The sequence below is a fragment of the Pinus tabuliformis genome, chromosome 9 (genome assembly GCF_031772625.1).
Source record: "Pinus tabuliformis cultivar Carrire ecotype Pingquan chromosome 9, CPIR1, whole genome shotgun sequence".
Lineage (NCBI taxonomy): Eukaryota > Viridiplantae > Streptophyta > Pinopsida > Pinales > Pinaceae > Pinus > Pinus tabuliformis.
The window spans coordinates 1,604,736,582-1,604,808,670 of record NC_142307.1 but is presented as its reverse complement, the minus strand read 5'-3'; the positions used below and the strand labels follow the sequence as shown (position 1 = coordinate 1,604,808,670).

At 36.3% G+C, this 72,089-nt stretch overlaps 2 protein-coding genes across 2 annotated transcripts; both read right to left on the bottom strand.

Moving 5' to 3' along the window:
* Positions 1-9,107: 9,107 nt before the first annotated feature.
* On the bottom strand, positions 9,108-10,422 carry LOC149154911 (organic cation/carnitine transporter 4-like). The gene is made up of 4 exons (XM_089444250.1): positions 10,074-10,422; positions 9,918-9,979; positions 9,636-9,825; positions 9,108-9,541 (listed from the first exon to the last, which is right to left on the bottom strand). Exons 1-4 carry the CDS (start codon positions 10,420-10,422, stop codon positions 9,108-9,110), a joined length of 1,035 nt encoding a protein of 344 aa, XP_089300376.1.
* A 51,171-nt stretch (positions 10,423-61,593) lies between these two features.
* LOC149154910 (3-hydroxy-3-methylglutaryl coenzyme A reductase 1-like) lies at positions 61,594-64,699 on the bottom strand. The gene is made up of 4 exons (XM_089438659.1): positions 63,355-64,699; positions 62,767-62,948; positions 62,303-62,649; positions 61,594-62,084 (listed from the first exon to the last, which is right to left on the bottom strand). The coding sequence occupies exons 1-4, from the start codon at positions 64,467-64,469 to the stop codon at positions 61,845-61,847; spliced, it is 1,884 nt and encodes a 627-aa protein (XP_089294785.1). The 5' UTR covers positions 64,470-64,699; the 3' UTR covers positions 61,594-61,844.
* Between the last annotated feature and the right edge of the window lie 7,390 nt (positions 64,700-72,089).

Genomic DNA, 72,089 nt, shown 5'->3' with positions numbered 1-72,089 from the left:
TCAAGATGAAACTTCGGATGGAAACAACCTATCTTTGAAGATTTGAAACAAGAAGGTAGATATCTGGAAAAATGGTCAAAATCTCTGCAAAAACTCAGACTTCTTACTCAGCTAAACTCCTCCTATAAAGGTGGAAGTGTACTAGAAGCCCTAAGGGGATAAATTCCAATTCGACAAGTAAATCAGAGTAGATCAAGGCCCAAGCAGGGCAGGAAAGTGGTCAAACAACTTAGCAGACAGCTCTTGGAAAAACCCAGAAACAAATTAGAAAAAATCCCAGAAAACCTAAAATCACAAGTATTGACTTGATTCCTGGGATATCACACTTTTTGGGCCATAAAGTGCGCTCTGCACCTCCAGATTGCACTTGTGGGGCAGAAAAGTGTGATTTCTACTCCTTGATTCTCGATCAGCAAGTCGCAAAAAATTTTGTTGTCTCTATTGCGGCTGATTCCTGTGACCTGCGGAAAAGAACAAAAAACTTACGAAAGTTAGAAATTTGACTGATCTAGGGTTATAAAGCTAGTAAACAACATTAAGAGATTGAAAAAGAAAAACCATAAGTTGAAAATTGAAGGTCACCTAGGTTTTCAGATCATAATTAAAACCCCAATGGAGTCGCCAAATTGTTATGTAGAATTCTTCTCGAATGTGTGCGAAAAGAAACTACTTTAGGTTGTGGATGACAAACAACCCTAACAATGAAAATGGTTGCTAAACATTATAGATCTGCAGCAAATGATAGAAACAAAACCTACCAAAGCCCTGATCTATGTCGCAATCATAGTTAAACAACAAAATGGAATAGTAAAATAAGTGTAAGTAACTCCAATAATCCAATGGAAACCAGATATATAAAGAATATATTTTATTAAACAACACATGTGAAGGGAACAAATAATGTTACTAGTCCCCCTCTATGGGATGGGTTCTTGGCTATCCTCAAATGTCTTCATCTTTTATAGAGTCTCTCTCCTCTATAATGTGTAAACCCAGCAAATAAAATGTTTGAGCTCAATGAGAACTCAAATGGAAAAGAAAAATGGTGTGCAATAGTGATAATAATCAGAGCTGCAACAATGAATACAACAATGAAAATAATCAAAAGTGAATAATGAATGGAAAACCCTTCTATTTATAACAAAATATTAGGTTATCCTCGAATAATTAGCAATAATAAAATATTATTAACCCCATTCTAGAAATTTATAACAAAATATTAGGTTATCCTCGAATAATTAGCAATAATAAAATATTATTAACCCCATTCTAGAAATAATCATTTGGAATATTTTATTTACTTGTTTAGAGGTGAAAAGTATTTAAACCTTTATTTAGAAATAATAAATAAATAAATGATTTATTTATCATCTCAAGAAATATGGTTAAGGAATAATAAAAGAATAATGATTTATTTAATTATTCCTAAGCGATTTGGTCAAACTTGACAAGGAATAATAACTAATTAGTGATTAATTAATTATTACTAGAGAAAAATAAGACAATTAATAATTTATCTATTTATTTGTCATAATTGGGTCAAATGTGACAAGGAATATTAATTAAACAATGGTTTAACTAATTATTCCTAGAAGATAATTAAATAAATAGTGATTTATTTAATTATTCTTCATGGGTTTTATTATAAATGACTTAAAAAATGTGGTTTATTAAGTAATTCCTCACCGTGAAAACAATTTTACTATGGTAAAATTGGTGCTACAAGTGTACTTCTATCCATCTAGTAAATTATAGCTAAATGATCAATTTTTTTTTATAACACTACATATCCCTCTCTCCTCCTCTCTCCCTCTCCCCCACTTCTCTCGCTTTCCTCCTGTTGTCCTCTCTCCCTCTCTCTCCATCTTCCTTATCCCTCTCTCTCTCTCTCTCTCTCTCTCTCTCTCTCTCCACCTTTCTCTCTCTATGTTTTTCTTCTTACCTCCTTCTGTCTCCCCCTCTAAGTTCATCTCTCTTTACCTCCCTCTCTCCACTCTCTTCCTTCCTCTCTCTCTCTCTCCCACCTCTCTCTCTCTCTCTCTCTCTCTCTCTCTTCACCCTCCAACATTGTTACTACATCCCTATTTATCTCCTTGTCTCTCATTCTCTATCCCCTTCTCTCCATCTGTCCTTCTTTGTTTCTTTATCTCACCCCCAAACATACATACTCTCTCTCCATCTCTCCCATGTCACTCCCTCTCTCTCTCCACTTCTCACTCTCTGTATTTATTCTTCCCTCCCTCTCTCCCTCTCCAACTCCATCTCTCTATCCCTCCCTCTCTCCTCCCCTTTTGCTCCCTCTCTCCTCCTCTCTCTGAAGTCATCTCTCTCTTCCTTCCTCTCTCTTCCTTTCTCTCCTACCTCCCTCTCTCCTCTCCCATCACTCTGTGTGTGTGTGTGTGTGTGTGTCCTCCAATCCTCTCTCTTCCCCATCACTCTCCTCCTCTCTCTCAAGTCCTCACTCTCATCCTTCCTCTCTCTCTATTTCTCTCCTACATCCCTCTCTCTCTCTCTCTCTCTCTCTCTCTCAATTCCTCTCTCTGCCCCATCGCTCTCTCTCTCTCTCTCCAACTATGTTACTATATCCCTCCATCTATCCTTTTATCTCCTTCTCTCCCCCCATCACTCTCTCTCTCTCCAGCTATGTTACTATATCCCTCCATCTCTCCTTCTCTCCCCCCTTCTCTTCATCTCTCCTTCTTTGTCTCTTTATCACACCTGTAAACATACACACTCTCTCTCTCTCTCTCCCCTGTCACTCCCTCTATCTCTCCACTTCTTACTCTCTATTTCTTTCCTTTTTTCTCTCTCTCGCCCCCTCCAACTCCATCTCTCTATCCCTCGCTCTCTCCTCCTTTCTCAAAAGTCCTCTCTCTCCCTTTCTCTCCTACCTCTACTCTCTTCCCCATCTCTCTCTCCCTCTCCCTCACTCTCTCTCTACCCTCCAATCCTCTTGCTATCTCCCTCCCTCTCTCCTTCTCTCTCTCCCCCCTCCATCTTTGTGTTTTAGTCTCCCTCTCTTACCCTTCTCTACCTATCTCACTCCTCTCCCTCTCTCTCTCTTCATTCCTCCTCTCCCCTCTCCTTCAATTTATCTCCATCTCTCCCTTGTCACTCCCCCTATCTCTCCACCTCTATCACTCTATGTCTTTGTTCTTCCCTCCCATATATATCTAGAGTTAATATATATCATGATATATTAATATATATTATAATATAACAAATTTAATATTGTATTAATCCAAAGTTATTAAATTTAATAATATTAATATTATAATATATTAATATGAATATTATATTTAATATTAATATTAATATTAGGGTTAACAATGGTATTAATAATAATTTGGTTCATGATATTTGGCCCATGGTATTTTTTATCTACGTTGGATCTAGTAGTTTAGATGTTGATTTCTAATCATAGATATATTTTTATTTATTTACCATACCTCTTTATACCTCTTTTACATTTATTTATTTTCCATACCTTTTTTATAAATATGGTATTTGGCCCATGGTATTAAAATGGTATTTGGCCCATATGCTTCACCTAAATAAAACCCCTTTTTTGAGTTTAAATATAAAGAGGTTTATGGAGTAAATATAAAAAGAGGTTTTATTTATTTACCATACCTCCACTTTATTTATATTTTTACTTATTTACCATACCTCTTTTTTGAGTGTTCTTAAATTTCTTTATATTTTAAATATTTATATTGTGTTTATACATAATAATAATTAGATTGATTTTTAAATAGGGGTGATTTCAACCAAGTGAGAATAATGTTTACATTTACGTTTAAGTTTACATGTTTACGAGAGATCTAGCCCATACTAGGTTGTAGAGAGCCTTTCCCCACAACTACAAAATATAGATTCACAATAACCATTATTAATAATATTCTCCATAATTTCAATTAAATTAGAATAATGTAAATTTTAAATAATTATATTAATCTTGTTAGATGTGAGACTTTTGTGATCCATATTGTAGATAAATGTCTTTCCAAATAATCACATCATTAGGATTTGGTTGACATTTCGAACCAACCAATGTGATTCATCCTGAAGACAAAGTAAAAGAAATCGTACAATCTTCAAGAATAAATAGTAAGGATGTATCATTGCCTCAGGTTAATCTTACACATTTACATATCCATAATATTTATTCCCTTAAATTTTACATGACCTGGATTTTTCTATATAATACTCTATATAGTAATAGTTAAAACTAATAAATTTAAAATAATTAAATTAATTGAGAATATATATATATATATATATATATATATAAATTCAAAATTAAAATAAATTTTATAATAATTAATATTTTTTTCCCTTACATTTATCCTATTATTATTATTAAACGGTAATAAACATCTTTCAAATAAAACACAATAAAATCAAATCAATCCAACATTAAGACAGCCGAAAGGCCGATCGAATTCTCAGTCTAAATATAAGTATGCTTTAGTGTGTGCGTTTATTTTCTATCTTTTTGCACTCTTTCTAGCCTTAACAACATTCTGACAACAAAGTATAGTTACTAAGTTAGAATTTAAATTCGATATTATTTGTAAGAAAATTGAATGAAAAATTTTTAATTTGAAAAAAATTTGATACTATACATCTTAAAGAGTCAGGTATCTGTTAACTTTTTCCTAATTCATTTGAAAATTTAAATTTTAAATAATTTCTAACTAGCATTTTCACCTTATGTTGCAAAGGAAACGCCGTAAGGCATAGAGTGGTAAGGCATAGAGTGGGGAAGAATAGCGACATGTGAATGGGCATTGTTGAAAGCAAGGGTGGACGATAATGTGTATTCTGAAAATGGATATTTTGTTATGGTCAACCTAATGCATTCATTAATTAGATGACAACAAAAAAGTTTCGAGCCCAGGTTGAACCAACACAAATCTTTTCTACAAGACTGAAATTGCCTAAATGATTCCTCAATTAATGGAAATAACCATTTCCCTCCTCTAATACCTAAAATACATTGTAGGAGACCGATTTTTCAAGTAACTTAATATAACTAGCAATTGCCCCAAAAAGTGCAAAGAGAGGTCGATTACAAACAAGTTTTTTTATGTATAAAGTGTTGAGAATGGAGGATCTCGGATTAGACTTTAGTTGGACTCCGTTGGTTTGGGAGATGTATCATGTGTTACCATTTGTGCATATTATGGGCATAAAGTTGGTTATGATGATGGAGATTATTTTCAACCAGTTGTGGGTTGGCAACAACTTTTGTGAATTCCTTGGGTAAGATTCGATCTTCTGGATAACGGAAATTCCAGTGTCCATTTAGTCTATACTAGAGTACAATGATTGTTGGCAAAGCTAAAGAAACTGCCATCAATGTATAGAGCCATTGTAACTCATAGTCATCATTTTTATCCCTACAGGGCTATGATTATAGGTACCAACCATTTGAGCAGGCAGGGGGTGTATTTTCTAAATAGGGATCATGTTATCCTCGTGGAGTTATTGGTTGCACTTAGAAAATATAAAGTAGGATTGAGCATCGACTATCTGGCTGGATGGAATTTTTGATAAGCGCTGGCCAATTTTATCTATTGTGTAATCATTTCCCTGATTTAAAGGCTGCTCTGAGTTACTAATAGAGACGGTTCTAAAAGATAAGGCTTCGAGAACCTTACTTTAGTTAGTGGAGGCTTAGTACATTTTCTTCTGAAGCTTTGGCCTCAAACTCGAAAGCTACTTGTAAAGCATTCTCCAAAGCATTTATACTAAGCAGGTCCATTTTTCTTTGGATATTTTGGTTGAGAGTCCTCTGAGAAGTGAGTCGAGGAACTTCCAATTCGTCACCATGGACTTGAAGCCATCAAAAATATTGTTTGATGCCTTTGACTAGGTACTTGCCTTACATGAATCCATTGCTTCATGATTTCCTCTGCTTTCCCCTTCAGGTATAACCTATCTTGCATTTCTTGCTTGAAGCATATCAAAGTTTGTGTAGGAGGTGAATTTGAGTTGACTAAGTCTCGTACACGAGCCCACCGCCATGTTAAGGGTTGGTTGCTCCATACTGACTTCTTTTAGCATCAACTTCTGTGCATCATTCAATTGTTATATTTGAAAGAAGGCTTCTCGTACAAGAGCCCACCACCATGTTATGGGTTGGTCACTCCATACAGACTTCTATTAGCATCAACTTCTGTGCATCATCCAATTGTTACATTTGAAAGAAGACTTCTAGGCTTTGTAATGAAGCATCCATCACTTATATTTTAGGATTAAAAGCTTGATATATAGTTCATATATCAGTGATGTTATTGTCCCATAATACCATAAGACTGAAAGATTCATATCTGGTTGGAATTTCGATGATAATGACGGCCTCACATTCTGCTAGACTCCACATTTTCTGAAAGGCCGGGAACATATTTTTCATTTTAGATGCAATTGTTGGTTGTCAAATATGTCTTATACATTATTTTTATTGGACTTCATGCCTGTAGAGATATTTACTCTTGGCTACTTCCCCAGCCATGATAGAGAAAAGGAGCCCAAACACTTGTGAAGCTTCTTCCTCTGCATAGGTGGTGTGTCAAAATGGGTTCTCTTTTTGGCAGACATTTGAGTAACGGTCTTCCGCCAATATAAGATTCTGGTATGCAAGTATAATTTCAACACAGAATTGCCTACAAGAACTTAGACCTGAACATTGCCTGAGAATAGAGACTTCAAAGCTAGTTCTTCAAGCGCATGTAATATAGATTCATTTAGAAAAAGGATGCGTGAAGACAATTGTAATGTTGAAGACAGAATTTGATCACCATATTGAGGAACTAACATTGTGCCCGAGCCCTACTGGCTTGAGAGTTTTGACAGGGTTTGTGTTCAACTAATATAGTCAACGAAGGTGAGTATTGAATAGGTTCTGATTGGACCACAAAACCATGATGAGCCTCAATGATTCCTCAGCAAGGCATCAACCAAAACAAAGCAGGAATTACACAAGCCTTTCGGGATGCTCTCTAAAGAAGCATGAAACTTCTCATTGTGTTCAGCAATATTTCTATTGAAGGTCAAGTTGGCTCATGTAAAGCAAGGGAAGTTTTGCATCTTCCACAACTTCACATTGTCAAAGACAGCCGTATTCTCTTGTCCAATGTAAGAAGAGAGAACACTTACAATGCAATATATTCATAAAAACATACTAAGAAATGATAGTTATCAAGATAGAATCTGAATTCAAATGTGGATACCGTACAATACAGAAAACAATTGGCCCACAAAACTACAGTTCAGAAAATTTAGGAGTATACATATTATTAAAGCAAAAACATGCACTTCTTCAATTTTATTGAAAAAAATAGGCATGTGGATAGTCCAGACTAATTTTATCAAAAATTTTAATGATTGGATAACATAAACCCCTACAAAAATGCTCAAAGGTCCGTTGAGCCTTCTGATGCAATCCCTTCAAGAAATGTATTTCCTTATGATACACTATAAACTGTACGAAACCCAACAAAAACTAGAGTAGCAGGTCTTCTCTAAAGAACATTAGATTTATTATTGAGATTATTACAAGTTTGATTTAAAAAAGTTGATAGCCATCACACTATTTTCTTGTGCTTGGTGGGCGTATGTATTTGTTTGCGTGTGTTGTGATTCTACTTTTGATAATGCAAATGATGTAACCTATTCTAGGTGTACTGGAAGTAAGAAGGATATGCACAGACATTAGGTACACCCTTTCAAGTTGAAAAATAAAAAATAAATAAGCACATATCAAACAGAGAATATATGACTAAATACCTAGTGGAAGCTACTTATTTAGTATGTTGGCTCGGTTGGCATGCTTCATTTGAATGTAACTTTGTTTATGAAGGTCTAAGCAGGCCTTTAAGGTGCAGGCAACAGTGTCCCAACTACAAATGCAGTCTCCTCGAGACTTCACACATGAACAAAATAGACAAACCTCTCTAGGCATCAGCAGCAGCATAGTCTTCTGAAATCTCCCATGGCTAGCTCCTAAAACGTCGTTAAACCATGCACTGAATCATTGTAAACGCTCACTGTATCTTAAAAAATTATTATTACTTGTAAAATTTGTCATTGAAAACAGAATTTTTGTGCGACAGGATAAACAAAATAGTGCAGCACGGACAATCAAGTGAGGATCCACAGGTTGTTAAAAGGCGAGCCCGTTCGAAAATGCACCTCCCCTTTGAACTTTCTCATTAAATAATTTTAGGTCGAGGGGACCCATGTGAAGGCTTCATAGCAGCACGGATTAAGAGCATATGGATGCTGGTTATATGGATCTTTCAATTTTTGTAACATGTCAAAGGCTGTACTTGAATGGAGTGGTGTTCATTTTCTATGAAATGAAATAAAGTGCAAGGTTGAACTGCAGGGAAAATGGACACCATTTTTTCCAATAGAATTAATTTAGATTTATTTTAAATATAAATCTAACATGAGTTTAGAGGGATTTAATTTATTTAACAAATATTATTTTAATGTTTTGTGTGGTTATTTATTTTATTTTTGTTTTTGTAAAGTTTTATTTTTTATTTTATTTTGGTGGATATGAGAAAAATTTCAACTTTGATGATGGAGGGACACCCTTACACATCATACTCGATCGGTTTAATGAGACAAGTAAGAAACTTGCAAACTAATGACACTAAGTAAGTTAAAAGACAGGAGAATGGAAAAAAGGGATGCATGGAAGGTGTTGAGTATGAAATGATATAGCCACTCTATTTTAATTTACTTAGGCTTATTATTCTTAATGAGGTTGGACAAGTCCCTATATGGTTACACTTCACTAGAAGGAGGATATAACCACAAAAATGAAATAATGCAACAAGTATAACTTCCAAGCATCATGATTCATTTCCAACTTCAACCCACAATCTTTACATCCCAATATACTAAATGAAAAATATTCTTATGAATAAATGACTAATGTACCTCATGCGTGTTGAGTCTCCATCATTGGATGAGTACACTTATTTCAAAAAATGACCTGAGCATATGAGAAAGATGCATCACAAGAGTTGTGTATGTGGATAATGTCAATTATTATTTCTATAATGTGAATCATGGAGGGATGATGATTATTATCTCATGATGCCCATGGCTTCTTTCAGCCTGCCCTTCACCAGGTACCACCGCGGGGACTCCCAAACGAATGGCAGAATGAAGATGCAATACACGACCGAGGGAAGCGAACCCGCGACGTACAGAAATCTCCAGTTGCCGGAAAAGTAGGACAGAGCCGGCAACACTGCTATGCCGAGAGAAAAGAAGTAGAAAGTCAACATGCCAACCGGTGCTCTCTTGGACGGTCCGATGGCTTCCGTCGCCAAGACGAACGACGACAACCCCAAGCCACCATTGCTAATTCCCGTCAATAGACGGAGAATTAAATAAACCCAGAAATTCGGCGACATTGCCGTCAAGAAACCAAAAATGGCATTGCAGATGCAGACCAACTTTAGGACACCCTCACGCCCCAGCGAAGAATCCGATAGATGCCCAGATATCCCTGCACCTGTATCAAAAAATAAATCAGAAACTAAAAGAAAATATTAATGGTGATCAGCCGTCAGATATAAAAGTGCAAAGGGGCTGAAAATATCAATTACCGAGCAAACACCCGACAAAGAACGCAGACTGCACAGATATCTCCAGTTGCCGGAAAAGTAGGACAGAGCCGGCAACACTGCTATGCCGAGAGAAAAGAAGTAGAAAGTCGACATGCCAACCAGTGCTCTCTTGGACGGTCCGACGGCTTCCGTCGCCAAGGAGAACGACGACAACCCCAGGCCACCATTGCTAATTCCCGTCAATAGACGGAGAATTAAATAAACCCAGAAATTCGGCGACATTGCCGTCAAGAAACCAAAAATGGAATTGCAGATGCAGACCAACTTCAGGACACCCTCACGCCCCAGTGAAGAATCCGATAGATGCCTAGATATCCCTGCACCTGTATCAAAAAATAAATCAGAAACTGAAAGAAAATCTTAATGGCGATCAGCCGTCAGATATAAAAGCGCACAGGGGCTGAAAATATCAATTACCGAGCAAACATCCGACAAAGAACGCAGACTGCAGAAACCCAACTTTGTATTTCTGGCCGCAGACGAGATCCCATCCGTAGACCGTCGAAACCCCGGGGCCTCCGTCCCAGTCCCATGAGGCCCGGTCCATGGAGCATATAGATCCCGTCGGGCTGCAGGATTCGAACCTTGGCTTCACGAAAAGGAAATCCTCTGGAGTTTTCCCTCCATTGCAATGCCAATGGGGTTCATAGTCGGCGAAAATCATGACCATCGTAGGAAAGGCCTCCAGTGTCCGTGCGAGGCTCGACAGCAAGAAATGCTTAATCTGCCACCGCCCGAACAATAACTCAGAAGACACAGAGGCCATTGGGTTGGGAGACAAAAGGACAGTGTGAGGATCAACGACCAAACTTCCTTCAATCGTCTAACACCACAAATCTACGGTCAACAATAAGACACGGCATCGGCTGGGGCAATTCATTTCAAAGGGAAACGCCTTACGACGTAATGAATTGAATTTTGTATCCTAAACTCGGTCAACAATAAGACACGGCATCGGCTGGGGCAATTCATTTCAAAGGGAAATGCCTTACGGCGTAATGAATTGAATTTTGTATCCCAAGCTGTTTTCGAAATTATATCCATATGGATTAACTGTTAATAGTTTTTGTGAAGATCTATGATAAACACTTCACTGTTTTTGTGGAGATCTATGATAAAGATCTATGATAAACACTTCACTGTTTTTGTGGAGATCTATGATAAACACTTGCACTAGTGGATCACTTTGAAGAATACCTGCAACCAGGGCAAAGCCATGTCCAAATGACTTGGTCAGCTAGCCAAATAATGCTAGAACATAAATTATAAACTAATGAATATATTCTCTATTCTCAGGAATCCTCTGCTTTTTATATTCGGATCATATAGATAATGAGATCAACATATATGAATCAGAATAAGTGATTAATAAACCAACACAAATCCACAATACAACGAAAGTCACCTTCCTGATCTTAAAATGACCTTGCATTCTTCCACCAACCAGCATTTTCTATTAATTAATTTAACAAGAGTTCTCTCTTGTTTATTTAAACTGCATGACTCCATTAGGCCTGCACAAAATTTAATTTGAATATTATTAAATGCAGGCCTGCAATGGTGATGGAGTAGTTGATGGCCACCATTTCCAAATCTTATATTAAGTCGTAGAGATGGAAATTGTGCTATAAATATATATATATATATATATATATATATATATATATATATATATATATATATATATATACATATAGTTAGTCACATTAGCAATTATAATTCAATGGTGCTGGCTTGGGCATTGATTTTGAGAATATCATCATTCAAATTCAAAATTCAAGTAAGCAACCTGCCTACTCTTTCCGAATCAAAAAGGGAAGTTATTGGTTTTTTCTCATTTCAAGGATAATCTGTGTGTTATGAACTCACAAAGAGTTTATTATAGATAATAGAATTTTTCGTCCAATTTTTGTGTTGCAGGGTTTTTTTCTTTTCTTTTCTTAGTGTTGTTCCCTGCAATTGGAAGTTATATTGAGTGGTAGAGTCATCGTAACTGCTATGTATTAATCATGGATAGGGATCATTATGAATAATATGTACATGTGCATGGGAAATGATAAGCTCTTGCTGCTTGCTCTATTAATGATGAAGGAAAAGCGTGAACTTTCACAGGAAGTCCTCAATTTTTGGAATATTTGATGGCGTCTAAGCTGGCGGTAGAGGATAACTTTGACTTTCTCCATCCATGGCACTGAAATTCTATCTTCGCACAGATTTTCCTAAAGCTAGAATCTCATCAGAAAGCCTTTTCAACCTTAAATTTCCGATAAAACTTTAATGCTTTTAAACTGTTTAGGTGTGCGTATTATATGACTTGGAATTCTGAAACTGAGTCTAACTTGAGAGATTTTGAACCAGAACTCCTTGATGTGTCAGTCTTAATTATTCAAAATCATTGAAATTGGTACATCCAGGAATTTTACGAAGTAAAGATGGAATTGTACCACTAAGTAAGATAAAACAAGATGGATTTCTGCGACGAGTTAATAGATCAAAACATCATAATGAGAGTCCATGAACTCATGGGTATCTTAACGTAGATAAAACTGAGTGAATGAGGAAACTTGCAGGCATAAAGTAGAAACCTGAGCTTAGAGAAGCCAAAAAGCACAGTAGATTTTGGAATGGAAATAAGCTTTCCTATTTTGGGTATTCTAAGATATCTGTTTTTGTATTTGAAAAATCAGGTGACGTGGCAAATTTATCTCGACACCAGACTTGTGACTGAATTCTGATAATGTTGGTCTGTGATGAACAATTGAAAGGCTACAGTCCTTAATGTGAATAACCTATGCAAAATTATATTTAACTGCTTCAATATAAATGAGTTCCATGGCCTTACAAGAAGGAAAAGTGTCTGATACCAACTTGACAACTTCTGATAAAAACATCATACATGATACAGTACAGAAAATCATACAAAATATTAAGAGTTCAAAAAGAGAATTTGTTGGTGGAAGTACTCTGGTAGAGGATCTCGATGCTGAAGGTGCACTCAAATATCATAGAAGGAAAAGCAACCGAAAAAATCCCAAGTACTTTCAGAAAAGAAAACTTGTTGCTGGAAAGAGAAAATCTACATCTTCAAGATCATTCAAAATATACCAGGGATTTACCGATGAAAACCATCCTGCAGCTCTGAATTCCTTCCATGAGTTTACACTGCCTGTAGATGAAGATGATTTTTCATTGATTAGTTCTCCCGCTAATACTTGCAAAGAAGAAAACTTCGAACTTGTTTTAGATGACAATGGGGCTTATACTATAGACCCTTACATTGGGCCTTATGATCATAAAACTTTAAGGGAGGAAAATTTGCAAAACAACATCGATATACAAAGAAATGTTGAAGAGTTTGGGGGTTGTCAAACAATTTCAAGAAATGGATGCAGACTTCCTTGGTCCTGGTCTGGAAGGCGAAATGGTAGAGGTAAAAAATTGAAGGGCATCAGAGGGAAGAGGTTTTCATGTGGTGTGCTGGTTGCCAATAGGAGAAAATGACTCTCTGATTCTGCTAGTACTCTGCACTATCAAGAACCTATTCAATTTGAATATGTTACAGATTTTTCTTCCTCGGATTGCTCCTATTCAAAGGATGAAACCCCATTGGTCAGATCCCCCCCCACACGAATGTTTTAACCTTGGACTCGCCTCTGGACGATTATGGTGATTGTCCCCATGTAAACAACAGACGTTTCAGTGAGCTAGATCTCCATCCTCTCATCAAAACTCATCACAGGACCAGAAAGTCAGGGATTAGTGAATATGAGATAGAGGAGGAATCCTTACAGATGAGGACTAACGAAAACATGTTAGTGAATAGAAGCTTGAGTCAAAAGTACAGTCCCAAGTCTTTCGAGGAACTGGTTGGGCAGAGCATTATTGCTCAAGCTCTTTCCAGTGCAATTAACAAAGATAAGATTGCACCCTTTTATCTTTTTCATGGGCCCAGAGGTACAGGGAAGACATCTGCTGCAAGAATATTTGGTTTTTCTTTGAATTGCATGGCTGATTGCAATGCAAAGCCCTGTGGAAATTGCAACGGGGGAAAGAATAAGAATAAAGAATAAGAAAGCTTTCGCCAACAGAGAACGAGAATGCCGAGGAGCCATGAAATGAGTGACCACAAAGTAGAGCGATCAAGTGAAGAACTGGTGTGAATATTCGGCTGACTGTGTACCATGGCTTTTCTGTCACCTTCTTCACCACCGAATGGATGGACGGCTCTCCTCACCACACCCTGCCAACTTCGTCAAGGGACATGATCTGCTTCATAGAGCTCCCTGATGTTCAGATTGAAGGGGATCGAGGCGCCTCAGATTGTTGTCCTCTCTCATCCATCCACAGACGCTTGGCCTCTCTTTGCTGACACTTGGTTTCTAAAAAGGCCGATGATCTAATGGTTGGAGTTTATTCCATCGTCTAACAATTGATCCAAGGGCCCATAACGAGACACCGCGGCACGGAGGGGAGTTCCTCTCAGAGGGAACGCCTTACGACGTAAATAGGAATGTAATTTGGATTCACATTAATACAACTATTGAGCAAGGATATTTTTTATTTTTTATTTTATTCTCATTGCATTTTCTGTTTTTCTTTGATAGAGGGAAGACAAAGAAATTTTTCATTTACCCTATGGTGGGTTATCTTAGCATGCATGTTCTCATCAACAAATTCAATTTCACTAAATTGATTAGTTGTGGGTAGATTCACCCATTCACATGTCACATTGTTGTCATAATCCACATGTGTTGTATGTTCGTCTCTTTTGTGCCAAACGCTTCTTCCAAAATCTTCCATGCTTCCTTAATTTTGTGACCTGCAATGTGGTTGTTTCTTCATCCCTTCATATTCGCAAATTAGAAGAAGGGAAAAGAAATTTAAAGGTTAAATTAATTGAAGGCACATCACCATTTGAAATGATGTTGAAAGGAATTCAAATACATAATGGAATATGTTGAAGACAAACCGAAAACAAGATTCTCAAATTAGAAGAAGTGTAAGGAAAGTTAAACGCAGACATACAGAAGAAAAAAGTGGAAGTGAGTGTCGACAAATTCAAGATTTCAAACACTTAAAATGCATATATGACTTCATCAATGATGGTATTGGATTTCAAACACTTAAAATGCATATATGACTTCATCATGATATTGGCAGATAGTCTCCAGGTAGATATAAGCGGATAGTTACTAAAAATGATAAACAAAGAATTTATGAGATAAAGTATTTGCGGATAGTCTTCACGCAGATACAATTCTCTTAGAAGCATGTCAAGAGGAAAGGTAAAAGGAGAAATTGGAAAAACATAGTTTCATTTTCTGTGAGTGACATAATAAAACTTACGAGAAAAGATAAATGGAGAATTTATGAGATAAAGTATTGGCAGATAGTCTTCATGCATATATAATTCTCTTAGAAGCATGTCAAGGGAAAAGGTAAAAGGAGAAATTGGAAAAACTTAGTCTCATTTTCTGTGAATCACATAATAAAACTTATGTGAAAAGATAAAAGGAGAAATTGGAAAAACTTAGTCTCATTTTCTGTGAATCACATAATAAAACTTATGAGAAAAGATAAAAGGAGAAATTGGAAAAACTTAGTTTCATTTTTTGTGAATCACACTTACGAGAAAAGATAAGAAAAATTGGAAAAAACTTAGTCTCATTTTCTGTGAATCACATAATAAAACTTATGTGGATAAGGCAAAATTCGTGCCACCTATTTTTGTAACATGTAGATAGGGAAATAGAATAAGATAATATCATTGAGTAAATTAAAAAATAAAAGTAAAGAGAATAAATTAGATTACATGTCTTTTTTTATTGCACCAAAAATTTTAAACAAAATGATAACAAAAATATTTACATATTTTTAACAAAATGATAATAAAAATATTTACATATTTAGAACTTGTTATTAGATTATCTATGAAAAATTATATATATATATATTTATTTATTTTTTTTTATTTTTTTTTTCAAAAGGTGGAAAAACCTATCAAACTCAGTTTGTCAAACCAACAGTGAGGACAGCCATCTCTGGCTGCTATCCGCGAATGTCAGTTGACACATCACTGTTATCAAGGAAAACCACGCCACCTGAAATAACCCGCTGGTGGTCCGTAAGGGAGCAGGCTTTCACTCCTGCCAGATGCCTCTGGGTCTTGGGCCGTTAACCTGTTTCCTTACGTCTGAGGAAGACGAGCTCTTAGCCAAGCAGAAGCAGTTTTAGGGCATACTCCAGGCCCATATATATATATCTATATATATATATATATATATATATATATATATATATTTATTTATTTATTTATTTTTAAATAATAAAATATAATATGTAAAATTTAAATAAAATAAAATAAAATAAAATTTCCAAATAATAAAATATAATATAATATATAAAATATAATAAAAATTTTATATTAGATAATAAAATATTATTATTTAATTAGGCATTTGATTCCCTAAACCTCATCCCTTTTTTTCATAAAATTATAATTCCTTTCTTTCCCTCCCACAAAGAAGCTTTGATGTTATATTATTATTAATATATAATTGACATGTATATCGTTGTGATGTATATCATTGTTGGACGTTCCTCGTTGTCATGTATATCATTGTTGGACGTTCCTATCCTAAGATTAAAAGTAAATTATTATATTATAAAATAATATAAACTAACCATCGTTTCCTTATGTACCATGTATTTTGCAATTAGCAATATCGTTATTCATTAAACGAAAAAACAACATATTTGTAGTGACTGGTGAGAAATTAAAACCCTTCTATATGGCCAACCATATTATATATATTGAACCACATTTACTTATTTTTCCCATATGGTTTTTCAAGGTATGGATGTGGATGAATCATTAAAGCCTATTTAATAAAACATGGTTTTTAAACTCCTATTAAAGAAGCACATTATCATAAAATACATAATGAAATCTCCATGAATTGGCTACATTGATCAAGGTAGCTCAAATTTTACTCATAGTCATTAGTTGTTGCATACTTCCGCATTCAGAAAATCACCCCATCATACAATACACAATGATATCTCTCTAAATCATGTACACTGATCAATATAGCACGAAGTTTACTCGTAGTAATCAGTTGTGGCATACTTCCGCGTTCAGAACATCACCCCCCATTCTGCATATACAATATTCGTATGTTAAGTTTAACGAAATGAAAGCAAGAAAATGCGGTTATTCCTATGAATAGAAGGCTTGATTAATGGACAACAATTATCTATAGACTTGAAATCCTGCATAATTTAGCAAGTACAACTACAATGAAAAATGCATTCAATTGAAAATAGTTAAAGAATAGTCCGTAATGGAACATAGAGATATATGGTTATCGGTGTGTATGATAAGGTTTGCAGTAATGTAACCAAAAAAAAGCAAATTGAATAGCACCTAGTTATAGATACAAATAAATATGAATGTAATTTGGATTCACACTCATACAATTATTGAGCAAGGATTTTTTTGTTTTTTATTTTTATCCCATTCTCATTGGATTTTTTGTTTTTCTTTGATACAGGTGATACAGGTGAGGCAAAGAAATTTTCCTGTTGCACAGACCATTGTAGAAGAAAGATTATGAATATTGTTATTTAATGTATGACTTTACATTTTCTATAATCAACTCCTTACATAAAACAAGGCTCACATTGTTCTCAAACAACAAATTGCCAATCACAGTGTTTATTGTAGCACATACTCTTTTCTTCAAAATTGTACAGTTAAAAGCCGAAGTATTAGCTAGAAATCCAGAATAACTTCATCACATGCAACTTTCAATCCATTGCTCTAATAAAAATTTAAGTTTCTCAGTATTAAGGTGGTTAAATACACAAATTCCAAGGTATAACTTCAGGACGTGCAACTTTCGATCCAATGTTATAATAAAAAAGTAAGTTTATACACAAATTGCAAGGTAAAAATTTTAATGAAGAGTTTGCTGAAAGTATGCACAGCGGTAAAGATCAAACCCAGTATCACCAAAATCTTACAGTTTTAGACTAAAGAACCGAAAGCGAGGTGGAGAGAAGGGTAATTAATCCTTAACCACCTTGAAATAAGCCTAGTAAATATTAATCCAATATATTTCCTGGCAAACAAATAAATAAGATTACAGAAGATTATCTTAAAATTTCCTGGAAAACCGGTGGACACCGCATTAAACAAAAATATTATCGACATTAGTCACGAGGCGTGGCTGAATGGATATTTACCCAGAACATGGTTACTTAAAGAAAAGGAGGTTAACCTCAATTTTATGAGTTATAAACAAACGTGCATAAACATAATTAAATTTTAAAGTTGTGGTACTACTGAGTATGAGTGAAGCAACGAGAGGCACAGGTCAAGAGCTTAATTCATTGGGTTTGTGAGTGAAGCAGGCACATCTCAAGAGCTGACCTCACTGGGTTTGTGAGCGAAGCAGACATTGAATTCAATTAGGGTTTGCAACACCGATAGTAGATTTCGCACCGAACAGAACAGGTTGCAATTGAGACAACATCGCGGCCGAGGGAAGTGGGTGGTTCCTCATTATCTGTATTGCCTGCATGTGAACCTTAATATAATGGGTTAGATTAAATAATTGTTCTTTCCAACTGCTTCACGATCTAACAGCTAAACAGAACAGGCTGCAATTGAGCCAACGTCACAGCCCAGGGAAGTGGGTGGTTCCCCTTTATCCGTATCCCGTGCATGTGAACCTTAATATAATGGGTTATGTTAAATAACTGTTCTTTCCAACTGTTTTATGATCGAACGGCTAACCTTCTTCTAATCGTCTAACATTTAATCCAATGATGCACAAAGATGACAGGTGGACTAGAGGAAAGTGTTTTCCATAGGGAAACGCCTTACGGCGTAATAACTTTACATAATATGATAACTTATAAATATAATTTAAAAACAAAACCATTTTCTCTTCCTTTCATAGTTTTTCTTCCAAACTTAAATTCCCGAAACTTATTTGTCCAAAAATCTTACCTAATAGATAAATACATATTCTAAATTTATTTATTTACAAAGATAATTTGTAGAAATAAAAACATATCTACAAAATAAATCCTAAACCCCTTTTTTTCTACTTTCTTTATTTTCTTTGCTTTTTAAACCTGCAAATCAAAAATAAATTTGAAATATAAAAATTTTCCAATTTCACAATTTTTTTATTTCCTTTCTTTTTCAAGGGTTATATTCACCCAAACACTGGCCTTAACATTCCATGCTAGCTATCCTCTCACAAAGCCTGGGCTGGGATGGATTGAAGCCTGGGCTGCAATGGATTGGGAATAAGATTGAATTAGGTCCAAGCATCTCAAACAGTTTCATCTCCCACTGGTAAGTCGAAGCTAGCACTAATGACTAGGGTGTGTTGCCTGTTAAATCCACAGAAATCTCTCCTACGTGAAGGAGCGTTGGGTTTTTTTAAATGAGGTGCTGGAATGAAAAAATTCATTAAGGATCGAATCGAATTTGATCTGTTGAATTTGCAAATTTTCGAATTTTTTTACCTATTTCAAAGGAATTAGGTAAGTAGGTTTTCCAATATGTAGTCAAACTAAAAGTATTGTTTAATATGTCAAAAACTCACATGATATGTAAAAAGTCCATTAATTAAAGCTCCATATACTGAACACGCAGATTGACCCAGAATGGATGCATAATCAAATCCATCCAAAGACAAGCAGTGAATAACAAGACAAAGAACACCTTGGTCTTCATCCCAACGGGCAGTGGCAAAACATCCCATGCCAATGCCTGCAACTTTGAATTTTTAGTCTTTCTTTACACCCATCTTTAGCAACTTTGAATTTTTAGTCTTTCTTTGCACCCATCTTTGCTTTCTGCGACACCATGGCATCCATTGGAATTGACTGGAGTCGGAGTAGGAAAGGAGGGATTCAATGCAACGCAGCAGAGCAATTCTGCTGCTCTGCTTAGTCTTCACTCCATTGAGATGACCAACGAGAAAGGTTATATTTATAATCCCTTAATTTCGTCCGGGCCTGATATTCTCGCATTAGTCCGCCAGCCACATGCAGCTATGATGCGCATAAGTAATTCCTCGAAGTTCGTGAGTAGAATCGACCCATGACTTCTTTAATCAATATATTTTGAAGGTGCTGCGTCTTCATGGTCATGGTCAAGCCCCCCATGGCTGCCTGCCTTCTTGGACCGTTGAATTCTCCACACTTAGGAGCAAAAACATTTAACTTGCGTTATTCATTCACAGACTTCTCTCTAAAACAAATGTTTCATTCCTTCATTTAATATGAGGCGAAATGCCTCATTACCGTTAACTCTGTAGTTTGAGTATCTTCTAGATTCTTGAAAAGCATCTGAACATGTTATTTACTTGCTCCTTTAATCTCTTAAAAGGGTTTTTGCTTAAATCTTCAAATAGCTTATTTTTTAAATTGTATTATTTTATTTAGTAGTTCGTCTAGTGTTCACATGGTATATTTCCTAAATTGTATTTAAGTTTTTTAATAATATATAATTATGAAAAAAATTATATCATTATCATTTTTTTTTACCAAGTTATTTTGGGTTTCATTGTTTTCTCATTATTATCATTATTTTTAATTTTTAAATTCTTTTATAAATATTTAATTAGTTATGTAAATATTTTTTAATTCATTTTTTATATTTTCTTGCTCCTTTATTTTAATTTATTTTGTTTTAGTTTTTATAGCTCTCATCTTTTATATTTTCTTACTCCTTTATTTAATTTATTTTGTTTTAATTTCTCTAGCTCATACCATTATCATCTATTTTGTTTGGATAAAGTTTTTTAAAATTTTAAAAATGGTTAAAATTTTAAGTGCTGATATTCGTAGTCCGAAAATGAAAAAAAAATAAAAAAACCAAAAGCGCAAGAATTTACCTACTTTCACGAATGATTTCTCAGGGCTCAAGGAAAAGCCCCGTGTATTCTTCCAAATCAACTCTGGAAAAGTTTCTCAATTTGGATTGCAGGACGTACATACGATTCAAAAGTTCCTATTGTACTATTTTGATTGCGGGACTAACAGTATGAACCACAAGAATTACCCTATATCTGGCCACCAACGCCAACAATCATACCACTAAAGAGTTGAGGGCTTCAATCTTGTTATGAAAAATATCCTAATTCTTGTAAAAAGAAGAGGATCACACTTTTATCGAGCAGGGCACGTGATTAACGAGGATTATGGTATATTTGGTCTATGAAGACCTGAATCATAAAATTTAAAATTTAAGCGTTTTACATTGCTGTAAATGAGTTTTTCATAGTGGTAAAGAAGTGGTCTAGACTTTCTCTTATAATGGCCATATGTTTAGATTAAGTTTCTCTTAAAATGCATCATTTTTTAGGAAAAATACTGAGGGGGTGAATTAGTATTTTTAAACTATTTAACTTTTTTTTTCACATTCAAATTTATGTAAGCTATTGTTATGAAGTAAATCTGCGTATGTACGTTACTGTAATGAAAACAAGCAGTGTATATATAGTTTAACTAACTTTTCAGTTGATGAGTTGATGAACCAGTGTATTTGTACTTTATTAGACATTAATCAAATAATAACCATATACAGTAAGAATAAAATAAACTATCACACCTAAGAAACATATCAACATTCATGAACACAAGGATTTTTTAGGTGGAAACCTAATGTGGGAAAAAAATCACCATTGTTGTCGTTTGTGTCTTCTTTTTTTATTATAAAGAGAAATTCCTTACAATCTTGGACTAGCGCAGGCTCATACTAATATGCATGCACCCACCTACAAAAGGCTACAACCTTCTTTCGTTCTCCAACTTCTAGTGGAAGGGAACTAGAACCACCTTATCTTCTATTATTTGTGGATCACTTTTCATAATATTTCAAACTAGATCTATTCCAAATATCAGATAGCAATACTGAAATCAACACTATATCAAGTCACTAAACCAACTAGATCACCAAACCAAATATTACAACGAGACCAACTTATATCATTGTATACCCATTCATCAGAATACCAGACTACGTACTGTTCATTACAGAAACCAGATCATGTCATTGCAAACCCTCATCAAACACATGTGAGAATATATACACTATTGTTCAAAAGCATACCCACATATATATGCGCTTTCCCTTCGGATGACCTAAGTACAAATCTCAAAACACAGACATCTGGATATGAATTATTGCACTACTGAAATAATCACTAAAACACGTACTGACCCCATCACGTATCTCTGAATCGCATACAGATCATCACTTAGTAACATCATTACTATTCATTAGTTTAACCCAACCAACACTGTTAAACACGGATTATCATGTGTCTTTCATACTTGACACCTACATACATATTTGTCCATACTGCAGAATATATACATGACCACCCAGAAGAAGATTGTCATATGCACGCAACTTTTCTGAGGCAAAACTGCGTACAAATCTTTAATTACTGAGTCAAACCTTCGCTGCACACCAGAACACTTGTCAAACCCAAATCTCGACATACACTATAATAGATATACATCATAAAATCATCATCACAAATCTATTAAACCATAAGTATATTATTCAATACATAGTCATTTCAAATCTAATAGATTTGATCCATTATCATACTCTTTGGTGCACACCTATTTCATATCAAACCAATCATCAAGAACCCAATACATTCACACCTAACACTTTGATCTCCATCTCCTTATATAGCTTAGGCCTTAGCCAATACCTTAGGCTAATTTTGTCATTATGCTGATGGTATTCTTTGATGAGATCAAATATTCATTGTCGTGCTCATTACTATGGTCCAATACCATGGTAAATACCCCTTGTATTGAGAATATTATGGTGTGAAAATTGTACGCAGCTTTCCTTCACCATACCTACGTATGTATGCGACTTTTGTTCATAAGACTTGTGTATACTTCTTAAACATCACCTTTATCTTTCCTTTGTCTCTGAACTGATATCCCTTTGTCCAATCTTTCTATCACATATGTACTAGCTTATATACTTGTTCTTCTATTATCATGTTGACATCTTTATCAAGTAGGTTTCCATTAAGGACAACACATTAGTCATAATGCCAACAATCTCCCCCTTTGGACTTGATGGCAACCACTTTGGTGTTTGGTCACCACCACCTGTAGATACATGTAACCACATCTATAGATATACCAAGCTTCTTTCCCAAGTCACCAAGCATTCCCAAACACCAAGCTTCTCTCCCCCTTTGACATCAAGGGAAAAGGGTTGACCAATGTTGAATAAAGACTTATGTTGTAGAGATGAGCATCATAGATTTGATGTTGTTGAATATGAGCACTACCCATGCTCCCCATGAGAATATGTTGAAACTTCTAGAAGATATACAAAGAAGTACATGATGATATGAATAAACCGAATCTCACATTTCCTATCACCAAGGACTTATGCTTACATTAATTTCCCAACATAGTGGGGTGACATATTTGACTGAACATTACATCAAGTGCCCAAAATAATGGGATTACATACATAATGGACTTGACTCCAATAGTCCAATCAAGACTGAATATAATAATTTTACATCATGGGTCTTTATATGACCTTTACATCAAGAGACAAATATGACATTTATAACCAAATACCTCAATAATGACATAGCAAGACCATGATAGTCATCACTAACCATCATTCACCATATAAGAATGAGCATATGTCAGCAGCAATATGAACATCATTATGCAACAAGGAATGCTCAAGAAATCAAATTGCAATAATGTGCACTACTAGAAATATAACAAATTCTCTCCCCGAACCTGTGCCATATGTTCACTGTCAAGACTAATCATATTCACCAGTAAAGGCATCAAAGAAACATCATCAATTAGTAAAGCCATCAAAGAAACAATGTCATTTAGCAATCATCATAAGCCACTATCACTTCCAATTTTTATTTAAGCAACAACAAACTATAACCAATCAATATCAGAAGCAGAGGGCCAAAGAACTACTAAATGAAGTGTACCAGAACCTCTCCTTGAGTTTGTCCCATAGTTTCCTATTCATAGGAAAACATATGCTATTGTCAATAACCAAAATCGCATATATACACTAATTTCCTTCATGGGGTTCGCATACATGAAGTAAACTATAATAATTTCATACTCAACTCCCAATGAACATGAAAGTTATGTCATAATAATTAACAAAGTGATGAAGCATAAATCACTCCTTGCTTCTGTCTAAGATATTCAAAGGAATCGCATGGAAGTGGTTTATTAAATATTTCCACAACTTGTTCCTTTGAGGGAACATATTCTAGTTTGACCTTTTCTTCAAGCACCTGTTCTCTCAAAAACAAACATTTGATTGGAATATGCTTGGTTTTTTAGTGCATTCTAGAATTTTTAGAAATACTTATGGCACTAGTATTATCACACAAAACAGGTATAGGTTGAGGATAAGTGACTTGAATATCTTGTAATGTTTACATCATCCATAGAAGTTGAGTACACCAATATGCAGCAACAACATATTCTGCCTTAGTAGTAGATAAACCAATGGAGCTTTGTTCTCTTCTGGACCATGACACCAAGCGAGGTCCAAAATTAAATGTCGCTCCACTAGTACTCTTTCGATCATTAATGTTACTAGCCCAATCTACATCTGTGTAAGCATGAAGATCAAAATCTGCATCTTTGGGATACAATAGACCATAATCTTGAGCTCCTTGTAAGTACTTGAATATTATCTTGATTGCATGAAGATGAGTTTCTTTAGGATTTGCTTGAAACCGTCCAACTATCCCAACTGCATGCATGATGTCTAGTCTTGTGCCTATAAGGTAAAGAAAGCTCCTGATCAGAGATCTATATTCTGGTTGATTTACTTAGGGAGAATAATCATGTGAACTAAGGTTACATCTTGTTACCATTGGTGTGCATACAGGCTTGCAGTCTTCCATTCCATATTTCTTCAAAATATGCTTGAGGTACTTCGTCTATGAGAGAAAGATAATATTCTTTGCTTGTTGAACTTGAAGACCAAGAAAATATGTTAGTTCACCAAGTAAGGACATTTCAAATTATTACTACATGAATAAAGCAAACATTTGACTCATAGAGTCTTCATTTCTTCCAAATATGACGTCATCTACCTAAACAAAAACTATCAAAAGTTTACCATCATTCATCTTTATATATAGATTGATATCTGCAGACCCCTTAGTCAAACCTTGTTGTTGAAGATATTTTTCAAGACGATAATACCATGCACATGGAGCTTTTTTTAGCCCATATAACGACTTCTTGAGTTTTCAAACATGATTTTATCATATCCTAGAATGAACCCTTTAGGTTGTTCAATATAAACTTCTTCTTCTAGATCTCCATTCAGAAATTCAAATTTAACATCGATCCTCAGTTAGGAGGAGAGATTGTAGGAGATATATCCTCCTAATTTAATCCTCACTCATTCGAATATTCCTCCTTCCAATCACACTAGCTCAGAGTTGCAAGCAGCTGAGTCATGAAGATCAAAAGGCAGCCGAGCCAATGATAGTTAAAGAGCCAGTTCATCTTGAGTTTGAAAGTCAAGCCTCCCTAGATTTAATGAATCTGTTGGAGACATCAGTTGTATAAATAAGGAGGCCTAGAGCCTCATTAGGATTCAGACTTTTTATGTAAGAGCACTAAGCATTTTCGAGTTCAAGACTTGTGGAAGACATTGTTATGTAATTTTCGAATATGATAATGAGAATGAGCATTTCCTTGATCCATCACTGAGTTGACTCAGAGGGCTAAAGCTCTTAGGTTAGGACCCAACCCTAGCAGCAAAGTCTCCTCTTCTTGTACTTGTATGTTTAGTTGATTTCATAAACTAATGGTTGTTAAAATTGGCAACTAGGGCAAAATTCCATGTGTGTCATTTTATTCATGGTTGATAATATTTTTATTTGATTCCTCTCGTCGAGATGTGTAGGATTGATCTAAAGATCATCCAATTCCGATAAGTATTTATGGAGATATGAATTTATTTTGATTATGGAATAATTAGCAAGTTGACCAGCAACTCATGTAGGCTTAGAAGCCCAACAGTCGCATCTATTTAATCATCAACAGTTGTGTATAAATACAGGAGGTCTTTTCCTCATTTGAACTCACTCAACTGATCACATCCCTCTTTCTCTCCTGTGCAAAAAAAAGGCTCTTCTCCTATTGTGCAGAAAGAGACTCTTCTCTCACATGTGTGGAAGGAAGGTGCAAAATTTAGGGCTACAACTGCAGATCAGAAGTTTGACCAGCATTGACCATCAAAATCCCTCCTCAGAACTGCGTTGTAGGTGAATCTGGATCTCCTCTGAAGGGCGCATTTTTTGGTGAAGGAATCAAGCCGTTCTGAGGGTCGGTTTGCAAGATATTGTCTGCCCTAATTTGGCTGATCTAGGGTTTGTTGTTGCTGATGTAAACCAGATTTATGTACTATTTCTCTCTGCTGAATTGTTGAAGATAAAGGCAGATTTGATCAAAGGATTTCCCCACATTGGGGTTTGTCCCTGGCTAGCCACCACATCTTTTATCTCTTGTCTTGGCTTGTTTTTTGTCGATCGTTTAATGTTCTATCTGCACTTTACTTTATGTACATGTGATTGCTAATCTGTGGATAATAATAAGAAAGATAAGTAAATTGCTATAAGCATAGAACATACCATAACTTAACATGGTATCAGAGCTGAGGTGAAGACAAAGCTTGAGAAAGAGCAAGAGTAATCACCGAAGAGAAGATTGGCAAGGCTATCCTAAAAGAACTATGGGGTCCTCAACACTCTTCCCTACCGAAGACAAGCTCCGTGAGAAAGCTGACTATCACGGATGGAAGATGTCTATCGATCTAACCTTAGAAGATCAAGGAGTGTTGGACCATGTGAGAGGCAATATTGTTGAGCCTCCATCAAATGCACCCACTGCTGCTAAGAACAAATGGAAAATCGGTGAAGTAAAAAAAAAGAAGATAATCTGGGACTCTACCGACAAGTGCTTGGTGGTCTACATATCCGACCTGAACACCTCAAAGGAAATCTATGATAGACTGGTGAGTTTATTTAAAGTTAATGATGCAAATCAGGTTTTGTTTCTTAGAAATAAGGTGAAGGAAATTAAGAAGGGAAAAGATGAGAGTATGCAAGCATACTTCTTAAGAATCATTGAGATCAGGAACGATCTCCTATCTATTGGGGAGACTATTACTAATATGGAAATGGCACTCACGACTCTTGGAGGATTACCATCCGAATGTTACGTGTTCAGGACTACTCTTCTGAACAATAATGTAATCCCTAGTTTTGAGGAATTAATGGCTAGATGCATTCAAGAAGAAACAAGTGTAGAAGAGCAAGAAATGCCCATGCCTAAAGGTCCTCATGTTTCCCTTTCTTCTCATGCTAAGAAAAGAAATAATTCCAGGACTAAATTGAAAAGAAATGCTAGACCCAAGGGTGGAAGAAAAGGATGATGTTACATTTGCGATAAAGCAAGCCATTATGCAAGGGAGCACCCTGATAGAATAGACTCACATGGGGACGATGATCAAAATCCCTCTCATGGCGATCAAAGGAATGGAAAATTTAATAGCAAAGGTAAAAGGAGTGTTGGAAATCAAGGAAGAGGACAACCATTCAAGAAGGCTAGAAATTCTAGGTGTGAATCTAACATTGTTGAAAATAAGCAGGATGAATATTATCTACCAGTTGTTCTATCTACCTCTGCTCCTTCAGACTCAATGGGAATTTGGTTCATTGATAGTGGTGCCTCAAGGCACTTCACTAGTTACAAAGAAGTTCTCCATAATCTGATAGAGAAAGAAACTAGCCTAGAAATTGTCCTTGGAGATAATATGAAATATCTCGTGAAAGGTGTAGGCAATGTCTCTCTTACATTGAATCAAGGTAATACGATCCACTTACAAGATGTATTATATGTATTTGACCTCAAAAAGAACCTGGTGTCTATCTCGGCAATGGAAGACAAAGGCTACAAGGTGACCTTCAGCGATGGCAAGGTACGTATATGGAAAAATAATGTTAAAGATGCCTTCACTCTTGGTTTCGAGTTGATTCATTATATCAGGTCAGTGGAAGTCGGCTAGGTGTCATGTCTTGTGACACATCTCTTCAATTCAAACTTTGGCATCAGAGGTTTTCCCATCTTCATTATAAATCTCTACTCGATGTAAGACAAATGGTAACAGGGATGCCCGAATTCCGAGTAGAGAAAGAAGGTGTATGTCCAGGATGTGCGAAAGGAAAGCTCAAAAGGGGACCATTCCCCTCAAGCCAAAGCAAGACCTTCGATATATTACAACTGGTTCACTCAGACATATCTAGTATGATGCCTGTGAACTCCTTAGGAGGATATTTATATTACCTTACTTTTATAGATGACTATTCTCAAAAGACTTGGATATACTTCTCGAAGAAGAAGGATGAAGCATTCTCTTGGTTTCGACACTTCAAATCCTTGATCAAGAATTAAACCAAAAAGAATATCAATATCTTAAGGACTGATAATGGGACTAAATATGAATCTAATGAGTTTCATGACTTTTGTAAAGAGATTGGCATCAAGAGGGAGACCACTACACCATATACTCCTGAACAGAATGGTGTGGCAGAAAGGAAGAACCGTATGATTGTGGAAGTCGTCCGTGCCATGCTCCATGATCAAAGACTTTCGAAGTTTCTATGGGCTGAAGCTGCAAACACCACCGTATATGTACAAAATCGATGCCCTCATCAAGCATTGGGTTCCAAGACTCCTGAAGAAATGTTCACCGGTAAGAAACGTGATGTATCTCACTTTAGAATTTTTGGAAGCCTTGTATATTTTCATGTGCCAAAAGAGAAAAGGAATAAATTGGGTGCATCTGGAAAGAAAGGAATCTTCGTGGGCAATGGTGAACATATTAAGGGCTATAGAATCTATGTAGTCGGTCAAAAGGAAGTCGTGATTAGTCATGATGTCACCTTTGATGAAGATATGGCCCTCAGCAAGGTGGACAATCTTCTGACTTTGAGGAGCTCTCAAGAAGCCGACACCAGGGAACCAAAAGAAAAGGTAGATGAAACAATGCCTGATGTAGAAGAACCCATGGATCCTATTGATCCACCTGAGCCTTCCTATTCTAGGAAGAGGCCCTCTTGGCTTAGGGTGCTACTCGATGATGCTGAAGGACACACTGCACCCCAAAGAACCTTTCGTGAATGTAAGAAACCCAACAGGTATCAGGGATACCTGACCATCATGAGCACGATCATACAAAATGAGCTTTCATCATTCTCAAATGTTGTCAAGCATCAAGTATGGAAGGATTCTATGAAAGAAGAGTATGAGTCTATTATGAAGAATGATGTCTGGGAAGCAGTTCCCAAACCCCAGGAAAAGACAATTGTCACTTCTAAATGGCTTTACAAGACAAAGCATGTAGCAGATGGAAGTATGGAAAAATATAAGGCTTGTTTTGTCACTCGTGGTTTCTCCCAGAAGGAAGGTATAGACTATGATGAGATATTTTCACCTGTTGCCAGATATACCACCATCCACTCAATCATTTCCCTTGTGGATTCACAAGGATGGAACCTACATCAGATGGATGTCAAGACCGCGTTCTTGCATGGTTCAATCAAAGAATAGGTCTACGTGGAGCAACCCGAAGGATTTGAGATTTATGATCGAAAATCTCATGTATGCAGGTTGAATAAGGCTCTCTATGGGCTGAAGCAAGCGCCCCGAGCATGGTATGAGAGGATCGACAGCTACTTGATGAAGCTGGGATTCACTAGGAGTGAAGCCAACCCTAACCTCTACTTTAAGGTTGAAGATGACAAACCTCTCATACTGGTGCTGTATGTGGATGACCTCTTCCTAACAGGTGCAGACCCTCTCATTCACAAATGTGAGAGGGAGTTGGCTTTTGAATTTGAAATGAAGGACCTATGACTGATGCACTATTTCCTAGGACTTGAAGTCTAGCAGAAGCTAAGGGAAATTTTCCTATCTCAAGGAAAATATGTGGTGAAGATATTGGAAATATTCGGTATGGTAGACTGCAAGCCTGTAACTACCCCGAGGGAGCTTGACTTCAAGAAGTTAAGTGGTAGTGTTGCTGGAATTGTTTTACGAAATGCTACCAAGTATCAGCAACTCGTTGGAGCATTAATGTTTTTAGTGAACTCCCGTCTAGATATATGCTTTGCAATCAACACATTAAGTCAACATATGGTTGAACCTCATCACATACATTGGATTCATGCCAAGAATCTATTAAGATATCTTCATGGCACAATTACATATGGGCTAAGATACATTGTCGGAGATGTGAGACTACTTGGATACACAGATGCTGATTGGGCAGGTAGTGTGGTGGATCGTAAGAGAACTTCTGGGTGTTGTTTCTCCTTGGGATCTGCTTCGATATCCTGGACAAGAAGGAAGCAGAAGTCGGTGGCTTTGAGCACTGCCGAGGCAGAGTATATTGTTGCTATCATGGCCTCCTGTGAGGCAGTCTGGTTGTGGAAGCTCTTCAGTGAGCTGTTTGGATTTACACGGGATACCACTGTGATCCTATGTGACAACCAGAGTGGGATTCATTTGTCAGAGAATCCCTATTTCATGATCGCTCCAAGCATATCGATATCAGGTACCACTATATTCGAGATATGGTGCAGCGGGGAGCTATAAGGCTCCAACATATCGGTACAGATGAACAGATCGTTGACATTCTGATAAAGCCCCTAGGAAAGGTCAAATTTTTTACTTTCTTGGTGTCATTCAAAAACCCTCTAATGAGGGTCCTGTATGATGTATGGAGCTCTTGTAGCTCTTGGGGGGGGGGGTGCAGGGTACTTCTTGGAGCGACATATGACCACAGGGTAAAAGAACCAAAACTTTCCTTGTAACACCCTGTGGTGACTATGTAGCAGGATGATTAATTCTCCTGTGAGGTCTGGATGATGTGTTCTCCATTACGACTATGTAGCAGGATGATTAGTTCTCCTATGAGGTCTAGATGATGTGTTCTCCATGACGATTTTGCAGTAGGATGATTAGCTCTCCTGTGAGGTCTTGTTAGGCCCCTATACTACTAGTGCAACCCCTTATTGTTATTAGTATAACCCACTTATTATATTGATGTACCCATGTAGTGCCCATATTGTTACTATTGTGCCCCATAGAAGCCCACTATTGTTATTATTGTGCCCTTACATTATTATTGTTATGTCGGCTCTGATTATGTTATGACCCCTTAGATTCCTATATATAGAAAGGAGGTATTTTCATTTGTATCATCCAAGAATTGTTCATTTATGTATTATAAAGGAGGTTTCCCCCTCGAAGAGGCTGAATTCTAAGGCGTTGATCTATCTTTTCTATCTTTTCTTGAGCTGGTTTCATAACATTTGGTATCAAAGATTTGAATTCTAGGGTTTCGCTGCTCCAAACAAGTCATCGTGGAATTTTCGCTATAACTTTTTTTCTGCGACGTTTCAGAAGTTGCAAAAAAAACCCATTTGAGAAGAAATCACGTTGAACCTCAGGTCCAAATTTTAGAGCTTTTCGCACTATATTTGTGGAGATATGATCTGAGGAAGTTGGTCTTTTTGCAGACTCCTGAATTACATTCCAAACAGGTGACCTGGGGAAAGTCGTCATAACTTTCTCTCTGGGGATCAGATTGAAATTTCGTAAGAAGGTACAGAAAGAGGACGGATTGTAGTTTTTTATATCTTTTTCAGATCCAAAGGTCAAAATAGTGACACGTGGCACTTCATACAAGTTCGCTCTTCTGGAAAGGTCTATAATCAGGTCATCTTGGGAGATTGTGCATAACTCTTTCTTAGGGAATCCAATTTGGATCAGACTGGTGGCATTGGAAAGAGGACACAGAGGGCTACTATAGGTTGCAATTTCAGAACTTAAAGATCTGCAAGTATAGAGTTATAGTCATTTCAAGGTCGAGCTCCTAAAATCAAGAAAACGCAAGATGAGGAAGTTTGATGGCAAGGATCCGGTAAATTGGATACTTCAGATGGAGCAATATTTTGATCTACGTGGTGTACAACTATTACAAAATGTATGTATTGCATCTTCGTATTTAGAACTAGATCAATTTTTATGGTACGAAGGGCTTTGTTCTCGTAAACAACTTGTTACGTGGTCAATTTTCATGGAGGAAATGATAGCACATTATGAGGATACAAAGAGCAACACCACAACAATTGGAAAGAGTAAAATGGCTTTGTGACATAGTGGAAAGAAAAATTATGGAAACCAGGAAGCGTACCCCTGACAACTATAAAGATGGAAGTGTTGTTTCTCCTAGCCTTCCACAACCTACAAGGGTTACACCACAACAATTGGAAGAAAAAAGAGAAAAAGGGCTTCGTTACAATTGTGATAGCAAATGCACTAAAGGTCATAAGTGTGCTGAGAAGAAATTATTTTACATAGAATATGAAGAGGAGGAAGAAAAGGATCAAGAAACATCAAAAGAAGAAGATATACGTCAGGACCCCACGCTAGAGAAAGAAGAAATGAATCAGACCATATCTTGTAAAGCATTGGCAAGAATTACCACTCCTCAAACTATCAAGATAGAAGGACATATCAAGAAGAAAAATGTTCAAGAAGTGAAAGATCACATCGAGCATCAAGAAATGAATCCGACCATATCTTGTAAAGGATTGGAAGAAATTACCACTCCTCAAACTCTAGAGATAGAAGGACATATCAAGAAGAAAAAGGTTCAAGCAGTGAAAGATCACATCGAGCATCAAAAACAACTTCTCCAACTTTTAAAGGATAACGCCACTTTGGTGCAAAATCAAACGAAACAACAGGTAGATAAACATTGTAGTGAAAAATGTTTTGATGTAGGTGATTGGGTATTTTTACTGCTACATCTCAAGCAAGCTATTTATGAGAAGGAAATGTTGGCAATACTACATGCACCTAAAAAATGGCGACCTTACCGAATGGGAAGACTCTTCAAGGATGAGGATGTGGAAGCATTGTTTTGTGCTATTTATATTATCCAACCAGATTGGATAAATGAAGCAAGGGATGAATGGAAGAAGGACGAAGAAGTATGGCCACTTATTCAAAAGTTTCAAAAGATCCCAATTCAAACAATATTGCCAGAAATTGAAGAGGAAGGAAAACTCATATTGGAACCTGGAGCAATCACAGAAACAAGAACCCGACAGCTACAAAATCGATCACTTTCAGAGTATCTCATCAAGTGGAAGAACTTACCCGCTGAAGATTCCACATGGGAGGACAAGAATTTTATACAGAAGAATCAAGAACTACTCAAGCGTTGAGGACAACATTTTTTGAAGGAGAGGGGCATGTTAGGCCCCTATACTACTAGTGTAACCCCTTATTGTTATTAGTATAACCCACTTATTATATTGATGTACCCATGTAGTGCCCATATTGTTACTATTGTGCCCCATAGAAGCCCACTATTGTTATTATTGTGCCCTTACATTATTATTGTTATGTCGGCTCTGATTATGTTATGACCCCTTAGACTCCTATATATAGAAAGGAGGTCTTTTCATTTGTATCATACAAGAATTGTTCATTTATGTAATATAAAGGAGGTTTCCCCCTCAAAGAGGCTGAATTCTAAGGCGTTGATCTATATTTTCTATCTTTTCTTGAGCTGGTTTCATAACAGGTCTAGATGGTGTGTTCTCCATGACGACTATGTAGCAAGATGATTAGTTCTCCTATGAGGTCTGGATGATGTGTTCTCCATGACGATTGTGTAGCAGGATGATTATTTCTCCTATGAGGACAGGATTGATTAGTTCTCCTGTCGAGGCATCTTACCCATGTAGTTTGGGACTCATGGGAAGTACCTCTCATCCGATCAATGAGCAGGGAAATGACGATAGGGACCATAGCAATACCAATGGATGCATCGATGTATCTACCATACTCCCTATGCTAGGATGACCTTCATTGATCTGGGATCAATGATACTGGTCTGGGACCAGTGGTAGGAATTGTACCCACTATGACACTGACTTCGGGTCAGTTGAGGATTTCTCTGGGACCAATGGTACACACTCTAAGACTAACTTTGAGTCAGTGGAGGATGATACTAGTCTGGGACTAGTGGTAGGAGTTGTACCCACTATGACACTGACTTCGGGTCGGTTGAGGACTGGTCTGGGACCAGTGGTACACACTCTGAGACTGACTTTGAGTCAGTATGATACATCCTTGATCATTTCTTCCTCTTTGTAATTTGGACAAAGAGCAAAGCAAAATAGAGCAGAGTAGAGCATATAAGAACAGGGCAGAACAGAACAGTGAAGAGCAGGCAGAATAGAGAAAAGTAGAGTAGGGGTCAAGCTGTACATGGCTGTGCATTTGATGGATGAATAGTAGCGATCGACAGATAGATTGCAGATGGATTTCTCCCTAGTTGAGAGGGAGTGTTAAAATTAGCAACTAGGGCCAAACTCCATGTGGGTCATCTTATGCATGGCTGATAATATTTTTATATTAGATTCCTCTCGTCGAGAGGTGTAGGATTGATCTAAATATCATCCGATTCCGACAAGTATTTATGGAGATATGAATTTATTTTGATTATGGAATAATTATCAAGTTGACCAGTAACTCATGTAGGCTCAGAAACCCAACAGTCACATCTATTCAATCATAAACAGTTGTGTATAAATACAGGAGGTATTTTCCTCATTTGAACTCACTAAACTCATCACAACTCTCTCTCTCTCTCTCTCTCTCTCTCTCTCTCTCTCTCTCTCTCTCTCTCTCTCTCTCTTGTGCAGAAAAGAGGCTCTTATCCTACTGTGCAGAAAGAGACTCTTCTCTCACACATGTGGAAGGAAGGTGCAGAATTTAGGGCTGCAACTGCGGATCAAAATTTTGACTAGAGTTGACTATCAGACTCCCTCCTCAGAATTGCGCTGTAGGTGATTGTGGATCTCCTCTGAAGGACACATTTTTTGGTGAAGGAATCAAGTCGTTCGGACGGTCAGTTTGCAAGATATTGTCTACCCTAATTTGTCTAATCTAGGGTTTGCTACTGTTGATGTAAATCAGATTTATGTACTATTTCTCTCTGTCGAATTATTGAAGATAAAGGAACATTTGATCAAAGGATTTCCCCACATTGGGTTTGTCCCTGGCTAGCCACCACATCTTTTGTCTCTTGTCTTGGCTTGTTTTTTGTCGATCGTTTAATGTTCTATCTTCACTTTACTTTATGTACATGTGATTGCTAATTTGTGGATAATAATAAGAAAGATAAGTACACTGCTATAAGCATAGAACATACCATAACTTAACAATAGTTGAATTGGTTTTAGCATTATTTTATTGCAAGTAGTTGTGAATTTGATTAGTTTGCTTCCATTTGTGCATTTCTTTAGCAATAGTTTAGAAAGATAAAGGAATACCAAAAAACTGATAGTAGGAAGGTTTGGCATCACTCCTCCCTTCAAGGAACATGGTTAGAGGAAAGAAATCATATGTAGCCCCAAAAAGATAGAATTCTGATTTCTTATGGAATTTAGGGTTTTCTGCTACTTAGGCCAACATCTTTTTAGTTTTCAAGAATAGGATTTAATTTCCATTTATGATATCTTCAGCCTTTCATTAGATCTCATACAGGTTTTACATTATTCTGCAAGTTTTTCCATGCATGAAATAGGTAATTAGATAATGGAATTTTGTTTTCTTAGTTGATTGAAAGTCTTTCTTGTTTGATATAACTCATGGATGAATACCAGCAATTGATGCAATGCAGGAGTTTCAACGGTTTAGGGAGAACTCATGACCGTCAACCCCAACCTATCCTCATCCATCCATGATCATCAAAAGCCACTAAGTCCCTCACCAAATTTATCATTCCATAAGAACAACTTTCCAGGGTTGTTGTGCAAATCCATCAATCTTACAAACTCTGTTTTGAAGCTCTAAAGGAGTCCTAGCCACTCCCTTTCCTTATTTCTCCCACCATTCACCCTCCCTATGCCCTACACCACATTCCAAATCACTCTTATTGTTGTCGGTTAGATCCTGTAGGAATACAGGGGATCTTGTATGAGCATTAGGACATCCTGTATGACAACCTGTAGTGGCTTGTTTTGAGGCCAAATTGTGGAAAAAGAATCTAGGAAGAAAGGAGAAGACCCCTACTTTCCTCTTAATCCATCAAACCTTCTACCGCCATCTCCAACCCACCTACCACATCACTAAGAGGATTTAGCATTCACATTTTCACACAAAAAGACAAAAAGGAAAAATGTTATTGTGTTCATTTACATGCACAACATTAGAGTGTTTTTTATTTCAGATTACATGCCTAGGATAGTAGGATTATACCCATGTTAACTTAGCATTATTTTGAAGCAAAGTCTCTTAGCAGTTAGTTAGATGAATGGTGTGTTTAAGAATTTGATTTCAGTCTTTCCTTACTACAGTGATCAAGCTTCTTCTTAATCAATAGAAGGTTGGTTTGAGAAACCATAGCGGTCTATCGGTAGCTTAGCAGTGGTATAGAGTGGACCCATCACATATTCTTGTGTATACAACACTGTCACCTCCAAGTTTGGACGAACCTCGGGTTGATAAAATAAAGTTGGTAACCCCAGGAGTTGCAGTGTTCTTGCTACAATACTGGTGCTCATCACTTTTTGGCGCCTTTGCGGGGAGGTGTCTGAGTAACATGTGATTTTTTCCTTCTTTCTTCTATTTCTTATCTCTTGACATTCTGCTATTAGCTTCATTTCTACAAAAGTAATTGTAAGTTGATTTTCTTTCTTTTCCATTCTGCAAGTAACATTTCATTCAGCAGTTAGTTTCCATTCAGTTTGTGATTTCAATTCTACAATTAGTCTCAAAGCTTGAAAAAACCACAAAACAAAACAAAAACATTTCTTTCATGCCTCATAGGAATAGGGATAACTTAGGAAAATTTGTACCAAATACCCCCACCACTTCAAACATCCAACCTTCCCTCTTCTTCGGTGGTTGTGAATTGGAGGACCCCTTAGGTGAACAACTAGAGATTTTTTAAGAACCTACAGGGGGAGAAGAAGAAGAAGAACCCGTTCCAACTCACCTAATGGCTGAAAATAGAAATGACAGAGGAGATAGAGAAAGAGTTGAGGGTGCCTTTCCCATTAGAGAAATTAATGGGGATACCAAGATGAAAAACATAAGCCCCTCTGCTCTCCCTCATTTCCATGGCATGACCTCATAAGATCCAAATACTTTCTTGTTTGAGTTCGTTGTCCTATGCAGAACTTATGATTACACCACTGATGAGAAGAACTTGAAATTATTCCCATCTACTCTCAAGGGTGCAACTCTGTGCTAGTTCATGGGTTTACCTGGGGATAGCATCACAACCTAGGCTTATATGCAGCAAACCTTCAACATTAAGTACCAAGACTACTCCAGGTCCAAAGACACTAAAGAGGAAAATTTTAGGATGACCTTGGAGCATGATGAATCCCTAGAGGATTATGAAGAAAGATTCCATCTTAGCTACAAAATGGCTAGGTGTACACTTCCTCCTGATTCACTGAAGCTAGTCCTACTCCAAGGGGTAAGGGAAGATCGTCTGGATACCCTAAACCTGCTAGCAGGAGGGGACATCTACCAGATACCCTATGAAGATATCAAGACTGTCTTTAGGAATCATTCTAGGGAAGCTAGGAAAGGGTAGGGGTAGTCAACCAATGGCCAGCTGATCCTCTTCCAACTCATCCATAAAAGGTGAAATTGGAAATATGCTAGAAGATTTCAAGAGTGAAGCGCTATAAACCCTTGCCCTACATATGGACACTATGCACATCAAGAGAAAGCAGGAGGAAGAAAAGAAAGCACTAGCCATCTTCCGCCCTAGATGCACAAGGAGGCACCCTAGGAATTAATTTCCATTAAACCTGATTGAAATATGCTCGGTCTGTGAAGAAAACCACTCTACACACAAGTTCCCTTCTCTACTTGGACTAAGAGTTGTGTATCAAGGAACTGAAGGGGTGATTGAACAACTTTGCTACATAAATCAAAGGAGACCCCATGGGCCTTGGCCATACTAGCAGGGCATGCAAGGGTCATCCCATGCATATTACAACCCTAAGCAGAACACATCCATTCCTTCTTGGGCCCCCCTACTCATCCCTCCTAGTCTACACCTCCTCCTTGGTTTTTTGCACCTCCGTACCATTCCCAGCCACCGAACGATTCATTTCAGCCATATACACTACCACAACCTCAGTGGAATGCACCACCCTAGGGGTGGAGGCCCCCATACAACAATGCTCCAACTTTATTGCCTTCACCTCCTACTCAACCATAACTTTTACACCCTACTCCACCTAAACAACCTCATATGCCTTCCCAACCAAATCTGAACCAGAAAAATAGACAGGCACTACAAGTATACAGTGGAGAGACATCCTAACATGCTTATGTTGTGGAGATTCAGGAAATCAACCTAAGATTTGGGAGAGTACTCCTGTACAACCAACCTCCACCTCCACCTAGGGATAGTGAGGAGGAAATAGAGGAAAGCATGCCTAAAGTGAATCCACCACCCTTTCCTGAAATATTAACTCATCCAATCCAGCCTACCCTAGAAGAGAATGAACTTCTGCGTGAATTGAAAAATCTATGTGTCAAAATTCCACTTCCCCAAGTCATCAAGGATGTACATATTTATAACAAATTGATGAAAGAGAAGTGTTTCAAACATCCAAGGAGGCGAAAAAGAGACACCCATACCATTAATTTCATTGGACAATTGTCTGACTTAATGTTGGGGCAGGTAATTTTCCCAAAGTATTTGGACCCTAGAAGCCCGATAGTAGATGTGCACATCAATGGCACCATTGTCCCACACACTTTGATTGATCTTGGGGCTGCCATTAATGTAATGACTAAGGACACCATGCTCAAACTCAATCTCCAGGGCTCATTAAGAAACACCACAATAGTATTGCAACTTGCAGACCATTCCACAATAACCCCTGAGGGGATTGTTGAGGATGTGATGGTCTCCATTGACTCCTCGGAGTACCCTGCAGACTTCCTAGTTCTCCAGCCTAAGGCCAAGCTTACTGGTTATCCTCTCATACTTGGGAGGCCTTGGTTAGCCACTGTCGATGCCTACATCAGCTACAGGGCTGGAAATATGACTATAAAAAATGGGCGTCTATCCAAGCAGTTGGTCGTGTACCCTCATGCTTAGCCATCTCTAGAACATGACTTACCTTTATGGCTAGAAGAGGAGGAAGAAGATGAACTCTACTCAACCCAACTATATACCTTAGAAATTGCCATGGGAGGAAGACAACTGGATGAAGATTTTTTGATTGAACAGATACTCCAAAGTCCAACTCCCAACATGTTGTCCTTAGAGGAAGTAGTAAAGGAAACCTAGAGAAACCATCAGATTGATCTATGCTTAGCTGATTCAAACCCTACCCATCTAAACACAATAGAATTTGGCCCTGAAAGAACTTTGAAAATCAACCCCTCTCTTTTTGTACACCAATAAGAAAAGTTATGCAACATGCTCAGGGAACATTTGGATGCCTTTGCTTGGAGTTACAAGGAGATGAAGAGAGTGAACCTCTTGGTGTGTACTCACCACATTTATATCAAAGAATGTTGCAAACTAGTCCAAAAACCCCAAAGGAGAATGAATCCATCTCTCAAGGATATAGTCAAAGAAGAACTTCCAAAGTTGTTGGATGTAGGATTCATTTACCCTATCTCGGACAGTGAGTGGTTTTCTCCTTTGGTGTTGGTTCCAAAGAAAAATGGGAAGTGGAGGATTTGTGTCGACTACAGAGAGTTAAACAAAGCAACAAAGAAGGACCATTTCCCTCTAGCTATATTTGACCAAGTTCTAGATGGCCTGGCAAGGAAAAAGTATTTATCTTCCCTAGATGGGTTCAGAGGGTACAATCAAATCTAGATTAGCCTAGAAGACCAAGATAAAACCACCTTCACCTATCCTTGGGGTACTTTCGCTTATAAGGTACTTCCTTTTGGCCTATGCAATGCCCGTGCCACTTTCTAAAGGGCAGTCTTTAGTATCTTTGTTGAGCTAGTCCATGATGGAGTAGAAATTTATATGGATGATTTTACACGCTATGGGTGTGATTTCCAGGAGGCTCTGTCCAACTTGGGTAAGGTGTTGAACAAATGCATTGAAATGAACCTATCCCTTAGTCCGAAAATATGTGAGTTCTTGATGACTACAGGAACTGTTCTAGGTCATTCAATATCCCAGAAAGGATTGCAGATGGACCCAAATAAGATAGCCATCATCCAGAGGGTCCCACCTCCGCAAAAACAGAGGGATGTCAGAATTTTTTAAGGTTTAGATGGGTACTATAGGATATTTGTAAAATACTTCAGCAAGTTAGCTTCTCCTTTATTTGGGTTATTGGCGAAAGACTCTGAATTTTTATGGTCAGAAAGTTGTTAAGAAGCCTTGGACATTGTACAGGACAAGCTGACCACTGCACCTATTCTATGAGGCCCAAATTGGGCCCTTCCTTACCATATACATGTTGATGCCTCTCACAAATCCATAGGAGCATATCTAGGCCAGGTAGATGACAAGTTACCTTATGCCATTTACTTCATTAGTAAGAATCTGTCAAAAGTTGAACTGAACTACATAGTGACTGAAAAGGAGCTCCTAGCTGTTGTGCATTCATTGAACAAATTTAGGCATTACATTACAGGTTACCAAACATTTGTGCATACTGACCATGCTGTAATTAAATACTTGATGAATGAACCTAATGTAAATGCCCATATTATTAGATGGTTACTTTTATTACAACAAATTGATTTAACTATTATTGATAAGCCTAGCAAGGAGAATGTTGTTGCATATTTTTTTTATCCAGATTGACTTTTCCTGTAGGGGAGGAAGGAATTGTTGATGATTAGTTACCGGATGAACACTTATTCACCATTTCAGTTCTCTCTCCATGGTTTGCTGACATAGCAAATTACTTGGTGTCTGCACAGTTTCCACCAAATTTGTCCTCTAAGGAAAAAAGCAAGATTGTGAGGAAGAGTGCCCCATTCACTTGGATTGGGGGCAGCCTTTTCAAACTATGCCTGAGTCAAATTCTGAGAAGATGTGTCACAGAGGAGGAAGTCTTTGACATCCTTCTAACCTATCATTATGGGCCTTATGGAGGTCACTTTGCAGCCAAAAGGAGAACCTTCAAGGTGCTATAAGCTGGTTATTACTAGCCAACTCTTCACCAGGATGTGAGGAGGTATACTAGTCAATGTGATTGATGCCAAAGGATGGGGAAACCTACCCCAAGGGATGAAATGCCTCTGCAACCTCAAGTGACTTTCGAGCCATTTGACAAGTGGGGCATGGATTTCATTGGACCCATTAACCCTCCATATAGGCAAAAAGTAGTACATGTTATGAAACCAGCTCACAAAAAGATAGAAAAGAGAGATTAATGCCTTCAAAATAAGCCTCTTCGAGGGGACAACCTCCTTTACATTACACAAATGAATAATTCTTGGCTAAAAAAAGTGTTTTTTTTTGTATCCTCATATTCTGCTGTCATTTCTTCCATAAAAATTGCCCAAGTCACAATTTGTTTACGAGAGCAAAGCCATTGATACCATACAAACTGGTTTGGTTCCAAATATAAAGTTGCAATGTGTACCTTTTATGTGTTTTTCACATTATGGAGATCGAAAAATTGCATCTGCAGTATCCATGTTACGGGATCCTTGCCATCAAACTTCCTCATATCGATCTTTTCTATCTTTTTGTGAGTTGGTTTCATAACAGTACATCATTGTGTGCACTGACTATTTGACCAAGTGGGATGAAGCCAAGGCCATCAAAGCAACAACAAAGGAGAAGGTGGATGAGTTCTTAAGGGAAAATGTATTTTATAAGTTTGGGTACCCTAGAGAACTGGTCACTGATCAAGGAAACCAGTTTACATCTCACATGATTGAAAATTTGTTAAGACAACACAAGATCAAGCATAGGACATCCACTCCTTAACACCCACAAGCTAATGGGAGAGTGGAGGTAATCAACAGAGTGCTGGAAGGAATTCTGAGAAAAGTGATTAGCAGCAGCAGAAAGGACTGGGCAGATAGATTAGTTGAGGCCACTTGGGCCTACAATACCACCTAGAAGACCACCACTGGATTCACTCCTTATGAGCTGGTCTATGGGAAGAAGGCCCTATTGTCCATTGAATTTGAATACAACACCTTAAGAATGGCAGCACAACTAGATCTAGATCTCACCAGGGCATAACAAGAGAGATCGCTACAACTGAATGGGCTAGATGAGTTTAGAATGCAGGCCTTCCTGCACACGGAGGTGACTCAAGTTCAAAGGAAGATCTGGCATGAAAAGAACATAAAGGACAAACAGTTTCAAGAAGGTGATTGGGATTTGTTGTATGATTCTAGATACAAGGATTTTAAAGTCAAGTTAAGGACTAGATGGTTAGGGCCTTATGTCATAGAAAAATGTCATGATAATGGTTCAGTGCAGGTAAGAACCATTGATGCAGAGGCTATTCCTTTACTTGTCAATGGGCATAGATTGAAGGTCTACAAGAAGCCCTTGTCAAAGAAAGAATTCATCAATGGCATCAGCAAGACAATGATGGTGGTGGAGCAAGTCTCAACTTCTACCCCATCAAGTCCCTGAAAAAGGAAAAAAGAAAAAAAGAAAAATTAGAAAAAAAATAAAGAGACTGAGGTGAAAAACTCCATGAGGCACCTGAGTCCCACTGTTGGGTTGAAAACCTCTTGAGGTAGCCCAATGATGTCAAAAAAAAAAAAAAACAGATCTCTAGGTGAAAACCTATTTTGAGGCACCCAAAGCAAGAAGCTAGGATGAAAACCTCTTGGAGGCAGACTAGTTGTTTTCAATATATATATATATATATATATATATATATATATATATATAAAGAGAGAAAAGAAAAACTTTGAAAATGTTGTTTGCAGGTCAGCAGGAGGAGGATCAGAGAAATAAGAGAGGAGCAGAAGGACCTATACAATTCATATTTTCATTCCTCCATCCCATATTCTTCATCATCCCATCAATCCCTCCATTTATGAACTCATCCAACTCAGTTTACACAGGCTCTGTGTTTTCTACAGGATTCCCTGTAAACCTACAAGATTCCCTGAAAACCTACAGGAGGATCCTGTAGGAATTACAGTGGCTTGGGAATCCTAAGAAAAGTGACCCTAGAGCAAGGGGATGACCAAACTATGTCAAAAATAAAAATTTTACTTCACCACCTCATCACCATGCCTCTCACTACTATGATTACCCCTGCATTCATCCAATAAGTTTGTTCCAAAAATAGTATAGTTTTCAAACAAAAAAAGAAGAAGTGAGAACAAAGGACAAGAGGATAGTACCTGAAGGCTATACCTATCACCTACCAATCACTAGACCCCTTCTCTACCCATGAAAACAATCCTCATGATCCAGAAGTGAAGAAAAGAATACAAGTTTAGGGGAGAGGTAGCTACAGGACATCCTATAGGTTTCTTGTAGGAAATCCTATAGTAGCCTATCCCACAAAATGAAATTTCATAGGTTGCATTCATCTTCAGCATAGAGATCCCAATGTCATGGAATCTCCTCCAAAGCTTAGCAGCAGTAGTAGGATCATCAGCATCACCCTCCAACACTTGCACATCAAAGGAAACAAACATTAAAGGAGGGAAAAAAAAAGAATATGCAACAAATCCACAACACAGGGACATCATTATCCAACAAGAAGCATCATCAAGCATCTTACTTGTAGGTATGTCATCTTGCTTAAGCTCTCTCATTGGCATAATATGGTAAAAAATGTAGGATTGTGTAAGAGTTGGTTTTATAAGCAAAGGTGGCCAGTTAACCTAGCCACCTTCGGCCAGTCGACGAGGAGAAATCAATTAGACCACTCCACGTGTGGCAGTGGTCAAATCAAAGGAAACGGAAAGAAAAAGCCAAAAATGGTTAAGATATGGATGATCGAAGTGGGAGATGATTACGAGGTAAGGAGGAATGATGGAGTGGTAGTGGGACCAATGGTCCAAAATAGGGTACTCGTACTTAAGTAGCAAGCACACCATCCCACACAATCACCCATATGAGGAAATAAAACAATGATTTCCATGCAAAGGAATCATTTACAATCTCAAGGATTCATCTAAGCAAGGTTGCTCTCGACTCTTGAAGCAGTGTCTACAGGAAAGCCAGTGAACATTTTTCAGCGCAGGAGAACCTACAGGATCCTATAGGAAAACCTACAGGATCCTACAGGAAGACCTACAGGATACAGATAAATCATCTACAAGATTATTAGTGGACATTTAGAGAGGAAATATCAAAGGTTGGCTTCATCAGACAGTAACCAGGAGGTAAGAGCTACACCTTCCCACATTTTCCAGTTAAAAAATATAGAAAAACCCTCCATTTGGTTAAGGAAATTGCAATATAGGGGAATTATATTATAGAGTTGTCATTTAAAATCTCTCACCCACTAGAATTTGGAATTATACCCATACAAGCCTCCACAATTACCAGAGAAAAAATGACAGGGGGATTTAACAAGAGGGAACCCATAAACACAGTAAGAATTCATCAGCACCCTCTTGTAGTAGAAATTTTCACAAGGCCTAATTGGATGGGTTTCTTTGAAAATATGAGGGGATATGATGATGAGGTGGCCAGAGACTTTGTTCTCTCACTCATACCACTAACTAGGACCCATGCCACTGCTATGGTGAAAGGTGTCTCAGTAGAAATCACCCCTCAAGTCATAGGCAGAATCACCACACTTCCTTTAGGGTTGCCTTGGAGAAAAGAAGATAAGGGTAACAACACCCTTACAAAGAAGAAATTACTTTTGGAAGGGGAGGAGGCAATGGAGTACAAAAACAGGGTTAGAAGAGAAAACCTTCCATACCCTTGGAACGAAATTAGCTACCACCTCATTAAATATATATCTTCTAAAGGGAGATACAGTGTGGTGTATGGATACCATTTCAGGCTTCTCCAAGAGCTGAGATTTGGAGCAGACACACCTCCTTAAAATATACTAAGCATACCCTACTTTCTTCTTCAATCAGTGATAGATATGAGCATCAAAGTGCAAGAAGGGAAACATCAACAACTAGCCCATTATGGGTTAATCAAACTTATCCTAGTAGATGATCTCCAAAACCTAAGACTCCCTATTACATGGACAACTTTTAGAGACGTGCAGGCATAGGGAGAAATAAAATCTCTTGAATATGAAAAAAACCCCACTGCTAGTGAAAAGGATGAAGAAGAAACATAGGAGGATGAAGGGGAAGAAAAGGAGGAGAAAATTGAAGAAGAGATAAATGAAGATGCAAAAAAAGAAACATATGAACATAGTGAGGAGCTGGAGGAAGAAGAGGAAGAGAAAGACAAGGATGAGAAGGATAATGGAAAAGAGGAAACAAAAGGCAAGGAAGAACATAGGTCTACAGTTGAAGGAAAATAAGGGGAGGGATCATCAATGGTATCTCCAGAACCCACTGAGAAAGAGGCAACAACTTCTCTTACTACCCTAAGTACACTTATCAAGAAAAAAGGGAAGAGACACAGACAAACCCCATTTTGACTTAGGACAAGAAAACGTACAAGAATCAGGCAAGGAAGACCTCAAACACCCACCAAAATTCCTATTGTCATTGAGGACTCACCAAAGCAGCAAGGAAAGGTAGCTCCTCTTGAGAAAAATCAGGGAGAAGGAGCATTAGGACAAGCCTCTCCCAAATCACCCATCACTTATGTTAGGAGGCTTGTCACCAAGTCTGCCTCATCAAGAGGAAAAGGTCTCCTACAAAAGACACAAAAGGACCTACATGAAGTAGAGGCCATCCTATAGGAAACTCTGCTAAACCTACAGGAAACTCAGAAAATGGACCAAGAAGGTATCACTCAGTAAGAAACAAAGAAGGAATATCCAAAACTAAGGGAACCTAGTCCTCAACCCAACCTTGAATCTTACTACAGGTTCATTGAAGGGGGTAGGGTCATTCCACAGAAATTTTCCATCCCCTTATTCTTTGAGTTTGAAAAAGAAAGGGCAAGAACACATAGGTGGATGAAAATTGCCAATTCTAAAGGAGTGGAGGATGTAGGCCACATGGAGGAGAAAGTAAAGGAGATGGGTAGAGAACTGAGAAGCATAAGGGACATAGAGGCAATGATGAAAGCTCAGTTGGAAGCAGAGAATGCATGGCTAAGGGGACAATTACAAGAAAGGGAAAGTCAGTTGGAAGCTATGGCCAATTTATCCTTAGAGGCAATCCAGTGTAGGATGCCAACAAAGTCTTATGCCTTGTATCTTAAGGAGCAATGGATACAATTCCAAATTAATAATTTAGCACAAAGAGGCACTATGACCTTCCAGGATTATAGACAATTCATTGATCTTTGTGATCAAAGCACCTTGGAAGATAGAGCAAAAATGTCTGAGTTTTACCTACACAATCCGACCTTGACAGATTTGAATGTGTGGGACCCAAATTCAAAACTAGGGGACTTGTAATTGATGGCATTAGCATCATGGATGAATCATGAGGAGGAAAGAGCTGTAGAAATGAAGAAAGTAATTGAAAGAGAAGAGAAAAAACCCCTCATGATAAGAGTTGAGCAATCAAATCCAATGGCTGTCACCAACACCCACAACCTGATTACAAATGATCCTAAGCTAGCACCTAGGTACCTTGCTGCACAAGAGTAAGTAGTCACACACTTTGAAGACATGTTCAAGCTGTTAGGAGATGACAGGATGTAAGCTTTCCAGAGGATATGGAACACCTTTCCCTACAACCTGAAAATTAGAGAATACCATTCTCCTCAAAGAATGAGAGAGGCACTAAATAGAACACCCATGTACAAGCAAGCTCTACAAATCCTGAAAGACAATTGGATTGGCTTAAGACTTAGTCCACCACTGCTCTTAGGAATATTGGAAGGAAGGAAGGAAGAGGAAGAAAGAAAGTAGTGGGAATAAATAGAGAGGAAGGTAGGATTCTATTCACAGGAAGAGGAAACTACAGTAGAAGCATGGGATATCAGGGAGGCCACTAGAGCAATGAAGGGCATGGATATAGATTGAGTTGCTCAGAGGATGAGAAACACTTTCAGTAGGGGGTGATGATGAGCCTCATCATTGGGTAACTATATGGACCTTAATACACCTCCAAGCTTATTTAAATCAACTCTTCTCATAATTCCTTACATATTTTGATTATATTTTGCTTAATGAGATGAATAAAAGTGAGATGTTATGTCTAGTGGACTAATGTGCATTGGTTGCAGGTTTTTGAGAGCAAATCATGACAATTTTGGCTAATTAAGGGCAGAAACTCAAATGAGACAAGGAGGAGAGATTGTAGGAGATAGAACCTCCTCATTTAATCCTCACTCATTTGAATATTCCTCCATCAAATCACACTAGCTTGGAGTTGCAAGCAGCCAAGTCATGAAGATCAAAAGGTAGTCGAGCCAGTGACAGTTAAAGAGCCAGTTCATCTTGAGTTTGGGATCTGAGCCTCCCTAGATTTAAGGAAGTCGTTGGAGACTTCAGTTGTATAAATAAGGAGGCCTAGATCCTCATTAGGATTCATATTTCTTATGTAAGAGAGGTAAGCATTTTCAAGTTCAAGACTTGTGGAAGACATTGTTATGTAATTTTCTTATATGATAATGAGAATGAGAATTTCCTTGATCCAACACTGAGTTGACTCAGAGGGCTGAAGCTCTTGGGTTAGGGCCCAACCCTAGCAGCAAAGGCTCCTCTTCTTGTACTTGTATGTTTAGTTGATTTCATAGATTAATGGTTGAATTGGTTTTAGCATTATTTTATTGCAAGTAGTTGTGAATTTGATTAGTTTGCTTCCATTTGTGCATTGCTTTAGAAGTAGCTTAGAAAGATAAAGGAATACCAAAAAGCTAATAGTAGGAAGGTTTGGCCTCACTCCTCCCTTCAGAGGCCATGGTTTTAGGAAAGAACTCCTATGCAGCCCCAAAAAGACAGAATTCTGATTTCTTATGGAATTTAGGGTTTTCTGCTACTTAGGCCAACATCTTTTCAATTTTCAAGAATAGGATTTAATTGTCATTTCTGATATCTTCAGCCTTGCATTATATCTCATAAGGTTTTCACATTATTCTACAAGTTTTTCCATGCATGAAATAGGCAACTAGATAATGGAATTCTGTTTTCTTAGTTGATTGAAAATCTTTCTTGTTTGACATGATTCATGGATGAATACCAGATGTAGTGCAGGGGTTTCAACAGTGCAGGGAGATCTCATTACGAGCAACCCAAACCTAACCTCATCCATCCATGATCATCAACAGCCACTAAGTCCCTCACCCAATTCATCATTCCATAAGAACAACTTTCTAGGGTTGTTGACCAAATCCAGTCATCTTACAAACTCTGTTTTGAATCTCTGAAGGAGTCCTAGCTACTCCCTTGCCTTATTTCTCCCACCATTCACCTTCCCTAATCCCTACACAACCTTCCAAATCACTCCTATTTCTCTCGGCCGAATCCTGTAGGAATATAGGGGATCTTGTAGGAGCATGACATCCTATAGGACGACCTGTAGTGGCCTGTTTTGAGGCTGAATTATGGAAAAAGCATCTAGGAAGAAAGGAGAAGACCCCTACTTGCCTCCTAAGCCATCCAACCTTCCATCACCATCTCTAACCCACCTGCAACATCACCAATTTGGATTTAGCATTCACATTCTCACAGAAAAAGACAAAAGGAAAAAATTTATTGTGTTCATTTACATGCACAACAGTAGAGTGTTTGGTTATTTCATATTGCATGCCTAGGATAGTAGGATTATACACATGTTAACTTAGCATTCTTTTGAAGCGAATTCTCTTAGCAGTTAGTTAGATGAATGGTGTGTTTAAGCATTTGATTTCAGTCTTTCCTTACTACAGTAGACAAGGTTCTAGTTAGTGTAAATTTCCCCTTTCCTTATTGGTAATTAAGCTTCTTTTGAATCAATAGAAGGCTTTTTTGAGAAACCATAGGGTCTATTGCCATATTGACAATGACAAAGAGTGGACCCATCGCATCTGCTTGTGTATACAACACCGTCACCTCCAAGTTTGTACGAACCCCGGGTTGGTAAAGTAAAGTTGGTAGCCCCAGGAATTGCAACATTCTTGCTGCAATACTGGTGCTCATCAAATTTTTGAACATCCACTATAAATGTACCATAGGTTTTCTTGATCTCCTACATATAAAGCTAAACCAAAATTCTCAGATTCTATAGTTTTTTTTCCATACCTTAGATGTCATTCCCTTTTGTTCATTCTGAAGAGTTGATCGTATTTTGATTTTGCATTCATTTTCTCTATGCCCAAATTTATTGCAAAAGGAACATTCTGATTCATCTTGGAGAGGTGAGAAGGTATTGTAATAGCATTTATTTAAACCATTCCCATTTTTTTGTTTTCTTACTTCTCTAGTCATGATAGTTTTATAAGAAACACACTAAGCAACCTTATTAACAAAATTATGACAAGTGAAGAATTGATCATTAAAGTAAAATATCCTAAAAGTGTAGTACCTTCTTATGTAGCTTTCCATTTGATTGTGATAAGGGTGATTCACCTGAGAAACATTTGATACCTTATTCCTTTGCCGAGAGTTGGAATTTTGTTGATTGCTTCCTTTTACTGCATCAAGATAGCTTCTTGTACTTGTTTCATAAGATTTTACAGTCTTTGATGATTCTCCATTGTATTTGAGACCTATTTTTATAAGAGAAGATTGTTGTACTTTGATAATTTCTTCTAAGGTCTTAGATCCTTTAGCAAATATAAGGTTTAGAAATTTTTCTTTCTCAAGTTCCTTCCTTGGACTTACAACTTCTAGCACTAACTTTTCATTATGCCTCTCTTTTTCTAAGATTTGTTTCTTCATATTTTCCTCTGCTAACTTAGCTTCTTTTAAATGAACTTTAAGTTGATCTATTTGTTCTATGAGATTATCCTTTTGTTCTAGCGCATCCATACAAACATCTTCAGACTCATCAATACATTTATCTTCAAATGCCATAAGTAATTGATATTCTTGATCAGAATCACCTTCTTCACCATTTGAAAGACCATCACTATCTTCGTGTGTGTAGAAGCTTCTTTTGTTTTCGAACCTTCCTCTGAAATTTAATTTTGTTGAATTTTTTCCTTTCTCATGGTTTTCTTTATAAGGGAATTTAGTAGCATAGTGACCAACTCTTCCACAGGAAAAACATTTGAAAGGAAGCTTACCTCTAAATCTGCCAATGCCTACTTGGAGTTTCTTTACGAAGTTTACCTCTTATTCATCTAATACACACCCTGATTCCTTGAACTCCTACTTTTACTTTCCTTTAGAAGTAGCTTTGAATGGAGTTTCTCTGATATATGAGGGGCCCCCTTTTCTCATGGCATAGGATGTTAAAATCCCATGAAGTTGTTCAATAGTAAGGTTCTTCAAATACTACATTTCTTCAATGGAAGAGACTTTTGAATTGAATTTTGGCATTAGAGATATTAAGATTTTCTCAACAAGTGATGATTATTTTATTTTGTCACCAAGATTTGTCATTAAATTAACAATCTCATCTACCCTAAGAAAGAAACTTGCAATAATTTCATCATTATGCATTCTGAGAGTTTCATATTGAATTCTAAGAGTTTGAAGTTTGGCATTTTTTATCTTGATGTCACCTTCATAGCTTTGGATGATCTTGTCCCATATAGCCTTTACAATATTCAGTTGCATGACTTTGAGAATATCTGATTCTACGAAGCTTTCTAACAGGGTATTGGAAACCTTTGCATTTGTCTCATACTTTTTCTTTTCTGCTTCGTCTGTGGGAATGGAGGATGGATATTGATAGCCTCCTTCAATGATTCCCCAAACATCCGCTCCAAGTGACTGTAGGTAAGCTCTTGTTCTGACTTTCCAGAAAACCAGATTGGATCCATTAAAGAATGTTGGCCTGATAGATGCTTCTCCTTCTTGGTTTCTCATCTTGATGAATCTTCCTTCAAGCGATCAAGATTCTTCTAAAGGACCTCCTCTAATACCAATTTTTAAGAAAAATATTGAGAGGGGGAGTGAATCAATATTTTTAAACTACTTAACCTTTTCTTTTCACATTCAAATTTCTATACACTATTGTTATGAAGTAAACCTACGTATGTATGCAATTGTAATGAAGACATGTAGTGTATATCCATTTAACTCATTTTCGGTTAATTCATCAATTGTATAACTTGAACCAATGTATCAATACTTCATTAGACATTAATTAAATAGTAACCATGTGTAGTAAGAACAAAATAAACTATCAGCCACAAGAAACATATCAACACTCATGAACACCAGGATTTTTTAGGTGGAAACTCAATGTGGGAAAAAAAACCACCGATGTTGTCGTCTCTGTCTTCTTCTTTTATTATAAAGAGAATTTTATTAGAGTCTTGTACTGGCACAAACTCATACCAGTACACAGACATCCAGCTACGAAAGGCTACAACCTTATCTCATTTTCCAGCTTCTACTGGAAGGGAGCTACAACCCCCTTATCCTTTGTTCTTTATGGATCACTTTCCAAAATATTTCAAACTTGATCCATTTCAAATATCAGATAGCAATACTGAAATCAACGTTGTATCAAGTCACTAAACCAATTGGATCACCAAATAAAATATTACAACCAAACTAACTTATATCATTGTATACCCATTCATTAGAATACTAGAAACATATTGTTCATCACATAAACTAGATCATGTCACTACAAACCCTAATTAAACACATGTCAAAATATATATGCTATTGTTTAGAAGCATACCCACGTATATACGCACTTTCCCTTTGGATGACCTGTGTACAAATCTCAAAACACTGAAATCTAAATCTGAATTATTGCACTACTCAAATAATCACTAAAACACATACTAAACCCCATCATAGATCGGTGAATCACATGCAAATCATCACATAGCATCATCTTTAATATTCATCAATTTAACCCAACCAACACTGTTAAGCATAGATTATCATGCAATACTTCATAGACATACAACAACAAATAAATAAAACAAATCAATTATTATCATCAACTCATACTATAAAACCATAGCAAATGTATGTGACCCTTAGAAAGTTTTTCCACGTATGTACACGTCTTTCATACTTGACACCCGCATACAGATCTGTTCATACTGTAGAATATATACGCGACTACCCAGAAGAAGATTGGCATATGTACGTGACCTTTCTGAAGCAAACCTGTGTACATATATGTAATTACTGAGTCAAACCTTCATTGCACACCAGAACCCTATCAAACCCAAATATCAGCATACATCATAAAATCATCTTCACATATCTATCAAACCATAAGTAGATTATTTAATATATACTCATTTCAGATCTAATAGATTTGATCCATTATCATACTCCTTGGTGCACACCTATTTCAGATCAAACCAATCATCAATAACCCAATACATGCACACTTAACACTTTCATATCCATATCCTTATATAGCTTAGGCCTTAGCCAATACCTTAGGCCAATTCTATAGTTATGTCAATGGTATTTTTTGATAGGATTAAATATTTGTTGTCGCACCCATTACTATGGGCCAATATCATGGTAAAGACCCCCAGGTATTGAGAATACTATGGTGCAAAAATTGTACACAACTTTTCTTCACCATAGCCACATATGTGTGTGGCCTTTGTTCACAGGATCCACATATATTTCTTAAAAAATAACCTTTATCCTTCCTTTTTCTCTGAACTGACATCCCTTTATCCAATCTATCTGTCACATTTGTACTGGCCTGTATACTTATTCTACCATCATCATGTTCACATATTTATCAAGTAGGTTTCCATCAAGGAAAACATATTAGTCATAATGCTAACAACCTCAAGTTCTATTATTTTTGTACAAACTAACCTTAATCTTATGTATGTATTTTGTCATTATCTCTATATAGATTGAAGTTTACATTGAAAACTTCATAAAATAGCAGTTGAAAGTAAAGTTTTAACAAAATTACAACCAATATGATAAACAATAATTAAGCAATCTCATTATCTCTATATAGATTGAAGTTTAGATTGCAAACTTCATAAAATAATGATTGAAAGTAAAGTTTTAACAAAATTACAATTAATATGATAAACAATAACTATTTCAATTTATGTGGAGGAGTTGAGGTTGTGAGTCAATTTTGGGGGAATTAAACTATCTCCGTCTAGACCGAGCTTCACAAAATTCTAACAATAGCATTTTATTGGTGGCTAGATCATTCTTCCATCCAACATTAAGAATGGCCCCAATTTATGTTTAGTCTGGTTCCAAAAAACAATAATTAATACAAAACTATAATACTTTATATATATACAAATTATTTAAAATAAATCATTTAAAAATTATAAAATAATTAAATGATAAATTAAATTTATAAAAATATTTATTGGGAATAATAATTGAATTTTGAGAGTTAAATTTATAAAAGTATTGGAAAATTTATGAATTTAGTTCTCACATTTCAAAATATTTTACAAACAAATAAGAGAATTGTAATAATGATTCTAGATATTTAATCTTGATAATGAATGATATTGGTTTAATTAAAAAAAATTTGATTAAAAAATGATCCTATAACTCTAAAGGAAACTACAAACAATGTTCATGCTAGTTTGTAAGTGTCACTTCTTCCACGCTAAGGTATTCATTGAGATTTTATATAAAATTATAATAAATTATAATAGGGTGTGTTATGTGCCATTCAATAAATAGATCAATTGGACATCCGTGGATGATTGTAATATTCATGCTAGTTTGTAAGTGTCACTTCTTCCACGCTAAGGTATTCATTGAGATTTTATATAAAATTATAATAGGGTGTGTTATGTGCCATTCAATAAATAGATCAATTGGACATCCGTGGATGATTGTAATACTTACATAGTTTTTATTTAGTTAATTATGTTATATGTAGCAATTAATTTATAATATCTTGTTGCATTAGATAAGGTGATAACACATTTTGAACAGGCTTACAACACATTTTGACTAAATGTGATTTACCTATGTTACCACAATTGATAATTAAGAGATTAACTTCTAGTTATTGCTAAATTTGTTATTATTTGTTATTTTAACAGTGGATTAGTCATCCTAAGAAATATCGATTATTTTCTAATTAACATATCGACACTTTCACTAATCCAGTAACTTTGAAGGTTGCACTGATCACTACATCTTCAGGAAAACAACACTATATCTTTAAAACAACATCAACAAAGAGAAGTGGTAATTTGGCCTTGAAACCAATATTCATGAATATACGCCTTTAAGGGAAGTGTGTGGCTTCAATTACATTGAAGTTCACAATAATAAATTGTGGACATAATATTTTATTTAATAAGGAATTTTAATTTTGCATTGTTTACATTTTTTTGTTTAATTAGTTTGTTATGTTTAATGTGTCTTTTAAGGAATTGTGTGACTTTTTTTTGCTAAGGCAAGAGACGTTCCTTCCATAACTATTAATGGAAAAATAATTTACATAATTTACAGCTGTCCACCAAACAATGTGGACCAAGAATAAGAAGTGTGTGACTTCACTTTCTAACATTCATATATTAAAAATTATAATCTATAGTAAGAAGTTGTTGACATAATATTTTATTTAATATGGAATTTCAATTTTGCATTTTACATTGTTTACAATTTTTTTTTGGTGTTCAATTAGGTTGTTATGTTTAACATATGTCTTTTAAAAGATGAATGAACCTTGGTTTTTATCATTGGAGATAGATTATCATTTACCTTTAATTTGGAAAACCCAACCATTTATACTTATCTCATTATCCTTCTATTTCTACTCATAACTTTCTCTCCATGTAAAGACTTTATTTCATTCATCCACTACCTTGTAGCAATGTGATATAGATATATGATAAAAAAATTTATATAATATGTAATGTTATGTATAACAAAGTTTCATTTCATAATTATTAATTAAATATCTCATACAAATACTATCCAAAACATTCCCATTTAAAGTTTATATTTAAAATAAAAACATTTTCAAACTCAATAAAGTTATCTAGGCACTTGATAATTTTTCTGTTCTTATAATAAAGGATTGAAATTCACAACTATGCCCCCAAAGAAAACGAATTAAAATTATAATAAAGGATTGAAATTCACACGATGCACCCGGAGAAAACCAATTAAAATACATTATTCCATAGCATCTAATCTCTTCTTATTTAGTTATGTTAGCTATCTATGTTCACATTCTAACTTCGAGGAAACGAACTAGATGATTCTACACCCTTGGTGATTCCAGATTCCATTTACAACTTTAAATGTTGATTCTACACTCGTGATTCTATCAATTATTAACCGAACTCCTTGAGACCTTCACCATGTTTTCCATGATTTAAATTTTTTATTTTTTAGTGTGGTTTTTTAAGATATACTACATTAAATATCATAGGTTAAATGTAGGTGATATTGACCAACTTTAAAATTTGCAAATAATTTTCACTAATTTTATCTCTAAGTGCGGAAGCTATTCAATATTCTAAACAACATGGAAATGTCTACTTGCTACATGTATATTTTACAAATACAACCTTATCAAAATAGAATGAAATTCAACCATGAAAATATGCCTTCGCAAAAAAAATTTAAAAATTAATTTAAATTTCACATTTCTTAAATCATAACATGGAAATATCTACTTGCTACACGTATATTCTACAAATACAGCCTTATCAAAATAGAATGAAATTCAACCATGAGAATATGCCTTATCAAAAGAAACCTAAAAACTAATTTAAATTTCTCATTTCTTAAATCATAACATTTTTTGATAACTTTATCATGGATACATGGATGGAGGTAGAGAAAGTTTCATAGTTTCCATTCAAAACATGTTACCAATATTCTACACACTAGAAGATGGTTTCTCTAAATTGATGTTGGTGTGTTGCTTTGTCACATTATGAGGAATAGAAGTTGCTTGGATTCTATTTTTCATTAAAAAGTTAAATTTATTAAATTAGATTTAATTGGAGGTGAATAATCTAACAATGATGGGCATTGCACCAATCTTATTGAGAGGGGAATTTAATGGGTATTAGAGTATTTCTATTTTTGTGGAGAGATTAATTCATCATTGGAGATGGGAAGATTCAAATAAATAGCTATTAGAACATTTCCATTGAATGCTCAGAAGTAACATGAATGTTTTAGAATCCTGTAGAGACCTTATTTTGTCATTAGAGATATGACAATTCAAATGACCATCAACAATAGCACATGTTGGAGCTAACAACATCATTTTTTTATTTTTCCCACTCTAACCTATTGATCTAAACCAAATGATTTTTTTTCATTCCTAGTCCAATATTGTTCGGAGTATACATCCATTCATTATTAGCTCATTGAAATCTTATTTTTTTAAATACTACACACGATTTACTATTTACAAATAAATCATTTATATACAAATAAGAACAAATATAATTGTTAAATGAATATTCATTTATCATACAAAGACATGTTTTATTTTTAAATATTATAATTAATATAGATCCATCTTATTCAGAGATATATAGAGATCAAATCTCTTGAAGTGCAAACCTTTTTTAAATTGAAAAACATGAAAGGATTGCAAGTAAGTATATATATATATATATATATATATATATATATATATATAGATATATATATAGATATATAATTGTATTTTGGGTGCATAAATGGAGTTAACAAGGGCACTTGGAGTATTTTGATTTATTTCTTTCAATTCTTTTAATGTTGACTAGAATAAAATATTTTAATTTGTAAAAACAAAAATTTCCTTCAACCCTTATATATCTATCTATATATCACTTTCTCTATATTCATATACATATATAAGAAATTGATATTGAAACAAAATAGTTAATATATATATTAAATAATTTATTTGAATCATATATTGAAATATTTTTAAAAATGATGAAAATTAAACATAATCCTCACATTTAAAAGTGAAAATACAATTTTCTTTTCAATTATAATTTTTTAATCCATATAAAATTATGTTACTATTTGATTTATGGTTACCACATTTATTTTAGACCAATGAAATATTTTTATCACATCTATTTTAGACTGAGTTGTAATATCAATAATGAACACAAGATATAATAATCCTGAGATCACTGATGTTTCATAATACTTTTAATTTTTGGTCAAGTAAGAATGAAGCTTTCTATTAATTGAAACAACTACGTTACATATTTTACAAGGTAAACCAAACCTCCTTGCGTTTACCACAAAATGGTCCACGTGACCTAACTGAAGCGGAGTTGGCTTTAAATCTTTAAAACTCGGAACCACCCTCCCTGTCAAGAGATATGGCTAACACAAGTAATACACAAAAACCCGACCCGCAACCCATAAGGTTGGATTTCAAAATTATTACATTCGCTACCATAAAAAACGACAGGTCCGCATTCCCGGTACAACGCCCTAACATCCTCCGTCCAACTAAATCAACAATCAACGGCTAACGTTGAATCTTAAATTCGCATCCGACCTTCCACTTGCACACCCAACCCTCCACCGTTGATCTACCCTTCGTGGATCCAATGGTCCACGCAGATTTCGGGTGGACAAGTAGCTCGAGGAATACCCGCCTGAAAAGCGGTATCCTCTTTTCTCCTCACTACTATGTGTCACTTGAAGAGTGGAATTGGAGGCCTTCCTCACAAAACCGGTTACCACTTAGACCCCTTCCGAAATACCACTTGTGGTACAAGAAACCACTTCCTCGAGAATTAACTTACGTGCTCTTCCACTTAGCGATGACCATCGATCCAACCCATTGGATGCTTCCCGGTACTTCCTCCCTATGCCATTGATCTTTTTATTTTCGGTGGATTTACTCTTAAAGCCCAGTTTCTCTGCTTTTAGTTGAATCAATGTATTGCCATTAATCCACACAGTGATCAATGAGACTACAAACCTGCAGCACTTCCATAAAAAGGTCCTCACGCCACTTTATCCTTGGTCTTCCTCCGCTTATCTCAACCTTTCCCATTGCTCCATATCTTTGGCAGCCCAATAGTGACAGTCCTCTAACAGTTTGCCTAGGGGTAACAACTCCCAGATGTGTCGGGTGTCCCTCTCCTTATTAATCACTCCTTCATTCACCAAACGATCTGCTACCATGTTAGCTTTTCTTTTCACATGGACAAAGCTTACAATTTTTAAGGTTTGCAGGTGGGAGTATATATGGTGAAAGACTTGCGATAGCTTCCAGTGTTTCGACACTTTATCCGGTGATGTACCATTGCATATTTTCTTGGCCGCTCTAATAATCAATTTTGAGTCTGCTTCAATAATGACATTATGTGAATCTGAATCCACCAATATTTCCAAGCATTGCTCTAGGGCCATGAGTCCCGCCATGTTATTAGTGGCCTTCCCCAAGTGGCCATGAAAGATCTTCTTTATTTGCCCCTGTACATCTCTTATAACACCTCCAAAACCAGCTAACCCAAGGTTGCCCTTAGATGCTCCATCTATATTGACCTTTAAGAAAACATATGGGGGAGGCTTCCAAATGTTTATAACTGAGTTTATTTGGCTCACTCCCTTGATAATGCCCTGAGGGCTTATGGACTGGAGACCCAAATGTAGTAGAATACTCGCATCTTGGGGTAGAGGAGGGTCCTTAGGAAGTGTCCTCAACAAGCTATTGACTGTATCTTTGAGCTGCCTTAAAATTTGGTCAATTATGTGATGGGGCTTGCTTGCTTTGTTCTTGAATATCCTACTATTGCGCTCTTTCCAGACATTCCAAATGACAAAGCCTGGAACTAGGGTCCAGGCTTTATTAATAATTTCATTCCTTGAGAAGTTTTTCCTCCAATTCTTCAAGTGTTGGAGATGCCGAGTCTGTCCCTATCAGGGTGCCTAAAGATTGAGGCCACCCATTCCCAAATGATGGAGGTGAAAGGGCAGAGTTTGAGAAGGTGATCCATCGTCTCCTCTTGTGAACCACAAAGGTAACATTTGGATGGTCCATTGAAGCCTTTTTTCAGAAGATTCTCCCAAGTTAAGATTTTCTTTTGATGAACTAGCCAAATAAATAACTTTATTTTCATCGAGTGGTGGCTCTACCAAAGATTCTTCCAAACTTGATCAGGATTTATATAGTTAAATCCTGTTACTACCTGTTTAGCTTCTTTGAGGTTAAAGTTTCCTTCAGTGTTCTTTCCCCATCTTAGTTGGTCAGGCAAGGAAGAAACCAGAATCCTCCTATACTCTAGATCCCAGGTAAGAGAGTTTGCTTGGGTCCTCAGAGGACACTCTTCACCTAGTTCTCCATTTTTCATTGTTCCTTTCCTGGTCCCAGATGTCTTTTACCATAAGTAGACCTTTGTTTTCTGTGTCATTCTTGAGAGCTTCTAATTCATCCTTATACAAATTAGGTTCATGCTGCTAGTTTTCCTCCCAAAATCGTGCTAGGTTCCCAGCTCGAATTTCCCAGAAACTATGTCGTTGAACAATACTTTTATTTTCCCAAGCAAGGTTCCAAATGTGGGAGCCCTTAATGTGCTGTGACATTCTAATGTGATCTTTCTCCTGCCAATTCTTGGCATATTTTTGTGTCCAAAGCTTAGCCCAAGGAGTTGTTGATTCCTTGATCCATTTCCACCAGAGTTTAGCTCCCGAAACCTTGTTGATGGTTTCAGGATCATGAAGCCCCAAGCCACCATGGCTCTTGGGTTTGCAGATCTTGTCCCAAGCTACTAAAGCCCATTTCTTTTTCTCTTCTCCTTTGCCCCATAGAAAGTCCCTTTGTATGCTCTTGATCTGCTGCTTAACTCCTTTAGGAGCAGGAAGAGTTGAGAACATAAATATAGGAATGGCCTGTAGGACAGCCTGTGTGAGCACAAGGCGCCCCGCCAAGTTTAAAGACCTGCATGTCCATTTTCGGATCTTGTCCTGCAGTTTATTTATAATTGGCTCCCACACTTCCTTGCTGAGAGGTTTATCTGTGAGAGGTATGCCTAGATACTTGGAAGGTAGCTGGTCCCTTTGAAACCCAAGAATTTTGGTGATATTTCTTTGAATAGCAATGTCAGTGTTAAAGAAAAAAACTTTTGATTTGTTGAGGCTTACCTCTGTGCCAGCAGCCATAGCAAAGTCATTCAAAATTTGTTTGATCGTTCTAGCTTCCCTAACTGTAGGTAAGCCCTGCAGCATTGTGTCATCCACAAATTGTTGATGTGTGTTTGCCACTCCATCCAAGGTGAGTTTGATGCCCTGGATTCTTCCTTCAACATTAGCCATTTTAATCGCTTTACCAAGTCCTTCCATCATGAGAACAAAGAGGAAAGGTGAGATCGAATCCCCTTGTCTGAGACCTCTGGAGGGTGTGGAGTCTTGAAGGAGCACCATTAAGCAAGATGGAGAAACTAGTCATGGTGACTAGTGCCATAACCCATCTTACCCAGTTTTGGTCAAAGCCATAGGCTTTTAGAACTACCCTTATGTAAGACCAGCTTAGCTTGTCATAATCTTTCGCTAGGTTTAATTGAATGATCATACGAGCTTGTTTGTTGCTTTTGAGAGAGTGTACCACCTCATAAGCTTGGATGATATTATTGAGGATTTGTCTTCTTTCCACATAGCCTGTTTGCTCCTCTGAGATGAGAGCTGATAAAAGGGGCTTAAGTCTATTGGCGATCACCTTGGAAATAATTTTATACACCACATTACATAAGGCTATGGGTTTGAAGCCCTCTGGAGTTATGGCATTTTCCTTTTTTGGGATCAGAGCTATGAAGGAAGCATTAAACATCTTTAGAACCTTTTTGGATCTTCTTGAGTCTTCCACCACCTCAAGGATATCCTGACTGTTTTCCAATATGCTTTGAAGAAATCTACATTGAACCATGTTTTATAATAATTTTAATTATAACTGATTAAACATATATATTTTTTTATTTTAAAATATAATAAAAATTATTTTTTAATCTAATTTTTCTTTAGAGACATATATAATTGAACATAATTTTTTTTTCACACATTTCCCTTACTAAACTAAAATTTATAAAATAATTATTATATTAATCTTCTACAATCTACGCAATTATAATAATAATAACTACAATTTAGCTCCACTCCAATATCAAGAAATACAACCCACATTCTCAGAAAAACAACCATGAAAACTTTTGGGTCATGTACACAAAAATCTACTTGTTATATTGCTGGTGATCCTTGTTCGTAATGATCTAGGCTTGCGCTGCTAACAAGATAAATATTTTTCACATTTAGATGCACAGTTTAATTACATAAATGTTTTTCATTTGAATTAAAAAACATTTAGATGCACAGCTTAATAAAATAACCAGTTATTTCTCTTTTTTCTTTAATTAAAAAAACATTTAGATGCACAGCTTAATTAAATAAAACTAGCTACTTCTCTTTTTACTTTGATTAAAAAAATATTTTCATTAGAAAAACATTTAGATGCCCATCTTAATTAAATAAAACCGGCTACTTCTCTTTTTACTTTGATTAAAAATACATTCAATGCACAGCGTAATTAAATAAAACCAGCCACCTCTCTTTTTACTTTGATTAAAAAAAACATTCAATGCACAGCTTAATTAAATAAAACCAGCTACTTCTTCATGGCAAATGGCAAGATACTTGAATAACTGTGAACTTATCAGACGAGGTACATAATAAAATATTATTATTATTTCAACTCAGTTCTTTCACATCGATGAATCTACCACTGAACCAAATTGCGAGGCAAATGTACCACGTTATGCCTAACTTATATGCAAATGAAACAACATATACAATGCCAAACATGTTGGAAACTTCAGTAGGAAGGATCCTAGCTTATAGAATAAGTGTATTGCTAAGTAAACATGTAGCAGCTGAACAAGAATAAACTATGGTAACTTTCTTGGGTGGTATGAGATCATGCGGTTGCCTTGGTATCCTTGTTTGATCTGTTGTACTTCATATGGCTCTTCACCAGCTGACCTGCAGCCAAAGCAGACATGAGAGACAGCTCTCCAGCCAAAACTGCTCCTGCCACAATTCTGGCCAACGTCTGAGCATTCGCCCCAGGAGATTCCACATTCGCTCCTTTCACTCCAAGCATATTCAAGCAAGCAGCTTGTGAAGCCAACTGTGTTCCACCTCCTACTGTTCCCACCTGCAATCATCCAAGCCATTCCCAATTATCTTCACAATCACAACGACTCAGCTAAAACCTGTTGAATTGGAAAGAAGATGAGGAGGAGTAATCCTTCTTCTTGACTACTTAACCCAGAACCCAAATTGAAATAAACCTGCAATAATCATGCTTTTCTTCATCTTCAATGATCAAGTCTTAAAAAAAAAAAACATTAATGAGTGAAACTTGTATTTTACCTCAATACAAGGCATTGTGACTGATACATGCAGATCCTTGCCACCGTTGGATGCCTCCATCATCGTAATGCAATGAGAGCTCTCAATGTTCTGGGCAGGATCTTGGCCTGTTGCAATAAATACAGCAGAGACAATATTGGATGCATGGGCATTGAAGCCCCCCATGGCACCAGCCAGTGCAGATCCAGTTAAGTTCTTGAGCATGTTCAATTCTAACAAAGCTGGAACGGTGGTCTTCAAGACCTTGCTAACAACTGCCTCAGTGATGATAGCCTCACACACTACTGATTTTCCACGCCCTTCAATCCAGTTCACAGCTGTGGGTTTCTTGTCTGCACAGAAATTACCTGATGACCAGCAAAAAGAATTACATTAAACACAAAACTCAACAACATAGCAACGACAAATAGGCAATCAAAGAAGTATCAGAGTTATGTAGAATTGCATTGCATAGACAGACTCACCAGAAACACTGATAACATCCATATCAGGAAATTCATTCTGAAGGAAATCTAAAACATTCTGCACACCCTTGGACACCATATTCATCCCCATGGCATCTCCAGTGAAGCAAGAAAATCTTATGTACAGATTCCTCCCTGCAATTGCACACTTGATGGTTTGCAGCCTTGCAAATCTGCTTGTGCTGTTATTATATGCACATCACATCAGATGAAGAAGAAAGAGTCAATTTATATTGCCGACAAAATGGTAGTACTGCTCGTGTACAACAGACCGATCCTCTTGATTGATTGATACATAATGGTATAACTTAACACTATATAGAAATAACTTTTAGAGATATGGTAGATTTTGGGAATATTCTTGACCATAACAATAAGATGAAACAATTGACTTAATTCAATTATCATTAAGATTACAAAATATTCTCAAAAATCTGTAATCAACCTATATAATCACACAAAAAATTAATAAAACGTCTCCACAGAGCTGGGAAGCCAAAAAAAAATTAACAAAATTCTAAGTAATAAAACCTCTCCAGGCCGGGAAGCCAAAAAAAAAAAAAAAACATAGATATATCCATATCATACCTGTTGAAGATGAGAGACAAGCTTTCGTAGTTATTGGGATGTTCCAAGTAAAACTTGAGTTGTGCAGCTCTCCTAGCAGTGGGGAATCGAACGACAGGAGCCCTGGTCATGCCATCTCTAAGAAGAACGCTTGTAGCACCCCCAGACATATGAATGGCCTTACAACCTCTGTTGGTGCTGGCCACCAGGCAGCCCTCGGTGGTGGCCATGGGAACCATGTTTTCAAAGCCATCAAGCAGAAGAGGCCCTGCAACACCCACAGGAATCTGCACATACCCAACAGGCAGTTCACAGCATTGGCCGAGAATGGATCCATAATCAAATCCATCCAAGGGCAACCCATCCAGACATCTCCCAGTTGTCATCTCCAAAGCCCTTCTTCTCACCAAAGCAGCTCTCCTGCAGTCTCCCCCAAGAGCCGATTCCAGGGAATAAGAAGCCACTTTGCCACAGCTCACAGCAGCTGCAATATCTTCATCCTCATTATCCCCCAGCGATGATGTTAATATCGCTGCATCCCCCTTTGGCTGGTGCTGCACTTGAGGAGGAGGAGGCTGATAAGGCTTCACAACATCAACACCCAATTCTTCATTAGAAATTGGTTGCAGACAGGGAGGAGGGCTCATGAGCTCCTCCACCTCCTCCTTCCTCACCTGATCAAACTCCTCATCCCAAGCAGCTGACCCCTCACCGCCATTGCCCTTGGAGGTGGTGATAAAATTCTGGACATAATCAATGCCAAAGAATCCGATCAAGTATATGAAGGAGGCAAGCTGAGCGACAATGGCCAGCATCTCCCCAAGGCTCATCACATGAAGAAGAGGCGTCGAAGTTGTTATCTTCTCCCTCCATCTCCTCATCAGAAAATAGGAGGCAGTGAAAAACATGACAAAGAACACCTTGTTCGTCATTCCCACGGGCAGTGGCAAAGCATCAGATGGCTTCGGATTTAAATTGCTGTAATAATCACCATTCATGGACTTGTTTGCAGGCCCAACTCCAACAAGTTGGGCACTACCACAATTGGATGCATCCATGCAGCAATCATTCTCATCACCTCTATGTTTTCTCTTTGCTGCGCCCACCTTTGCCTTGGAAAACGCCATGGAATCCATTGGAATGGAGTGAGACTCAGAGTTGAGAGAGGCGATCAGTGAAATGCAAACCAGAAACACTCACTGATCAATATTTGCTCTTTCCCTTCACAACTCTTGGCACTACATTGGAACAGCCAACAAGGAGGGCTTATATTTATAATCACTTAGTTTCGTGGTGGCCTGATATTTGCAGCTTATTCCGCCCGCCAAATACCACCGCGAACTACACTTTTGACTCCTCGATGTCCGTATCTGGGAACACTTCTCTACTTAATTCATCAACTGCGTATTCATAGTCACAGTCCGCATGGCTGCCTGCCCGCCTTTTTGACCATTGAATTGTCTGCAAAACAAAAGGCCCACATGAACTTCACCATCAATCTCGGGCCGTCTAAGTGGCAAGACCTCCAAAAAATACTTTATATTGAATACTACACACTTAAAAAGTAACTCTCAGCTGAATTTAAGCATGGATGGGTAAAGCCTCCAAAAACGAATTGATTTTACTGGGCGGGCACGTGGTTTGAAAAAGTTTAGTACAGCAATAGATTCCAAAGTTTATAGGTTTGCTATATAAAATTTGATAAAATATTGTACTTGATTGAGATGTCCTCGAATAACCTGAGAGATCCAACGTATTCCACACATAGATTATTCCAGAGGCAACATTAATGTTGGACAGAGATCGATTTTTTTAGGATTATAGCTAAATTGTAGCATACTTTTGCATAGGAATGAAATTTCATGGATAATTTTTTTTTGTTAGAAGGAAATTTGTTATTTAAATATAGTCAAAAGTTTTTTGACTCATTAAACTTTTATGATCCAAATGTTAAAATTGTAGAAATGGTCAAAGTTGATTTGAAATCCTTAACTTCAAGATGTGATTATTATACTGTTAGTATATTTTTTCTTTTTAATTAAATAGTATAAAAAAAGTGTTATGCTAACGTTTAGTTCGTTAAATTTTATTTTTAAATATAAAATTAAATAATTACATTTTTATTTAAATTATATAAAAACGAATTTAATATTTTATAAAATTTATGAAATATCAAAACACTGAAATAGTAAAAATTTTAACATTTTTATTTTTATCTTTTTAATTAAATTTAAAAAAGGAATCTACAGAAAAATAATTATTATAAAAATAAGAAAAATAATTATACTAAGTAGATTATGCTTTTTTAATAAATGTTATTTTTGAACTGTAGTATGTTCTAACACTATTTATGCTTGGCTAAGAGCTCGTTTTTCTCAGATGTAAGGAAATAGGTTAACGATCCAAAATGGAGTGAAAGCTTGGTCTTATTCCAGGTGGCATGGTTTTCCTTGAATAAGGGTGATGAGTCAACCTGCATTCCAGGATAGCACCCAGAGATAGCGTTCCATGATACCACCGAGAAATAGTTGTCCTCACAACTTAAGTTATGATAGGTTTTTCTACCGTGAAAAAATATATATCAGTTTTTAACACATAGATTCATTTTTATTAAGAAACAGGTCGACAAATAAATTTTGATATAATTATGACAAATGAATTTTAATGTGATTGTTGCCAAAAAACTTCTTGATAAACTTAATATAGATCACAAAAACCTAAATCCAATAACATTAATTCATGATTAAATATTAAAAAAATTATTTTATATTTCCTAAAATTTAAATTCAACCCCTTCTCCATTTCTTTTACTAGTGTTAAAAATAAATTTTTGTAAAGTTGTTTTTTTTTTAATTTGTTTTTTTTCCTTCACACAATAAACTTATTTAATTAATATTTTCATGAAGGATCCTTTTAAGGTTAATTGATTAATGATAGACAATAATTTTTTAAAGTCAATGTTTTAATAAAATTTCGTTCAATTAATTTAAATTCCAACCTTCCAACCCTTTTATATTACTTTTATGAATTAAAAAAAAAAAAATTATATGATATTTGTTTTTATTCCTTTTCTACTTTAAACATTAATAATGGGTCATTTTTAAAATTAATTGGTTAATGAGTAGAATATTTTATTTAAAAACAGTTTAAAAAAAAAATCCCGATGTAGTATTTAACTTTTAAACAAGTTTATTGGTATTATTGCATTTTTTAAAACGTTAATGGATTAGTGACATTTCAATATTAAATTTATATAAATTGTTTTTGCTCTTTTTAAAGTGGGTTGATTAATGCTCGATGATAATTTAAAAAACCAAAAAATTCTTTTAATAACTTTTGATGATGTAGTATTTAATATTAAATAATTAGTTTACTGGTATTATTGGATTTTCTTAAATGTTAATGGATTAATGATTTTTATATTTTAATTTTTTTTTTTATATAATTTTTATGATCTTTAGTTAATAAAATATTTAATTTGAATTAGTTTAAGTAATAATGATAATGAAGAAGAGAAACATCCATTAAGAATAGAATTCGTTTATCTTAAAGGGTAGTGGATTATTTAGACTTTTTTAGGATTTTTTTTTTTTTGAAAAATATGGAATAAGTGTTTTAAAATTATAATAATTTTGATGGTGTAGGAGTAAGGTTGATATTGTGACAAGTATTTTAGATTTGTCATTAAATTTGGCTATAACCAAGGAATTCTAGCAGAAAATGTTTTTGATCTTCAACTTTTTTAGTATCACAAAAATGGTATATTCTTTCATCCCACAATGTTTTGGGAATTTTCTAGCACATAGTTTCACTATGAAACTCATGGGACTAAGTTCATATATTAACAATGATGATTTAGTTATGAATGGATCAGTCTATTATTTTTCATCCATCTTGATGATTGGATCAGTTTAGTATATTCATGGAAATTAATTTATTTTCTTTAAACCTCATTCAGTGAACATTTAAATGAGCAACTTAACACATGATAACCAAAAAATTGAATATGTGAACAAGCAATAACTAGTCCAAAACATCACATAAACACATAACATCAGTACATATGGCCACCAAATATAAGTGGAAACTTGTAAAGGGAGAAAACCACGACTTGTTATTGTTTTGATGCAAAGGCAAGCTCCTACTCCCTTATTACATTTAATTTTTTGTAGGCTCCAACCTACAGGAGGCTCTTACCTCGCTTTTATGCAAGTTGCAACATGCAAGGAAGCTCCAACTCCCATACATTTTCTGTAGGCTACAACCCACAGGAGGCTCCTACCTCAATAGGTTGCAACCTCATGTTTATCAAGAGACTACTTGAAAGGTGACTACAATCCTTTGATGCAAACAAGAAACAACAATGCATTGGTTTACCTGATCATAAATTTTGCATATCTCCATCTTCAATTATACCTCCTTTTCCCTTCAAATTTGCTTCACATAAGCTTCATATGTGCCAGGTAACTAATGCATAACATCTCAATCAACTCTCACATATTCTCCCACTCTTTAACCCACAACCCTCCAACCTTGCAAAAATTTATAAATGAACTTTGATGTTTGTTCGTGTTCCATTCACACGAATCAGTGAAATGAAAAAACTTGTCTCTTTGCATTCCAAAGGTGTCTCTTCAATTCGAAAATTGCTTAACTCTTGAATATTAAAATACTTAAAATGAATTTCATCATATCCAAATGTCATGCACTCATATTCTTCATGTCAATAAAATAAATAAATAGCATGCAACAATACAATCTTGCATTCATATTCAAACCCCGCATCACAATACTTTTACATGTATTTGCCTTTCCCCTGCATCTTGCCTTGCCTTGCATCATGTCTTTTTCTTTCTTTTGTTTTCATGGAGTCTTGCCTTTGCCTTGCATCACAACAATTCAACTCAACCAAACCAGTCTTCAAATCAACCTTACACAAAACATGTATGTAAGCATACCTTGCACCCAAACACAACAAGCATACCAAGCATACCAATCTTCTTTGCAAACATAACAACCATATATAGTATATCTTGTTGCTTCTTTGCCATAACAATATATGCAATCAACTCAACATGTAATAATAACTGCTCTCCTTTACCTCCAAGGTATAACAATGCATGTATCAATACAAGTGTGGCATCAACTTTTCCTGCTCCTTTACCCTTTGTTGTTCTTGTTGTTCCTTTGTCATGGGCCGTCATCTCTTATTGTAAAATATCCCTGTAACATACCTTGATGCTCATATGCCTTTTTTACTCTTTGGCTGCTCAATGCCATATGTTTTTTCTTTTTTTGTCGCTCCTTCATTGCTCCTTTGCCCTCAATGACAACAATTTCATCAATCTCCCCCTTTTTCATTGATGGAAAAACTTTTCTTGTACCCCTTTTGTCCTGAGAAAATATTTCTTTTGTCCTCTACTTTCCTCCCCCTTTTACATCAATGGCAAGGGGTTTTAAGACCAGACATTTTGTTGCTCAACTGAATTGGCATCATTTGTCTTACTCTCAAATAGAATTATGCAAATCAAATACTTTCCATATTTGAAAAAATAGGGCATAAAACCCTAAACTCACTTTTTTTGTTGCTTGCAATCAATAATTTTTCTCCATAAAAAATTGATAAAAACAAGCTTAAAAAATGAGAGTGCTCCATGAATGCTCTGATAATGAGTGTTGCATAATCAAAATACTGTGGAATAATGATATTAGGGAATATGGTGCATGACCACCAAAATTTTCTTTAGAAGTGTGGCATAGATATCTCCATCATTCTTGTATGCATATAATGTTATAATGTTGTATTTATAAAGAAAAATTTTGTTCTTTGTATCCATAGAGAAGAACGTTGTCAAACTTTGTTTCAATGCATGGCATGGTTTTTCCAATGCCTAGGATGGCATTCAAGACAAAACATTCCATAACAGCTCCATAGTAGTGTATTCAAGTTCCAAAGTAAATAAATTAGCTCCAGAATAAATAACACAATGTATTCAATATCCAGGACAAGTAGCTTCATAGCAGTGTATTCAAGCTCTTCAAAGAATATCGCAGTGCCAAAGACTATATCAATTCAATAAACGTTATTCAATAAATGTTAGGGCACAGACCCTAGATTATAAAAGAATTAAAAAATTTGAATGCTACATATAACTTTAGTCTTTTTGCACGCCATCCATACGCTGATATTTTCACTTCCATTGAAAATGAAGGTGAACGCTACAAATAGTGGAGAACATTGATATATTTCATAGAAGCCAACTGCAGTTGGTATGCCATCGTAGGTATAAAGGAATTGATAGGCTAATTGCAAGTGATAATATTCAAAACCCAAGTGATAATATGTGAGTATGCATGTGCCAGTTGTGCCAAATAGAAACTCTCCAATACGTTTCTCCATGTACCATAATGTTGCTTCAAGGCTGCTCCAATGGATGCTTTGTATATGCTCTCCAAATTAGGGAATATGAAAGAGTGCATTTGAAAACTCATCCATTCATGCTTGTTATTTCTTGTCATTATATTGTTGGCCCTGGAGCTGAAGGCTCTTCTCGTTGGATGACTCAAAAACTAAGAAAGCTCTAATAGGAAATACAAACATAGATGTTTGATTTCAGTACATCATTTTGACAAAAAATATAAAGGTTTGGAATGAATGCATCTTTGTATAGCCTTATGAGTGTGCATATACACTCTCACCCTCACACTACTGTGGGATATGGATCTCAATCTCGTTTTTGAACCAAATACTATGACTATAAAAATAATCACTCTTATGGCTTAAAATCCTGTTTTTGTTGCTACATTTGATGATGGTGGTTAGATAGTAACTTATGCTGGTTATGAATCAACTTATTCAACTAAGAATCGTTCAGATCCAACTCGGTCTCAATCTATGGGGCAGGGATAGAGAAATGAAATAAGATCTCTTTTCAACATGATTTGCATTAGATCTAATTTCAAGTACTACCACATTTTGTAATTTTTTGTTGCTTATGCCACCTTCACCTTGACTATCTCAGATGCTCTTACTAAGGGATCCTAGGAACATCACTTCTTGGATCATTATAATATTTTGTAATTACATACATGCTAACAATGTGAAACTTGTTTTTGAGTAAGTGATGAGCACCAGTATTGCAGCAAGAATGCTTCAACTCTTGGGGATACCAACTTTACTTTATCAACCCGGGGTTCATACAAACTTGGAGGTGACAGTGTTGTATACACAAGCAGATGCGATGGGTCCACTCTTTGTCACTGCTGAGCTGGCGATAGACCACTATGGTTTCTCAAACCAACCTTCTATTGGTTCAGAAGAACTTTGACTACCAATGAAGAAAGGGGAATTTTGCACTAATTGGGAGAATTGGAAGATTGTCTACTGCAGTGTGGAAAGACTGAAATCAATGCTTTAAACACACCACTCATATAACTAATTTCTAAGAGATCTTACTGCGGGAGAGTTCTAAGCTAACATGTGTGTAATCCTAACTGTCCTAGGCATGCAATCTGAAATAACCAAACATTCTACTGTTGTGCATATGAATGAACACAATAACTCTTTTTTCCTTTTTGTCCTTTTTTGTGAAAATGTGAATGCTAAATCTTCTTGGTGATGTGGCAGGTGGGTTAGAGATGGTGATGGAAGGTCAGATGGTTTGGGAGGCAAGTAGGGGTCTTCTCTTATCTTCTTGGATGCTTTTTCCACAACTTGGCCTCAAAATAGGCCACTACAGGTCGTCCTACAGGATGTCCTAATGCTTCCTACAGGATGCCCTAATGCTCCTACATGATCCCCTGTATTCCTATAGGATCTGGCCAAGAGCAATAGATTGATTTGGAAGGTGGCATAGGGTTTAGGGAAGGTGGATGATGGAAGAAATAGGGCAAGAGAGTGGCTAGGACTTCTTTAGATCTCAAAATAGAGTTTGTAGGATCGTTGAATTTGCTAAACAAACCTGGAAAGTTGTTCTTATGGAATGATGAATTAGGTGAGGGACTTGGTGGCTTTTGGTGATCTTGGATGGATGAGATTAAGCTGGGGTTGTTGGCATGAGATCTTCCTGCACTATTGAAACTCCTGTTGTACATACATTACTGGAATTTATCCATGAATCATATCAAACAAGGAAGATTTCCAATCAACTTAAGAAAACAAAATTTCATTATTTAGTTGCCTAGTTCATACATGGAAATGCTTGTAAAAGATTGTGAAACACCATGAGATCCAATACAAAGTTGAAGTTATTAGAAATGAAAATTGAAAGCTATCTTTGAAAACTAAAAATATGTTGGCCTAAGTAGCAGAAAACCCTAAATTCCATAAGAAATCAGAATTTTGTCTTTTTTGGGGCTGAATAGGAGTTTTTACTCAAACCATGGTCCCTTAAGAGAGGAGTGAGGAAAAATCCACCTACTATCAGCCTTTTTGGTATTCCTTTATCTTTCTAAGCTACTGCTAAAGCAATGCACAAATGTAAGAAAACTAATCAAATTCACAATTACTTGTAATGAAATAATGTGAAAACCAATTCAACCATTAATATATGAAATCACCTAATCATACAAGTAAAAGAAGAGGAGCCTTTGCTGCTAGGGTTGGGCCCTAACCCAAGAGCTTTAGCCCTCTGAGTCAACTCAGTGCTTGATCAAGGAAATGCTCATTCTCATTATCATATCAGAAAAATTACATAACAACGTTTTGCCACAAAGCTTGAACTCATAAATGCTTAGTGCCCTTACATAAAAAATCC

Coding starts and splice junctions, on each gene's coding strand:
- LOC149154911 (XM_089444250.1), bottom strand. CDS start 10,422: ATGGCCTCTGTGTCTTCTGAGTTATTGTTCGGGCGGTGGCAGATTAAG. Junction 9,826..9,917: donor GTGAGGGTGTCCTGAAGTTG/GTCTGCATCTGC, acceptor GACGGGAATTAG/CAATGGTGGCCTGGGGTTGT. Junction 9,542..9,635: donor CTTTGTCGGGTGTTTGCTCG/GTAATTGATATT, acceptor TTTTTGATACAG/GTGCAGGGATATCTGGGCAT.
- LOC149154910 (XM_089438659.1), bottom strand. CDS start 64,469: ATGGATTCCATGGCGTTTTCCAAGGCAAAGGTGGGCGCAGCAAAGAGA. Junction 62,949..63,354: donor TTGTCTCTCATCTTCAACAG/GTATGATATGGA, acceptor ATATAATAACAG/CACAAGCAGATTTGCAAGGC. Junction 62,085..62,302: donor TCACAATGCCTTGTATTGAG/GTAAAATACAAG, acceptor GGATGATTGCAG/GTGGGAACAGTAGGAGGTGG.